This window comes from Vigna angularis, chromosome 8, assembly GCF_016808095.1.
Source record: "Vigna angularis cultivar LongXiaoDou No.4 chromosome 8, ASM1680809v1, whole genome shotgun sequence".
Lineage (NCBI taxonomy): Eukaryota > Viridiplantae > Streptophyta > Magnoliopsida > Fabales > Fabaceae > Vigna > Vigna angularis.
Genome location: NC_068977.1, coordinates 16,823,737 through 16,884,684, shown reverse-complemented (window position 1 = coordinate 16,884,684; position 60,948 = coordinate 16,823,737). Strand labels below are relative to the sequence as shown.

The 60,948-nt window shown below is 33.7% G+C and overlaps 1 protein-coding gene, 1 long non-coding RNA gene and 1 pseudogene across 7 annotated transcripts; all 3 read left to right on the top strand.

The window, feature by feature from the left end:
- The first annotated feature begins 261 nt into the window (after positions 1-261).
- On the top strand, positions 262-8,580 carry LOC108346103 (uncharacterized). 5 transcript variants are annotated; one of them, XM_052867450.1, is made up of 14 exons: positions 2,728-2,813; positions 3,348-3,431; positions 4,353-4,413; positions 4,569-4,770; positions 4,941-5,038; positions 5,799-5,885; positions 5,973-6,111; positions 6,302-6,547; positions 6,921-7,060; positions 7,160-7,354; positions 7,503-7,593; positions 7,686-7,833; positions 8,093-8,329; positions 8,503-8,580. In XM_052867450.1, the coding sequence occupies exons 4-13, from the start codon at positions 4,672-4,674 to the stop codon at positions 8,209-8,211; spliced, it is 1,362 nt and encodes a 453-aa protein (XP_052723410.1). In that variant the 5' UTR covers positions 2,728-2,813; positions 3,348-3,431; positions 4,353-4,413; positions 4,569-4,671; the 3' UTR covers positions 8,212-8,329; positions 8,503-8,580. The 5 variants fall into 5 exon arrangements, with proteins under 5 accessions (XP_052723409.1, XP_052723407.1, XP_052723406.1 ...); XM_052867447.1 differs by lacking the exons at positions 3,348-3,431; positions 4,353-4,413 and adding an exon at positions 269-509 and having other exon boundaries at positions 2,730-2,813; positions 7,686-7,824; XM_052867446.1 differs by lacking the exons at positions 3,348-3,431; positions 4,353-4,413 and adding an exon at positions 272-509 and having other exon boundaries at positions 2,730-2,813.
- An 11,278-nt stretch (positions 8,581-19,858) lies between these two features.
- Positions 19,859-24,661, top strand: LOC108346105 (uncharacterized). 2 transcript variants are annotated; one of them, XR_008244903.1, is made up of 5 exons: positions 19,859-20,086; positions 20,844-20,947; positions 22,656-22,771; positions 23,016-23,085; positions 23,171-24,661. It is a non-coding gene; the product is annotated as an uncharacterized LOC108346105 (long non-coding RNA). The 2 variants fall into 2 exon arrangements; XR_001833775.2 differs by having other exon boundaries at positions 23,016-24,661.
- Positions 24,662-57,707: 33,046 nt separating this feature from the next.
- On the top strand, positions 57,708-59,347 carry LOC108344391 (ABC transporter B family member 10-like; annotated as a pseudogene).
- Positions 59,348-60,948: the final 1,601 nt, after the last annotated feature.

Here is a 60,948-nt window from a genome sequence, read left to right as displayed (position 1 = left end):
TTATAGCAAAATTTAAATTATTTCATCTGTCTCTAAAGTTGTCTCATTTATAATATAATTAAATACAGTCATGAAAGAACCCAAACAATAAAAAATGGATAGAAGAAAAAAAGTATAACTTTTATTTTTAAAAAATGTTTTGTATATAACAGTTTTCAATTAAAAAATTGGTATATAATTTTTAATTTTACAAAGTTTATGTAAAACAATAAAATATTCATTTGTATTCATTCTGGTACTTTCAGTATAATTATGGAAACCTGTTACCAAATATAATAAAGTTCTGTATGATAACCATTCTTTGAGAGAAGAAGGAAGGAAAGCTGAAGCTATTAACAGAGCAACATCTCTGCAATGTCCGATGATGCGACTGTCCCCTCCGGCCGGTTCTTTATTCTTCACCATTCAACTCGATCCCGACTCAGCGCTGAAGTCGGTCACTGCTTGTTTATTTGGGTTTCATACTTGTGCCGCATGGTGGTCGCAATCGGTTCAGCTTGGTTCCTATGGTATTTGTTTTCACTCATTGGAAACCATATTTCTGTTCCTCTTTTCTCAACATATGAACTGAATCAGACCATACCTATGATGAGTTTGGAAGAAGTAATTTACTGTTAGGGTTTATATTAACTCACTCAAGTTCATAAGATCATGATTGGCCTTCTCAACTCAGAATAGTTCATAAAATTGGGAAGAAATTTAGAGCATGCACAAGCTGTAGTTTAATAATAATAGTAATTATGAAAGGTCTATTGGTCTGACCTAATAGGTGTTATTTGTAATTTATGAAAATAAATTATCTAAATTTGATACTGTAAAGACAACTTATAAAAAGGTGTTTCCATTTCTGGTAAAAATATTATTTTTTTGGAAATTAGAGTGTTTGCATTTGTGTAAATGTTTGAAACGATTTATAAGTAGGTTAATAAACTATTTTCAGTTTATCTCCTCATAATGAGTTATCAAGACAACTTACACTTAAACTTACATCCCAAGTGTAACACCTTATTTTTAATTTAGTTTCAATAATAGAAATAACTTGTTGCAAATGCTTGCATCATAAACACCTATAAGCACTTTGGTGGTGTTTGAATTAAATTCAGTCTTAAATATTTATAATGGAAGAAACCTGTTAAAACGAATTGAGTTTGTCCAATAAAGTCTACTTGTAAACTTCACTTGTTGACAAATTTAAATCAAAAGTCTGATGTAAAAGCTAACAGCACAAGTTATAAGAGAAATGCTTAGAAGTCCCACATTGCATTCATCAAGTCTTTCAGTGCAACTTATATGTATGTGGGGCAACTTATATGTATGTGGGGCAACTTCTTTGGTTAATACGAATCTGTTTTAAGATGGAATATTACTTACTCTAGTAGGATTGCCCAGTTTACCAGACATCATTCCCCTGTGGGGATGTGTGTTGTAAAGTCCCATACTGTCTGCTATACCTTTGATAGTCCTCCTTAAATAAAACATAGGTGTCAAAACCAGCTAAATATTGTGGTTGAAAGTCTGATTCAAAGGAAGCAGTAGTTTAAAAGAATTCATGCACCTTTGATAGTCGTCCTTAAGACATAAGGTTTCAAACCAGCTAAATGTTGTTATTGAAAGTTTGATTCAAAGGAAGCTGTAGTTTAAAAGAATGAAAAATTGATACTTGGACGCAAATTTTTTACATTCATTTGACACTATCCTTCTTTACTTTTTACTCTATTTTATTTTCTTAAAAGTGTAAAAAATCACTCTTTTATGATCATTTTATTCTTATAATGTTTGTCAAATGAATGGAAATGTGTATCATCCTACCATTACTTTGAAAGAATTCGCACATTTGGGAGAAGCCAATGGAACACCTGATGTGTTGTCTAAATGTGATTTGGATTTGGAAATTTCTTTAATTTTTTTTACCAGATTTTCTTTCTTTAGCTTTATCAGCTAATACTGTTGGCATTACTTTCTTTTGAAGTAGCTAGTGTACTTCTGGGACATTGAATTAGATAGATTGTATTCATGGTAAGACATTTGATAATGGGTACTGAAACAAATGTTTGATTGTTAGAAAGTTGAAGCGGATGTTCTTGTAATCTTTCATATTCTTGTAAAAAGTTACTCCAAATAGCTTTGTTCTTTCTTGTTAGACTGCTTATGTACATCTCTGGTTTGTTGATATATGCTGGATTTATCAAAAAAGGAAATTAATGTAAGTGTCTTAGGGATAACGTGTAATATTTTTCCTTTAATGTGTTATATTATTGCCATTTACAATTTTAAATTAAAGCACTTAAAAATATTCATCTTATTTTATTAAAATCTTACCAGAAAGTAAATCCTTCTCAAAAACAGACTATTGAATGCTGGATAATACTTATTGATAAAAACAAAATATATACACTAGCGACATGCTATTTTTGTCTTATAGAAGGTTATATAATATAAATTCATTAAGTTTTTTTATTTGATTTAGCAAGTTCCAAAGCATATCTTCAAACAAGAGGAGGATATGTGGTTTAACTCTGTAGTTACTTCAAAACTTAATCATGAATGTTATTATCAAAATGTAGTGTAAATGTCATCTAGTATGTTTAAACAGTATGAGACTAGACTATTTGAGTCCTAACAGTTGTTTCATGTTTCTCTTGGTGCATTGATGTTTTGATTGAATGATCGTGTGGGTCACGTACTCTTCGTATTGTTTATATCCTGTCATTGTGCCATCTGTTTTGCAGTATGCAAAACTCATGCCATCATGCTTCACATATTCAAATGCTCAAAGCTTGTGGGAAACATGTGCAACTCCAATTCTTAAACAGGTAATCTCATTGTAGATTAATTCTTGCCGTCATTGTTGGTTTCAATTTAAATTACTCATAATGTGTTATCTAAAATGGTCACATTTGGATGTATAGTCTAAAAGGCTCAGTGGTTGAATTGTGTGCTATGCTCGAGTCAAACCGATATGAAATGTCAATTAACCTCAGTTGCAGGATTTTAACAAGATTAAACATATTTGTTAATTGTTTCTGCCGCATTATCTTTTTTATTCCGAACTAATATATTGGTTAAACAAACCTGTAGTACAGAGTTCATTTTTGTGTAGTGTCCATGGATCATGCCAAAATTGTCAACGACATATAGGTGTACATACCATGCAAATAGTTCATTCCTATAAATTGTCATTTTATACATTCAATATCAAGTTCATCCATACTTCTCAATTTGTTTTGTCTTCTATTAACATTAGTTCAAGTTTTCCCTCTAATCATTCCATTCTACCCGCCGCTTGTCTGTCGAACCTAGGTGGCTTTGAACATTAAATCTATCATGTGTTGTCTGTGATTTTACAGGTGAAGAGTGATTTTACCAGATATTGCTTTGGAGATGAGCAGCATTTGGATGAGACATGAAAACAAATATTCTTATATGACCATGTATGTTATTTGAATTAGTGAATAGTCAATTAGGTGCTTTTATTTTTTGTATATTATTACTCCATTTTCATACTTTTAGGAAATACATAAAACATAAAAGTAACATTTATTTCTCTCTGTTCTCTGCTTGTGTTTGAAATGAAACACAACACAGTACTTGAACCAATTTGCTACTTAAATTTAGGGTGATTTGGTTCTGAACATGGTCAAAACTGAATCCTTCTTAATACATAATGATATATTTTTCATTAACCAACCATAAAATAAACTTAAACTATTAGGGGATTGCATGTGAATCTTTTTTCATACTACAGACTCTTAACAATCTTCATCCACACTGGCAGCATTAGCTAGACCATTAGATTGCCACTGCATGAACTTGTTGATAATGGAATTTAAACATTCTTCTAAAGTACCCTGTGATATGTTCTTCAGTTTTGAGACATCATTTTGTCTGTCTTGCTTCACTGTTGAGGAATACGAATAGAAGTTCTCCTGTTCTACAATTGATCCTTGTAGAAGTATGATTGTCAAATTTGCATTAGTTAACCAATCAATTGTACTATTACTCATTAGTAATTTTTCTAATTTTAATTTAAACAAAAAATTAGTAAATTAGTAGAATAGGATGCATAACTTATTTTGCTGGTTCATCTGTTCCCTTGTGCACACACTATCACCTCTCTCTGTATTTTAGCTCTTTTAATCACGTTATGTTCCCTGGTCTTTTTTTATTCATTTGTTACTATTTATTTAATTTAAAACTCTATTTATGTTCATTTGGAGGTATATCATGGACTTTACCTCATCTTAAGCTTACAACTTCTATTCTTATCCTTAGCATTTATACCTCTTTTTCAAGCTTCTTTTTGTGTTGTCTCAGCATTTGAGATTCTACTAAATACTTTTGTATTGTCTCAGGCTTTTTTGGGATCACAGTCTGTGTTGGTTTTGGAATCTAAAGCTTTGGCTAATTTCCATTGTAATCCACTTGGCATTTAGTAGACTCCTTTAAGTAAATTAGAATAACATCTTCAGAAAATTGTTCAGATTTAGCTTTAATACATTTATAGGTTGATAAAAAAAAACAATATATTCATTACCGCAATTAATAAAGTTTTTTTTAACTATATATAGAGAGAGACGGAAGGACACTCTCAAAATTCCAAACCAGCCGTCCTTCCTTTGCTACTCCCTTCAACTCAGCATTCAAAGAGAGAATTCCTTTCTCCTACTCAAAATGGACGTGAGATTATCTTCTGCTCAGACTAAGAACTCCGAGGATGTTGTGGCCAGTCCTCCCCTTCAAACTGGGGGAACTGGAAAATCTTGCCATCAAGTATTTTATTAATTCTTCTCTTTTTTACTTATGTGATGTCTAAATTTTCATGTTGCATGTTGGAGTGTGGTGATTTTTTTTTTATTACTCTTTGTTGTTCACTTTGTTTCTTGATTTTGTGGTACATTTGGATGATAACACATTTGTTTTGTTGGTTTTCAACTGTGAAGTGCCGGCAAAAGAAGGAGAATTTCGCTGCAACCTGCAAGAACTTAAAGAAAGGGAAGAATTGTCTGATTAAGTACTGCCACAAGTGCCTCTTGACTAGGTCAGTTCAGCATTAGAAACCTTGGGTTTTTTTTATTTTATTTTAGATGTTTGTATTTTTCATAGAAGTGTGATATGCTTGGCACCACTGTTGAGGAAGAAATCTCAAGTAGGTTACTGCTGTATTCCTTCCTATCATATGCAGCATAGCAAAGATATATATGAAGATATGGGAACAGTGGAAGGGCATAGAGGAGCTCAAGGTCTTATTTTTGGCCATGTTTATGGGAAAGCCTTTTTTAATTTGCAACACCATCCAAAGATCCATTGTTTTGCAAGAGTATACAAAGAAATATCAAAAATATCTTGTCTTGTACCAGGTCGCTGGTATCCCTCATGAGATACTATATCTTGTGAGAACAGGGTAGGACCATGAAACAGTTGTTGTCTATAGTGGTTCTGCTTACCTTGAGTAAGATTGTTTATTATGCTGGATACCTGTGGCCTTGTACAGAAAAAAGACAACACATTTTGGTGGTTTTTGTGTGTTTCTACTATAGTTGCAAAGCAATGGAATTTGGGACACACGTCCAATGCAAGGAACAACTTAAATTTTTCTAAAAACTATGACTAATTGTTTTTGTAAATGTGAAATGTTCCAAATTTGGGGTCCAAACATTCTATACATTTAGAAGGAATTAGGCTCTGATTGTCAGCTGAGATATCCTTGGTACAAAATGAAAGAATCGGAAGTATAACAATACAATACTTGTATATATGTATATGTTTTCTCCAATGACGATTTTCCTGTGGTAAATTAGGTATGGAGAGAATGCTGAAGAGATTGCACAGTTGGCTAATTGGACATGTCCGAAGTGTCGAGGCATTTGCAACTGTAGTCTTTGCCAGTGGGTTTCTTTTCGATTTTTTCTATTTGCTTTTTGAGTTGGTAGTGTATCCATGAGTTCATTCTGATAAAGGAGTTATGTTTGTAGAAAGCGACGAGGTGAACAGCCTACTGGTCCCCTGTATCGTAGTGCCAAGGAATCTGGCTTTAAGTCAGTTGCAGAAATGCTTGCAATGAAGAAGAATTTAGAAACATCAAATCCATTAAATGAGGGTAATCTGATAAAGGTATGCTATTTTTCTACCTGTCCCCTTTGCTAATTCTCTTGTGGTTGACAGATTTGGTTGAAAAGGATCACTTGTTTAACTGTGCGAATTCATGATAAGTTAATGATGATATGAGTGAATGTGTTTATATTTCAATTTATGATAAACTTTTCATGAGATGGTTCGTGTTCTTTTTTGTTATTTCTTGCAGGAGCCTGAAGTATTTCTCTCAGGGGAACTTGGAAATGAAAATTTTTCAGATGCAAATGTCACTGCAGTTTGCACCAAAGATGATGGTGGTGAGAATTTTGGAATGAACTTAGAGAGCAAAGCAATTACAGAGGAAATTCTTTTGCCACCGGGCATGGAGTTAAAAGAAATATTTGGCATCCAGTTACCACCCAAAGAGGTTGGGAATGCGTTGCAGATTTTAGAGTTTTGCAGAGTGTTTGGAAAGGTATGGTTTCGTGTTAACAAATTTTCCTGATGGTTTTTCTAATTAATTGCATTTAATAGTTCACTGATTGAATAATCAGGATCGGCAAATTCCTTTAATGCTATAAGGGGATGTTACCAAATTGGAACTAATTATTTCTGTCAATATCACGCAACTTGAAAGTCAAATTTTAGATGATTTTGCAGTTGGTCATTTAGTTGAACGTTTTGACCATGAATGATATTCCCTTCTGTTACATTAAATTATATACCCTAGAAAAAATGGTATTATTGTTCAAGCTTAATTCTTGCTTTATAGTTATGGTGTTGCAACCATTCATAATATATTAATCAAGTGTTTCTTCACTGTTATTCCTGTGTGTAATTTTAATCAGGCTCTTGATCTCAAGGAAGGAGAAGCTAAAACCATTTTTAAAGAATTGATCAGTGAAGAAAGTATGGATGAACATAACTCCTCACTGATTCAATTTCACATTAGATTGTTGGAATTGATTGTAAGCAATTCGAAAAAAGAGTGAGTTATCCCTTACAACTCTTGTTTGGAGTTTTCTCAGTGATTAAATTTTTTTGAGATGCTTGAATTAAAGTTTCCATATGGATTATTTTGGTGTAGGTCTCCATCCTTCTCAACCAAGAATGAAACTAATTCATGGTTGAAACATTTAGAGGATTTGATTATGCAATCATATCATCTAAATGATTTCCCTGTGGATTGGTTTCAAGAAGGCATCAGGGGATACTATAAATTGGATTTGTGTAAAAAGTTTAAACTGATGACTCTTCTTTGTGACGAAGCTTTGAACACTCAGTAAGTACTGTTAAAAAATATTCCTTTTTTGTGTATTCTTCTTTTGTTTCATTACTTTCACCACTTCATCTTTCTTTTCTTTTCTTTTTCTTACTTTTGTTGTCTTAATATCAATTAAAGTGGTGGGAAACTTGCTTAATATGTCCAGAAAACTAAGGAGTTATATTCAGGACGAAAATTCAAGGCATGCAAAAGTAGTGAAAGAAACAAAACTTAAGATTGCTGCCGCTAAAGAAAAGGTAATATAAAACAAGGTCTTATGATGCTCTTTGTATAGGGATTATCCTTGCTGTTACAGTTCATAATAATTCTGTGTGTATGATATGTACAGATAAAGTGTCTTGCACAAAAGTTGCAGAATGAGAATGCCAAAGTGTCCTCCATTCCAGGGGAGGAGCATGATGCTCATATAAAGATAAGAACTGAGGTTGACGAAGCACACATTGAGATGTTAAGGTTAAAGAGCACAGGTGAAAAATGTATGTCATGATTAATTGTTTCTTAATAGACGTTAAGGTTAAACATCTAGGTAGGTCTTGGTTTAATAAAGAAATAAATGTTCTTAATGTGGTAAAAACAGAAAATAGAGTATGTGTAGGTAATTTTGTTTCTTAAATAAATTAACGCTCTTAACTAGGCCAAAATGGAAAGTTTGGATACATATAGTTGTTTTATATGTTACTAGTTTTAATGTTTATGCTATTGTAAGGGTTGACAATTGTTTTTCTTATGTTAAAGACAAAAGTGGATGTGATGCCACGAGAATCAATCCAGAGTTTGTGGACAACAATGGGATGACATTTTGGAAGTTACAAAGTTACAATGATGAATCGGTTCTTCTGCTGCAAGTTTTCTAAAAGAAAGCATCAATGCAGATATGAAGATACAAGATGAAACTGCTACTTTACCTGAAGAAAACTGGTTTGTTTACGGTCTTCCAGAGAAGGACGAGATTGATAAATATATATCTTCAAGGTGAGTTGTTTCTTAAACTTGAGTGAATTGTTGTTGTGATTTCAGATACTTTACATTATATTTGAAATTGAATTGCTTATATTTTGTCAATGAAAGAATCGGAAGTATAACAATACAATACTTGTATACATGTATATGTTTTCTCCAATGACGATTTTCCTTTGGTAAATTAGGTATGGAGAGAATGCTGAAGAGGTTGCACAGTTGGCTAATTGGACATGTCGAGGCATTTGCAACTGTAGTCTTTGCCAGTGGGTTTCTTTTTGATTTTTTCTATTTGCTTTTTGAGTTGGTAGTGTATCCATGAGTTCATTCTGATAAAGGAGTTATGTTTGCAGAAAGCGACGAGGTGAACAGCCTACTGGTCCCCTGTATCGTAGTGCCAAGGAATCTGGCTTTAAGTCAGTTGCAGAAATGCTTGCAATGAAGAAGAATTTAGAAACATCAAATCCATTAAATGAGGGTAATCTGATAAAGGTATGCTATTTTTCTACCTGTCCCCTTTGCTAATTCTCTTGTGGTTGACAGATTTGGTTGAAAAGGATCCCTTGTTTAACTGTGCGAATTCATGATAAGTTAATGATGATATGAGTGAATGTGTTTATATTTCAATTTATGATAAACTTTTCATGAGATGGTTCGTGTTCTTTTTTGTTATTTCTTGCAGGAGCCTGAAGTATTTCTCTCAGAGGAACTTGGAAATGAAAATTTTTCAGATGCAAATGTCACTGCAGTTTGCACCAAAGATGATGGTGGTGAGAATTTTGGAATGAACATAGAGAGCAAAGCAATTGCAGAGGAAATTCTTTTGCCACCGGGCATGGAGTTAAAAGAAATATTTGGCATCCAGTTACCACCCAAAGAGGTTGGGGATGCGTTGCAGATTTTAGAGTTTTGTAGAGTGTTTGGAAAGGTATGGTTTCGTGTTAACAAATTTTCCTGATGGTTTTTCTAATTAATTGCATTTAATAGTTCACTGATTGAATAATCACGATCGGCAAATTCCTTTAATGCTATAAGGGGATGTTACCAAATTGGAACTAATTATTTCTGTCAATATCACGCAACTTGAAAGTCAAATTTTAGATGATTTTGCAGTTGGTCATTTAATTGAACGTTTTGACCATGAATGATATTCCCTTCTGTTACGTTAAATTATATACCCTAGAAAAAGTGGTATTATCGTTCAAGCTTAATTCTTGCTTTATAGTTATGGTGTTGCAACTAGATGTTTAACCTTGGTTGCAGGACTAAAAGACTTAAGAGTCTCAATTCTCAAAAAAGTTTGTAAGAGTTTATGTTTAATGTTAATTGTTCTTAATAGCATAATGCTGGCAAAAACCCTCATTCCATATGGGTCTTCTTTAAGTGGAGTAATGTTATTGTATTAATGATGAGACTCTTGTAAATTTATCTACTAATAACAATATGTTGCTAACATTCTTTTTAACATGATATCATTTTTTATTTTTGTAGGTTTCGGTGGAATTCTCCTTTGTTTTTGGACTCAAGGGACCTTCATTATTGTAATCATTGTATATAACTTTTTTGTATTTTACTTTAGTGGTATACGAAATGAAATTATTTTTTTTTGTAATTTAATTACTATTTATAGTTGTATTTTTTTTATTTAACTAGTACAATAATATATTCATTGAAATGTGATAATGTATTCTTAATATTTTTAATAGTTACAATAAGAAGTCTAAATTTTTTTTCTTGATCAAATGTTAGCAATATACGACTTAGTGTTACTATTTTCCATAATCATATAATCTATTATTTTCCATAATCATGTAATCTATTATTAGAGATACGTGGGATTATTTGTAGAAGTTGTTCCTAATAAATATTTTTATTAGGTCAATGTGTATGAATTATCTATAAATTTCAAAGGTTAGTTGAATATCAATAATAATGTTATTAGCTTTAATTTCTTTTGTTCTTTTATATATATATATATATATATATATATATATATATATATATCATTTTATACTTTTCATTTTTCTTGACTGTTCTACATATCATCGCAAATCATTAAAAGAAATTAATAGATACACTAATGTTCATTAGGTAAAAAACCAAAAATAAAATATTTATTTTATAAGTTACCGTCGAAAAAATATTAATGGAACTAAAAAGGTAAATGATATATATCAAGAAAATAAAAGTTATGTAAATCTATCTTTTAACTAAAGTTGTTACTGAAAAAAAAAAGAGTAGTTGATACGGCCTTTAAAAGTTTATAATATAATGTGGTTTCTAAAAACAGATATTGAATGATAAATGTAATATTTCATTTTAATCATATATATTTATTAAAAGAGACATTCACTAAAAAATGAATGAAAGAAGAAATAACTCAAAAATATATATATATATATATATAAAGTCTTATATTTATATTATTAAGAGTAATATAATACTGAGTAAAAAATATAATATTGATTTTCAAATAATTTATTTCAAAATTTGAGCATCACTCTCCCGTAGTACTGAATTCATATGATCATCCTAATATCATAACATCGTTAAAATATCATTGTAAGTAAGAAAAACAACAAACAAATATACGTGGATGAAAGAAAAAAAAAGATTCACTCTAAAGCAAGTCTCTCTTTCATGAAAAAAATAATATACCTTTTCTTATGATTTTTATTTAAATAAGTGAGTTCAAATATAAGCGACAGATTGAAAAGTTCAAAGAAAACACAAGCTTTGGTGATGATGAGAGGAAGATCAACGAAATATGGGTTTAGTGGGAGTCAGTCCCATGATAGATCTCAAAGTAAGAAGCATCTCAAATGCTACAATTGTGGCAAAAAGGAGCATGTCAAGAAAGAATGTTGGCACGAGAAGAGTGGAAGAAAGAACTCTGATGCATCAACCTCACAAGGTTGTATGGCAAATACATCAAAGGATGAAGATATTCTGTGAGAAAGAGGGAAGATCTGGTAAGTCATAAAAGCTCAGAAGATCATGACATGTGCTTATGGGAGATACGTTGTAGAAAGCTAATGCAATGGTTGCATTGATAAGTCAAGAAGAAACGGTGTTGACGTGACATCGTACTTGGACATATGTCAAAGTGAAGTTTGCAAGGCGGAACGTAATCTGTACTCGGGCTTAAGAAGGTTGTTTTACCTTTATGCGAGCATTGTGTGATAAGCCAACAACATAGATCGAAATTTGCAAGTTTGACTACCAGAAAAGAAAACACAAGAAGACTTGGTTCATTCTGATGTAAGGGAATCACCAGAGTTATTCCTAGGAGGAGCAAAGTTTATTCCAGGAGTTTGTGGGTGTATTACATCAAGAGGAAGTCAAATGTGTTGTTATTACTAGTTCAAGAAAACCAAAGCACGAGTAGGGCTTGAAACTAGGAAAGAATGAAGTGCTTGGGCTATGCTAACAATGTGAAGGGGTATTGCCTGTGAGTTCCACCGCTCACAAGGTTATTGTTAAGCAAGAATGAAATGATGCTCCAACTAGAAGGCTTTGAAGGGCAACAAAACTTGGTTTGCAGGTTGAACAAATCTCTATATGGTCTAAAGCAGACGCCAAAGTGTTGGTATAAGAGATTTGATTCCTTCATCATTAGCCTCGGATACAACAGACTAATTTCAGACCATTGTACTTATTACAATAGGTTTAATGAAAATGATTTTATCATTTTGTTGTTGTATGTGGATGACATGTTGTTGATAGGCCCCAACAAAGCTCTAATCCAAGAACTGAAGGCACAATTGGCTAGGGAGTTTGATATGAAGGACTTAGAACCGACAAACAAGATTTTAGGGATGCAAATTCACCGAGATAGAAAAATATAGGAAGATTTGGCTTTCTCAGAAGTAAAACTTACTGAAAGTCTTGCGGCGCTTTGACATGCGAGAGTGCAAGCCAATTTTACCCCATCTCCTATCAATTATCCTCAAGTATGAGTCCTAGCAGTGAAGTGGAGAGGATGGAAAAGTCTCAAGTACCGTATGCATCGGTGGTGGACAACCTTATAATTGCTATGATGTCTACAAGACCAAACATTGCACAAGCAGTGAGAATGGTTAGTAGGTTCGTGACAGGTTTACGTGGAGAGTAGTGAAATATTGATCAGGTGTTGCATTGCATTTCGGAGAATCAGAATTTGGTGTCAAAGGTTATTGTCAGATTTACGTAAATTCGATTCTACTGAAGTTTATCGCAAGAACAAGCAACACGAAGGCAAAGATGGTGTGAAGATTTGATTAGTTTTATCAAAATCATCAGGCGGGAGATTGTGAGGAATGAAGTCCCACATTGGTGGGAACTTGTAAAGGGGTATGACTTGGTGGCTATAAAAAAAACCCCTTGCCCCCTGATGAATGAATATTATATTCACTACACTTATCTTATTGTGCTAGAAATAATCAGGGAATTATGTTTAACTGTCCAATATTTTCCCGTTTTTTTAATTATGTTTAATTTAATCAGTAATTTTTATTTTAAGTAATTTGAATTATTTTTAGTTAATTATTGGTATTAGGGAATTATTGGATAAAAATTTGTAGATTAATTTCTTTTGGGAAGTCCAACAGTGTCCAACTAATGTTTCAATCAAGAGAAATTAATTTCGGAGGTCCAAATTGTTTTGAGTTGAACAAAATTTTACATCCAGAAAATTACGTCCAAGATGTGTAATGTTGATTTACAATTTTTATGGTGAAAAATGAAGTGCAGCTGCCACGGCCTACACCTCCAATTGCCAATTGTTATGTTAATTCATTTTCTTTTCTTTTGGCTTGGAAGAAGTTGTGCCACGGATGGGTTCCCCACTTTTAGTGATTGAAGCAATTGCTAAGGACAAAACATACCACACATTCTCGGCCAGTTTGGACAACATCAGAACAAAGAATCAAAGAGAAGGGGCCACCACTTTGAAAAATCCTTTAACCAATACAGCAGCTCACGGTTTTGGTTGTTGATGGCTTGGCAAAAATTCATGACAATTAACATACAAATCCAATTAATCTGGAAAGAAGCATGAGACAAAAGTATGGGCTCCACTAAAGAATATTATCACAAGAGGTGAAGGATTGCCTGCACAAGCCAGCAAGAATTCTCGGTGCAGCATTTGTAACAAAACATACACACATCTAAGAGCATTCAGCAAAGAAGGTGGAAGTCACGGTCTTGGCTGGGACATGGCAGTAGCTGTCTTCACCAACATCCAACTCTAGTACTCAGCACGGTCCAGCACCTTGCAGTAACGTCTAGCAGCTCTTCACATCCAGCTTGGGAGATTTCATGGCTGGAAACAACTCCATCAATCCAGTCCAGCAAGCATTGCTTCCACAATCGAGCAGCTGTCACACCTTGAAAGAGAAGCATCCAGCAAGCCTTCATCCAGCATTCAACGTTTTCCAGCAACAGCTGCCACCGTCCAGCAGCTCCAACACGTCCAACTCCACCACTTCTCACGCATCCAGCACACCTTCATGTTGCAGCTGCTATGGAGTTTTTACAGCCTCATTTGGCAGCATTCCAGCAACCACCGAGAGGGAGAGAAAGTCATGGCCAGATCATGGAAGCAGCTCCATGCACGCGGAACACCAAGCAGCTGCCACCGTCAAGCAAGACTTCCGCATCCAGTAGGAGTTCATCTCCAAGTAGCAACGGTGATGGTCGTTGAAGAGAAGAAGGAATTGTGATCAAGCACTCCCTCGGTCCAGCAACTCCACCCATCCGACCGCAGCAGTAAAGGCACATGGGTGTAAGTGGAAGCAGTATTTTGATCAGCACATAGAAGTTAATTGGTGCTACCACGTGAAGAAACATACATAATGGAGTAAAAGAAGAAGTAGGCTGTCCAGACACTTACTAAGTTAAAGCACTAAGAGCATGGTACACTAAAGTTTCACGTGGGAGTGCAAGGGAAGTATGGTCAGCAAGTCAAAAGGGATTAGCTTTCTTTAAAAAAATAAGGTTAAGCAATTGGAGAATGGGACACGTTCAAACCAAAATAAATGCTGACAAATTACAAAAAGGGAGTATGTAAGTGGACATTATTAAAAGAAAGATACACATGTCCTAGCACACCAAAAGTTGTTTGTCATTGGAGTAAAGTCAGCAAAGGCTATTGGAAGCAGCTCACGGATTCATTCTTCACCACCTTCTCACCAACCAGCAAACATCCATCCAATAATCCAGCAAGAATTTCCATCACCTTGTTGAGCTGGAAAGAAGAAGCAGTCACGGTAAAGCATCATTCAGAAAAACACCAAAAATGGAGGACCCTTCTTTTCTTGTTGGGATTGAAGAAGAATGGAAGAAGTTGGGCACACAAGCAGAATAATGCAGAAAAGAAGGAGCAATCACACGCGGAGTAATGACAAAACTTCAATCATCTTTTGGAGGTGAGAGGGGGGGATATAGGTGTCACGGACGTCCAGGGAGAGAGGGCGGTTCTGGAGTTGGGTTCTTGGGGTTTCATTTGGTTTTTCATTTTTATTGTACTGATTTTGGAGAATGATTTTGGGTTTCGGTGTTTGCAGAGTTGGTTTTTGTTTGTGGAAAGTTATTGAGTTGAAGTTGTAGTTCAAATTTGGAGTTGAGCTTTTGTTTGAGTGCAAGTTCTTGAGTGGTTTTCTGTTCGGTTCCTTTGGGTTTTGCTTGGTTTTCCTTTTGTAAATTTCTTTTGTACTGTGTTGGAAGAGAGGGGAGAGGCCGAGAGTTTGGAAGAGGTTCTGAGCTTGGAGATGAGCGGTGAACAACTGCTGCTGAGGGAAGAAACCACACTGCTGGAAGGAATGGAGGATGAGAGCTCTTGATGATTTCCAATCTGGTTTTGTTTATCTTTTTCTTAAGTTTTTCTTAATGTTTTCACACTCTTGAATGTATTTTACAAACTGTAAGTTGGACTTTGTTCGTTTAAGTAATCTCTTTATGGAAAATATTTTCTTTGTTTTGATTTGTGTTATGAAAACTCACGGTTGTTTAAAGTCTAGTTTACTTTCTTTCATTTAGTTTTTTTTGTTTGTTGAAGCTTTTAATTTTTTTTGTGTTTTGTTTGTTGAAGCTTTTAAATTTTGTTTGTGTTTGGTTATTTAAGGTAAGGAATTGTTCCATGAGTATGTTTTCATAACCTTAAAATAAAATAATAAAAAAAAGATTAAAAGGAAAATGATTAAAATTGGTAGGAGAAGAAATTGAATTGTTTTGGACGTGTAACAAGTGAAGTTGTTGTTTTCAATCCATTTCCAGTGTTAAACTTTTTAGTTTTTCTTGTTTCAATTAATTGTTGAAAACTTACGTGAATCATTTTTTTTTCTTGTAAGAAAAGCAACCATCTTTCTTCTTAAAATTTATTAGCATTTAGTCCATGTGTGTCAATTTCTTGTATTAATATTGTCTTTCAATTGTTGTTTTAAGAAAGAGTACCTTGGTTGGAATTGTGTTCATTTGGATAATTTATTTTTCTTTTCAAAATTGGTAAGAAGTGTGTAGGAGTTTTATCACTTAATTTCTTTGCAAAATGAATTTGATATGATGTTTGAATGCCACAGTTTTTGATGTCTGAGTTCTAAATGTTATTTTCAATCAAACCAAAGTAAATTAGTCATGGCACATGAGATGATTTTTGGAAGCAATTGCACTGTAAAAATTGAATTTCAATGAATGTATGCTTTCTGTGCGTATATTGTTTTTGGTATTTTAATTCAAATCTTGGTTTATTGTGTATTCTGTAATGTTTTGCTATTGTTAAAAATTTCACCGTGTAAATCTGTTTGAATTTTTATCCGTCACCGTAATCAGTTTACCGTTTTATGTCGTTTCCTGTTCCGCATTCTATTTTCACTATGATTTTGGTTTTATTGTTTAAATTCGTTTTTACTATTCACTGTGTTATTTTTACTGTTTGTGAATTTACGGCTTTCATCATTTAATTTCTCTGCGAATAAAAAAAAACACAAAAACAATCAAAACCCCATTTTCGTAATTGACTGAAAACCCGAACCAACAGTTTGGTCTTTGAGAGACGACCTAGGAGTCAAATCCTAAACTATACTGCATTTTCATTTGTATAAAATTTGTATGACCGCGACAGTCATATCACCCCCTTTGTTAAATATCCCATTCTCTCCTTTGTTCTCTCCTTTCTTGTATTCTCATAATTTAGAGAAGTTCTTTAGTGAAAGAGAGAGGTTCTGTAAATTTCTTCCACTAGTATAAAATTTCCATTTTTGCCTATTATCAGTATTTTCTCTTCTCTATTTTAGTTGTGTGTGCTTGTGTTGTATGACTGATAACCCAACATTTTTATACTCGAATTGATATAGAGACAAGAGTATAGAAAGTACTAAACTTCTTATATTAGTGTAAAAATTAGCTTAGAAAGTTCACTTTTTAATACTGATTTAAGAAACAACCAATATAAAAAGATTCAAATACAAATATATAGAATGGGAAGAAAACAGTACACTAATGACACAAGGCCAACATGCCTCCAAAACAACCATACACCCAAAAACAAAATATGGATTAAACGAATAGAATGCTCAGTTCTTTCTTGAACTAGTAAATGTTATTGGAATCCAAACAGTAACATCCCGTTTCAGAGTGTCATAGTTTAAAATATGATTATTTCTGATACCATTACGAAAGCGAACCTCGTTCACTAGAAAACTTTATTCCAAATAATAAGAAAACAATAGTTCAAGTTTAGAAACCTTCAAATTCCGAAATTACAATTATAAAAATCCCAAAGATTTTCAGCTCCTCTTGTTAGTTAAATTATCACCAGCATCATCTACAACTACATCTAGTCCCATATAACAATACCAGTTATACCATCATTACACAAATACAAATAAAACAAGAGTGAACTAATCAGAACATAACAGGATAATCAATTAATGAAAAAACTCACACAAACCAAATAATATCCAACATGTACATATGCATTAAGAGAAATAGACAACACCTGACTTTACAACTACAACAATAAAAGACTTAACATAGTCAATGCAGCACCATCTCAATTACTAAGTCCCATAACTTAGAAAAACATGTGCAATTCATAACAATGAGTATAAAATTTCACCACATGCATCCTTTCAATAATAAGTTCAAATTGTCACTTGTAAATTGAGAAAAATAGTTTAATAAAGTAGTTTTAAGATTTGATTATTATTGTTAGATAATTGGTGTTTTTGTGGTGTTTATGTTTTCTGAGAACATAATTGTGATGATATTTGTTTGATCTTATTTTCATAAAGTGCAAATTATGTTTATTATGTTGTTCATTTATGATATGTTGGCTAGTTGGTAGAAAGGTTGTCTAGGACTGAATGATTGTGCGTTCAATTTTTGGGTAGAGAAAGTTAAGAGAAAACCTTAGTTTTTACTTATTATTTTGCCTAGTGGCAAAATGGTTTTTTTTACCATTATTAATTGGTGCTTAAATTAAATAAGGAAGTGTGCGAAGTAAATGGTGTATGTGGCATATTAGAATTTGAAATAAGATGAGGAGTAACCTGAAAGTGAAGAGAAAGAGAGTTTAAGATAGAATTGGATATAAAAATTAGTTGGGATATTGAAATAGGAGATATGATTGGGTGGTTTTCAAGATTTGAGAGATATGTTCTAAAAAGATAAAGTTAGAATTTTAAAATAACATAGAGATAAAAAGAGAAAGAGGATAGGGGGCTGCATATTAGAAACCCTACGTAAAAGAGAGAAACAAAGAGAGAGAGAGAGAACGTTTTTGAAAGAGGGAAGAAAGGACTGAACGTGGGAGAGGGAGGATTCAACTGTAGAAATGTGAGAAGCTTAAGGTTGTTGTGATCGATTATCCTTTCATATGTTGTAATGCTGAAAATTGGGTACTGTAATTGTTTGAAATAATCGATTATCGTCAAATGATAAGCGATTATCCTAGTGTATTTTTGTTGGAAACTTTATTTTTGACAAAAATTGAACGATGGACGAGCTTTATGAGTTGTAGAACGTGCTATTAAGCAAGGAATGAGAATAGTTAACCTGTTTACAATCAGGGTTTTTTAAGACCCGAGAAAATAAGGGTCTTAGAAATAAAGTTGTGTTAAGAGTTTAGTATATTTCTTTTAAGAGTTGATATGCCTAATAAGGTGTTGTTTGTATATCTTTGTTAAAACTTAATAATGTTACTTCTCTAATGTTATTATTAATAAACACATGATTGATATGTTGTTAATTGGTGTGTGTGTGTGTGTGATATTATCAATGTGATGTGTTGCCTTGTTAATGGAATGATGGTTTAGGATTGAATGAGTGTGAGTTCAATTCTAGGGAGAAAGGAAGTCAAAGAAAACCTTTATTTTATTTGTATTTTGGTTTAGGGGCAAAAGGGTCCTTTAAACTTTATTAATTAGGTGTAGAAATTAAAATACGGGGTGTAGAAAGGAAAAGCATGCAAATAAATAATGTGGAAAATTAATAAAAAGATATTATATAAATCTTGTAGATGATTTAGTTGTTATTATTTTAAAAAGTCGTTGAGAGAAAATAAGGGATATAATATTGGTGGGTTTAGAGAATAAAAGAGATATTATTATTAGAAAAATCTTTATTAAATATTGTTAGATATTTTAAAAGATATATTGAGATATGGTTAATTAAAAGATATCTTGAGATATTATTAAATATTATTGTTAGATAATAATAATAGTAGTAGTAGTAATAATAATAATATATTATTTGATAGACTCATTATAATAAATTAGAATACAAATATTAAGATAGCACTAGTGTAGTAAAGGAAAACAACAACGGTTATTTTTGCCTTTATGCAGTGCTTCATGAACCAAGGTATATACAAACGAGGCAAAAATGGTAAACTTTTTGTTTCGGTTGATTTTGAATTGAGGTGGTAGATGTCATTTTCTTTTTCTTCAGAAAATAGGGTCCTTTGCACACTAGCTTACCATATTTTTCTTTTGCATCTTTTTGCATATTGTCACTTTCTTTTAATATGATCACTTTACAATATAAGCAAATAAAGAGTTAGGTGATGATACGCCTCTAGTGAAAGATGGAGATGAGGAGTACTTTCTTTTTAAAATACTAATGTGTTGTTTTGTATATATTTTCCTTATTATATTTATTTTGGGGATAATTGTATTAATACATTATATATGAAGTCTATTTGTTTTTTATTTATCGATTTTGTAACGTTTTATTTAGTAGTTTTATACTATTAAGTGTGATATTACATTAATAATTAATGAGACCTGAGTAATAAAATTCATAGGTAAATAAAATTAAAATATTTAATTATTATAGGAAAATGAAAATTATTGACAAATCATTACCTACAACGTAAGATCTGTCAGTAACTGTTAATTACTTACAAAATTATCAACAAATTATTATGTTTCATTTATTGATGAAAATATTAGTTATTAAGTTTAATTTACCAATTAATTTGCTAATGGATGTCACTGTTTACTTTACAGAAAGATATATCTATTTGTAAGTTCTTCAATAATTTCACTTTTCCCTCCATCCCCTAATTTCACTTTCCCTTCCATCAAAATTTTAAGCATTGTGCTCTCTTCCTTTAGCAACCTCCACTATGCCATCGTGGTTCACTCCAGTCTACACCTGGAGTCTGGTGACCTTCTTTCTAAGCAACCCTATAATCCTTCACACCTCCTACGCTCGACACTCCTTTTGTTGCGCCTCTTCCAAGCCCTTGTTGTGATGCATTGACGCTCTAGTGAAGCCTTATTAAGAGACCAGGTGTGCTCATTTATTTGTTTCTCTCTCGTGCCCTAATTTATGTGTGTTGTGTTTGGTTGTGTTGGATTTTGATTAGGTTGTTTGTTTCTGTCGAAGGTTATTATGGGTTATATGTTTGGGTTGCATTGTGGCTTATATTGTCATGTGAATCCCATGTTGCAATTTCTTAAAAGAGCAAAACATGGCTCTTACAAATTCATTTTCCAGTTTTTTTTTTGTAGGGTTGCAAATTCGTTTTCATGTTGTATTTTTGAGCCTTTTTTCCTCTCCAAACTAAAATAGTAATGCCTTACTCTTTTATGATAAATTCATTAAAATTATTGATGGCAAGGTGACTAGTCTTATATATGTAGACTCCAAAAATTATTGTTCACTCTTGTCATATAGGTCTAGACTACATACTGTGCATATGGGAATTTTAAAGTCTTTGAAATTCTTTTGAGGTTGCAAATTCTTTGAAATAGTATTGGCATTGTGTTCCTTATAGGTTGGAAATGCAATGCTTAGTTTTTAGGCTTGTGTTCCTTTTATAGTTAACTCTTGAAGTCACAACATGATTTGTTTTGATATCATCCATAATAGAAAATGTATATATATCAGGGGTATATTTTTAGCCCTTTTAACTAATGAAAAACACTTAACACGGATGAAAAGTGTTGGAATTGAGTGTAATGAAAGTGTATGAGGAGAAGTCGCTTTCTAACAATAATTGGAACTTTTAAAGGTGATATTTGACATACATGTGGTTCCATTACAGGCACAAGAGTTGCGACATGTTGTACACGTTGATGAGGTGTTTCAACATACTCATCTTTGAAAGAGATCTGGTCAGTTTGTTGATGAGAGTCTCAAAGAATACATGTAAGCAAACTCTTTTACAAACTTCAAACTTGTACTATTATTTTGTTTCTTTTAAATTTCCTCCTTCTATTAACACTTTGCATATTCTTTAACATGAATAATTTTCAGCTAAACTCTCAGGTCATTTAAATGATGTCGACCAAGCATGCCATGAACAAAGTTCCTTTATCATTTTAAATAAAATTAAGTTGTGGAGTCTTGCAAAAATAAAGTAAAATTATGAGGGAACATCTTAGCTAATGAAACATCTTTAGCCCAACTTTTAATAAAGTTATGGAATTTTAAATTTATTGAAGTTATAAGAGGGATCATTTCAGTGAATGAAGCTTCCTTACCTAAACTTTTAATTCAATTAAGTTCTGGGAGAGATAATCTCGAATGATAAAGTTTCCCTACCCAAACCTTTAATTCAATATAATTATGGAAGGGATCATCTTATTTGATGAAACTTTCTTACTCAAACCTTTAATTCAATATAATTATGGAAGGGATCATCTTATTTGTTGAAACTTTCTTACCCAAACTTTTAATTCAATGAAGTTATGGGAGGGATCATCTTAGTCAATGAACCTTCCTTACCCAAAATTTTAATTTAATGAAGTTATGAAAGGGATCATCCTGGATGATGAAGCTTTTGCACCCATGTTTAACTAGAGTAAAGATATGTGAGCAGAATAATTATAATATAATCACATGAAACATGGAGATAAAATCTTGTGTTATTAATTAATAGATGTCTTATTAAAACCTCCTTAGGGACAACAGACTCATATAAAAAAGAGTACATCACAAATATATATAACAAGATAAAGTATAATAGAATTTCAAATGTGATGCATTGTTGGTATAGCAGTTCCCAAATAAATACTCAAGCCAATAATATACTACTTTGTCAACTACTTCTCATATACGAAAAGGTTCTTTCCCCAAGAACTTCACATCATGTTTACTACATCATTTACTATTCTTCATACTAATTCTCCTAATATTTAGGTTTCACCTTAGTATTATAGCACCTACATGATATTCCAATCTTCTTATTCAATAAATTATATGAGATTAAATTTTATTTATTTTCAATATTGAAATTAATTTTTTTTAAGGAAGTATATAAAGATGGATAGAAAAGGTAACATAGAATCATCTCATGTTTAAAATTATGATTTCAAAATATTTTGGAAATTACAATTTTTACTATCTATCCATCTATTCGTATTTATTTTCATAATTGTATAGCTATTTATAAATAAGAGAAATTACACTATAAGTCTCATGTTTTCTTTACTAGAATGTGCATAATGAAACAAATTTTAATATTTAAAAAGATTTAAAATTAACCTCTTACAATATAGATTAGACTTTTTAATTATATTAGAATCTATCTATTATGATTTTTCAAAATGAAAAGTTTAAAACATTAGAAATAATTAAATTTAATATATATAATTAGTGAGATTATCTTCTGCTAAGACTAAGAACTCCGAGGATGTTGCGGCCAACAATTCATATTGGGAGAACTGGAAAATATTGTCATCAAGTATTTTATTAATTTTATTTTTCATTTGTTTACTTTTGTGATGTCCAATTTTTCATTTTGCATGCTTGAGTGTGGTGATTTTTTTATTACTCTTTGTTGTTCTGTTTGTTTCTTGATTTTGTGGTACATTTGATGATAACACATTTGTTTTGTTGGTTTTCCACTGTGAAGTGCCGAAAAAAAAGAGAGGAGAATTTATCTGCAACTCCAAGAACTTAAAGAAAGGGAAACTTAAAAAAAGGGAAGAATTGTCCGATTAAGTTCTGCCACAAGTGTCTTTTAACTGGGTCAGTTCTCGGGTTTTTTTTTTATATTTATTTTAGATAGTTTGTATTTTTTATAAAAATATAATATGCTTGGTAAATGTGAAATGTTCCAAATGTGGGTCCAAACATGCTATACATTTAGAAGGAATTAATTGTCGGATGAGATATCCTTGGTACAAAATGAAAGAATAAGAGAGTATAACAATACAATACTTGTATACATGTATATGTTTTCTCCAATGACGATTTCCCTGTAATGAATTAGGTATGGTTGAGAATACTGACGAGGCCGCGCAATGTGTTAATTGGACATTTGCAACTATAGTCTTTTGTCAGTGGGTATTTTTTTTTTTTTCTATTTGCTTTTTGAGTTGGTAGTGTATCCATGAGTTCATTCTGATAAAGGAGTTTTGTTTGTAGAAAGCGACGAGGTGAACAGCCTACTGGTCCCCTCTATCGTAGTGCCAAGAATATGGCTTTAAGTCATTTGTAAAAATGCTTATTATGAAGAAGAATTTAGAAACATCAAATCCATTAAATGAAGGTATGTATGGAAAAAGTATGCTATTTTTCCACCTGTCCCCTTTGCTAAATCTCTTGTGATTGAGAGATTTGGTTGAAAGGACTCTCTTATTTAACTGTGCAAATTCATAATTAGTTAACTATGATATGACTCTCTCGTATTCGTTTTTGTTATTTCTTGCAAGAGCATGAAATACTACAACAAAGATAATGGTGGTGATAATGTTGGTGCCATGTTCCAAGGAGAGATAGAGAGGACTCCAAATGTTGGAATGAACTTAGAAAGCAAAACAATTAGGGAGAAATATTTAGGAAGTTACCATCAAAGAGGTTGGAAATGCGTTGCAGCTTTTTAGAGTTTTGCATAGTGTTTGGAATATATGTTAACAACTTTTCTTGACGTGTTTTTTATTAATTGTGTTCACTGATAGAATAACCACATGGGTAAATTCCTTTAATACATTATTGTAGAAAATGTCTTTAACGTCACTCTATAGATGTCTGACTTTAAAATATCTAACGTGAAAAATGATTAGTGACATTTCCATAAATAAAAAGTAATTATTTAAACGTCGACTATGCGCGACCCGACGTCTAAATACTTATATACGTCAGCTCTCCTGAATGGACGCCAAAACTGAATGAAAAAGTAAAAAAAAAAATTCTTTATTCTATTTAGACATCGGCTATGAGAGGGCCCGACGTCTAAATACTCATTAAAGTCGGCTCCTCCGAATGGACGCCAAAACTAAACGAAAAAAATAAAAAGAATTAATTTTTTATTCTATTTAGACGTCGGCCTGACGGCTAAATACTCATATACGTCGGCTCCCCGGAATGGACGCCAAAACTAAACAAAAAAGTAAAAAAAATTAATTTTTTATTCTATCTAGACGTCGGCTATGAGGATGACGACATTCGTAGGACACAGTGTTGGGTCTATGTCGTTGGTGGGAAGAAAAAGTGACGAGTGTACGGTGCAGGACAACTTGCTGCAAACTATACAACATCACGAGGAAGTACTCTGAAGCATGAACCTTCTTCTTCCACCACTATTGCTGAGGAGGCCATCGAGCACTTCACATAGTCACTACAACAACGTGACCAGGTAAATCATGATTTGAGAGAAGAATACAGTGACTTGAGAAACAAGTTTACAAACTTCAAGTCCCTAGTCATGAGAGTGTTGCCTGATGCTTCAGACATTCATTCTACCATCCCTCCGACCAAGCCACGACCCTCCCCATCACCCGCTGTCCCTCAACAGCCCACATCAGTCCAACCCACATCAGTCCAGCCCACACTAGTCCAGCCATCTACAGAGAAGCAAGATGATGAAGATCATTCTGATGATGACTATGTAGATTATTAGTTTTATTTTGTTATTAAACATAGTTCTTAGAACATTTGGATGTTAGAACATTATGTTTCATGTCTAGATGATATTGTTTTATATGTTTCATGTTTCATTTATAAATATAAGTTCTTAAATTTGAAGAATACAAATGATGTTATATTGTTGTTTTTGTCATTAATGATTGGATGATTTTGGGATGCATATTATGCAAGTCTTTCTGTGGTTTGAAAATATTATGCAGGTTTGTATGTGTTGTGAACATTTTATGTAGGTTTGTTTGATTGGATAAGAAATACAAATATGACTTAGTTTTTCCTCGATCTTACCGAAGGATTTACCGAAGGCTTTTGGCCTTTGGTAATTATCGACGACTTTTGGCCTTCAGTAATTACCGAAGGGCAAAAGCCATCGGTAACCGTTAGCGATAAAGGATTTATCGACAGTAATCTGGCCGTCGCTAATATGTCATTACTGACGGCTTTTGGTTGTTTCTGAGGGATTACGGTCGTTAGTAATGTCCTTCTTTTCGGTAGTAGTGCAAAGAGGAAATATCATAGAATAAGTAAGATTCCAACATAGATAATAATTCCAAGCTAAGTACATGACACTCTGGAATCATATAATACACATACACCTGACTCATCCGGATATAGTATGAATTGTGCACTTGTAATGATAACACATTTGTTTTGTTGGTTTTCCATTGTGAAGTGCTGACAAAGGAGAATTTTGCTGCAACCTGCAAGAACTTAAAGAAAGGGAAGAATTGTGCGATTAAGTTATGCTACAAGTGTCTCTTGACTATGTCAGTTTAGTATTATAAATCTCTGGTTTTCTTTTGTATTTTAAATGTTTGTATTTTTCATAAAAGTATGATATGCTTGGCTAATATTGCTTTTGAAAATGTGAAATGTTCCAAATGTGGGGTCCAAACATGCTATACATTTAGAAGGAATTATGCTCTGATTGTCGGATGAGATATCCTTGGTACAAAATAAAAGAATAAGAGAGTATAACAATGCAGAGTAGGGTAACTTCCCTCGTTGTAGTAAAATATTAAACATCTACTGCCTCGGTTATAAGCTTAACCGAGATAATATACCCCTATTGCCTCGAATTAAAAGTTCAAAAAGTCTGACTATCAGTTTTGGACAACATCGGTCTGCAGGAAACCGATGTCGTAGGTCCATTTACTGCATCGAGTCTGCGGGGAACCGATGTTGTAGTGTAGTTTCAAAAAGTTGTCAGTTGAATAGACAGTTTCAGGGGGAAATCGTAGAACATTACGCCTCGGTTTGGCATTTAACCAAGGTAATTGATAGTTTATGCTTCGGTTCGCAAGCAACCGAGGCGTATAAGTTAGTTAATATTTCAAAAATGTCACCGCCTTTCTTTATGCTTCGGTTTTTGGGAAACCGAGACGTATGACCTGCATTCTTATCCCCATTTTGCACTAGTGAATAAGAAATTCCTCCACGGAATTCCTTTTCACAACTTTCCATTCAAGGATACATATAACACCATATATCATACCAAAACTCATGAAACTATTTCACTTTCATCAAAGAAACCCAAAACAGTGCATCCAAGATCATAAATAACTCAGAAAAAGGAAATCAAAAATTTGTACGAAGGGCGCTCAACGCCTTGGCCACTAGAAGTGGGCGCTTAGTGCCCTGGCCATTAGAAATGGGCGCTCAACGCCCTCAACATTTAAAGTGGGCGCTCAGAGTCAGAAAGTTAGCGCTGACGCCTCTAAAATAGGGGCGCTAACCAATTGGAAACACACTTCGAGCACCTCTAAAATAGGGGCGCTAACCAATTGGAAACACACTTCGAAAATGGCTTTTGATGTGCTTAAGACTCATTCTATTGATCAAATTGGTTCCTTCAACATTAGACCCAAGACTAGTAGTATTATACCATTTTTTACACTCAAAAACACCTAAACTCATATTTACACCTTATACACCAAATTTATGCAACTTAACCACTTGAACAAGTCAATAACATATTACAAATCATCACCTATAACCCGTAACTTCTAATTTAGAGTCTCACTTGTCAAAACCTCTAAAACTTGCCCAAATTAAGTTAAATTCAACCTATCAGCTATCAAAATATCTTATATTAGATTTTCTACCATTCTAAAGGTGCAAACAAGTTTTAATACCCCCAACAGCAAACTCAAAGGTTCAGTTTAGATCCTACTCAACAGTTCAACTACTAATTCATTTATTTGATATTTCCATTAACTAAGAGCTTAGATAAGTTTCAAATAACCATAAAATAACCCTAAAACACTATTTTTTCCATTTGATTATTACTTTAAAGTTTCCGTCATCGAAACCCTATAATTTGATCTCTTATTGCTGCAACTTGCAAGAACTTAAAGAAAGGGAAGAATTTTCCGATTAAGTTCTGCCACAAGTGTCTCTTAACTAGGTCAATTCTCAGGGTTTTTTTTATTATTTATTTTAGATGTTTGTAATTTTGTAAAAGTATGATATGCTTGGTAAATGTGAAATGTTCCAAATATGGGGTCCAAACATGCTATACATTTAGAAGGAATTAGGCTCTGATTGTCGGATGAGATATCCTTGGTACAAAATGGAAGAATAAGAGAGTATAACAATACAATACTTGTATATATGTATATGTTTTCTTCAATGACGATTTCCCTGTAATGAATTAGGTATGGTTGAGAATACTGAAGAGGTCGCCCAATTCGCTAATTGGACATGTCCGAAGGGTCGACGCTTTTGCTTTTCAATTTTTTCTATTTGCTTTTTGAGTTGGTAGTGTATCCATGAGTTCATTCTGATAAAGGAGTTATGTTTGTAAAAAGCGACGAGGTGAACATATACTGGTCCTCTATATCGTAGTCCCAAGGAATATGGCTTTAAGTTATTTGTAGAAATGCTTGCAGTGAAGAAGAATTCAGAAACATCAAATCTATTAAATGAAGGTAGTCTGAAAAAGCTATGTTATTTTTCAATGATTAAATTTGTTTGAGATGCTTGTATTAAAGTTTTCGTATGGATGATTTTGGTGTCGGTCTCCATCCTTATTAACCAAGAATGAAACTAATTCATGGTTGAAACATTTAAAGGATTTGATAATGCAAAACCTAATAAATGATTTTCCTTTGGATTGGTTTCAAGAAGACATCACTAGATACTATAAACTGATGTTGCAGAATGAGAAGGTCAAAGTGTGGTTCATTTGGATGGAGGAGTATGATGTTCTTATAAAGATAAGAACTGAGGTTGATGAAGCACACATTGAAGAAGGTTAAAGAGCACAAGTCAAAAATGTATATCATGATTAATAAGTTATGAATTATTAGGCATCATTCATGTTATCTTGGCTATAGTTCTTCATTTTCATCCTTTTTAGGTCAAAATATTTTGGTGTGGTAGAAAAATCCATGGTTCGAAGTTATCTAAATATCTTGTGTTAGTTTTTTGTGTAGTTTGATTAAGTTTTTTAGTGTGTTTTTAGTCCCACATTGCTTAGTATTGTGAGATGGTGTTCTTCACTTTGCTATATAAGAAAGCTTATGTAAGGTTTACAAATGCACCAAAACAAATTCTTCTTAGTGTTGTTTATTTCTCTCTTCTCTCCTTTATTACCCTTGTTCCCAACAATTGGTATCAAGAGCCCATTTCTTAGTATGCTCTGTGGCTGCACCTGCGTCTGATCGTCCACATCAGAAAAGATTTTTTCTCTTGTTCTTGTGATGTCAGTTTAGAGAACTAGTGGGGGCTTTTCTTCAAAAGCAGTAGGAGCAATGGCAATGGATGAAGGCAAGATGAAGATTGAAAAGTTCAATGGTGTAGACTTCAGATTTTGGAAGATGCAAATAGAGGACTACTTGTATCAGAAAGGCAAGCAAGAACCTCTCACAGGCAGAAAACCAGAAGCTATGAAGGAAGATGAGTGGAGCTTTCTAGACAGAAAAGCTCTCGGAGCCATCCGTTTGACATTATCTCGTAATGTTGCTTTCAACATTGTAAAAGAAAATACTACAGTTAGTCTTAATGGTGACCCTTTCCAGCATGTATGAAAAGTCGTCGATCGCAAACAAAGTTCACTTGATGAGGTAGTTGTTCAACCTATGGATGACAGAATGCGCATCAACAGCGCAACATATAAACGAACTCAACACAATTACAATTCAGTTGAGTTTAGTTGGAATCAATTTCGATGAAGAAGTACGAGCTCTAATACTTCTTTCTTCCCTACTTGAAAGTTGGAATGCTACTGTCACAGTTGTGAGTAGCTCCTCAGGAAGCAACAAGTTAAAGTTTGATGATGTTCGTGACTTAGTCCTCAGTGAAGAAGTCTGCCGGATAGAGACGGGTGAATCAACAACCTCTTCAGTATTGAATACAGAGTCAAGAGGTAGAAGTTCAACAAGAGGAACCGGACGCGGCAAATCAAAGGAAAGGCAGTCCAAATCCAGAAATCATAAAAGCTCTAACAAATCGAAAACTATCGAATGTTGGAATTGTGGGAAGACTGGTCACTACAAAAATCAATGCAGGAGTGCTTCGAAGAAACAGGAGGTGAAAGATGAAGCAAATGTTGCTGCGACCTCAGGAGGAGATGATGCGCTGATATGTTCGTTGGAAAACAAGGAAGAGTCTTGGGTGTTACACTCTAGAGCCTCCTTCCATGCATCCTCACAAAAAGAACTATTCGAGAATTATGTTCCTGGAAACCTAGGTAAGGTTTACCTTGGTAATGAGCAGTCATGTGAGAGTGTATGTAAAGGTATAGTAAAGATTAAGTTAAATAAGTCTGTATGGGAATTGAAAAATGTCAGACATATTCTCGACCTAACGAAGAACTTAATCTCAGTGGACCAGCTAGCCAGTGAAGGCTACACGACAATCTTCCACGGTGATGATTGGAAGATTTCAAAGGGTGCGATGACAATTGCTCGAGGCAAAAAGAGTGATACTCTTTACAAGACAGTAGGAGCATGTCATTTGATTGCAGTTGCAACAAATGAAAATCCCAATTTATGGCACCAAAGACTTGGGCATATGAGTGAGAAAGAGATGAAGGTCATGCACTCAAACGAAAGTTACCAGGTCTTTAGTCAGTAGAAATTGACATGTGTGAAGAATGTATACTTGGAAAGCAGAAGAGAGTCAGCTTTCAGACAAGTAGAAGAACCCCAAAGAAAGAGAAGCTTGAGCTTATCTACTCTGATGTTTGGGGACCAACGATTGTCTCATCCGTTGGTGGGAAGCAATACTTCGTGACTTTTATTGATGACCACTCTAGAAAGGTATGGGTTTACTTTCTGAAACACGAGTCTGAAGTATTTGAAGCTTTCAAGATTTGGAAAGCTATGGTGGAGAATGAGACAAGATTGAAGATTAAGAAGCTCAGATCCGACAATGGTGGTGAGTATGTAGACACTAGGTTCAAGAAGTTTTGCTATGAGCATGGAATCAGAATGGAGAGAACCATGCCAGGTACGCCTCAACACAATGGTGTAGCTGAGCGTATGAATCGAACGTTGACTGAAAGAGCCAGAAGCATGCGTGTACAGTCAGGCTTACCAAAACAGTTTTGGGCAAAAGTAGTCAACACAACAGCTTACTTGATCCAAAATCAAATAAGTGTACTTTTCTTGGTTATGGTGAAGATGAGTTTGGCTACCGCATATGGGATGATGAAAACAAAATGATGATCCACACCAAAGATGTAATCTTCAATGAAAAAGTGATGTATAAGGACATGCATAATACTGGCACCAGAAACTCAGAAACGAGTGGACCAATTTATGCAGAGGTGGAAGATATCCTAGAAAGTCCTATATTGAGGAATCCTCAGCCAGAGGAATCAAATGAAGAAAACAATGAGCAATCAGAACCTCTTACTCCAACTCCTGTATTGAGAAGATCCTCTCAGCCCCATGTGCCTCACAGGAGATACATAGACTACATGTTACTGACTGATGGAGGAGAGCCTGAAGATTATATGGAAGATTGTCAAACCACGGATGCCGACAAGTGGAAGCTTGCTATGAAAGACGAGATAAAGTCTTTGATCTCAAATCAGACATGGGAACTAGTTGAGTTACCTATGGGAAAGAAAGCACTTCACAACAAATGGATGTATCGGGTGAAGGAAGACCATGATGGTTCCAAGCGATTCAAGGCCGGACTGGTTGTCAAAAGATTTCAGCAGAAAGAAGGAGTTGACTACACTGAAATCTTTGCTCTAGTTGTCAAGCTCAATACTATCTATTAGATGTGAAGACTGCATTTCTTCATGGAGATCTAGATGAGGAGATTTACATGCACCAGCCTGAAGGCTCTTTAGAAGGAAAGAAGAAAAACATGGTGTGCAAATTGAAGAAGAGCCTGTATGGCCTGAAACAAGCTCCAAGACAGTGGTATAGAAAGTTTGAAGACTTCATGCACAAGGAATGTTTCCAGAAGTGCAATGCTGATCATTGTTGTTTCTTCAAGAGGTACAAGTCCAACTATGTCATTTTGCTACTTTATGTTGATGACATGTGTCAATATCGAATTTCGTCCGGATTAGTTTTTTGGCTTTACCGTAGGCTGTTCTCCTATGTTTTATTATTTACCTTTTTTTTTCGTTTTTATTTTTTATTATTTTTTATTTATTTTTTTCATTCCAATTTTTTATTATTTTATTTTATTTTATCTTTCTTTTATGTAGATATATTTTTTAGTTTTGAGTTTTTGTTTTTTTAGTTTCACCTCTTTATATTTTATTTTGTTAATAAAAAAAAGGAAGAAAAAAAAGGGGCGTTTTATCTAAATATGAGAAAAGAAAAGAAAAATGTTTTTGGTTGGGGGGTACAGCGTGTACGTGTGTTGGAGGGGGAGGGGGCAGAAAACCGTTTTCTGCAGGTAAGGACTACGAGAGTGGGGTGCTGGTAGAGACGATTCGAGGCATACAGATTTGGTACGGGATTTCGGCACAAAAAGCACAGAGGGAGCAAGATGGGGGGGATTCTGGAGAGGAGAGATTAGAAAGAGGATTTGACACTACTTCTCGGACCTTCATCTTCGATCATCATCCAGTCTCCGTAAGGGCATCCAGCATTTTCACCTGCAAAGAAAGACAGAGGTCGGCTAAGAAGAAGAAGAAGGGATCACCGGATTCATGTACCTAACAACAGCTAGTAGAGCTCCAAGAGGTAAGCACACCTTGCTCACTCGTGTTGTCATAGTAAGCTGGCTGCATTATACTTCATTTTATACTTCATTTTATACACATGTGTGATCGCTCGCATCGTCCTTATGCTGGAAACCTTTTTTCTTTCTTCTATAAAAAATACAAAAATATATTTTAAAGGTCAAACACATGTGTGATCGCTCACATCGTCCTTGTGCTAGAAACCTTTTCTCTTTCTTTTATAAAAAATACAAAAATATATTTTAAAGGTCAAGCACATGTGTGATCGCTCGCATCGTCCTTGTGCTAGAAACCTTTTTTCTTTCTTTTATAAAAAATACAAAAATATATTTTAAAGGTCAAGCACATGTGTGATCGCTCGTATCGTCCTTGTGCTAGAAAACTTTTCTCTTTCTTTTTTAAAAAAGATACAAAAATATATTTTAAAGGTCAAGCACATGTGTGATCGCTCGCATCGTCCTTGTGCTAGAAACATTTTTTCTTTCTTTTATAAAAAATACAAAAATATATTTTAAAGGTCAAACACATGTGTGATCGCTCACATCGTCCTGGTGCTAGAAACCTTTTCTCTTTCTTTTATAAAAAATACAAAAATATATTTTAAAGGTCAAGCACATGTGTGATCGCTCGCATCGTCCTTGTGTTAGAAACCTTCTCTCTTTCTTTTATAAAAATATCAAAAAAATATAAAATCTTCAAAAACTAAAAATATCCACATTTTCAAACAATAAACAATTTCTCAACCAGAACTACGTGATCCTTGATTCTCCACGAAGAGTGGAGATACGTAGGAGCAAGGCTATTCCTTGTCAGGTTCACTTCCCAAAAATCCAAAATGATTTCCAAAAAAAAATTCTCAAACAATTTCCTAAACGAAATTTTCAACACAATTTCCAAAAGAACTACGTAACCCTGATTTCTCATTTTTAATGAGAATACGTAGGAGCAAGGTCAATCCTTGTCGGGCCCAAAAATCTAAAAAATATATTTTGTTTCTTTAGAGTTTTATTTTAGGGGATAGTTAAACATTTTGTAAACCACACCATTTTCGCGCATCTAATTAAAGGTACTGCCTTCGGGCAAGCGTTGTAGGGTGCTGATACCTTCCCTACGCGTAACCGACTCCCGAACCCAGAATCTGGTTTTCGTGGACCGTGTCTTATCATTTTATGGTTTTTTCATAGTTTTCCAGAATAAACTATGGTGGCGACTCCAAATCTCTTTTTCTAAAGCCCATTTTTTTTGGATCGTCGTCTCGTCGCGATTCCGATTGCGACAACATGTTAGTAGCAGGATCAGATATAATAGACATCAGAAATTTAAAGATGCATTTGTCAAAAGAATTTGACATGAAGGACTTAGGACCAAAGAAGATTCTTGGAATGCAAATCACGAGAGATAAGCAAAAAGGAGTTTTGCAGTTATCTCAGGCAGAGTACATCAACCGTGTTTTGCAGAGATTTAACATGGACAAGGCCAAACCAGTCAGTACTCCTTTGGCCAGTCATTTTCGTCTATCCAAGGATCAGTCTTCTCAGACAAAAGAAGAAGAAGAGATTATGGCTAAGATTTCGTATGCTTCAACCATTGGAAGTCTGATGTACGTGATGGTATGCACAAGGCCAGACATTGGCTATGCAGTGGGAGTTGTAAGCAGGTTTATGTCAAATCCAGGTAAAGCTCACTAGGAAGCTTTGAAATGGATTTTGCGATATCTACGAGAAACTAAGGAGAAGTGTTTGTGCTTTAGTAAAGGTGAACTAAAAGTACAAAACGTAGATGCAGACTTTGCTGGAGAAATTGATTATCGAAGAAGTACCACTGGCTACATATTTACTATTGAAACTACAACTGTTAGTTGGATGTCACAAATACAAAAGATTGTTGCTTTATCCACTACAGAGGCTGAATATGTAGCAAGAATAGAAGCTAGCAAAGAATTGATATGGCTTCAAGGATTGTTAACAGAGTTGAGATTCATCCAGGAAAGGACTGTTTTTCACAGTGATAGTCAAAGTGCAATACACCTGGCTAAGAATTCAACTTTTCACTCCAAAATGAAGCATATTGATCTCCGTTATCACTTCATCATATCTCTGCTTGAGGATGAAGTACTAACGTTGAGGAAGATACTAGGAAGTAAGAACCCAACAGATATGTTGCAAAGGTTGTCACAATAGAAAAATTGAGGCTTTGCAGTACCTCAATTGCCCTTCAAGAATAACTGATGATGAAGGCAATTACACTATGTGGTAATCAAATTCCAAATGGGAGAATTGTTAGTTTTTGTGTAGTTTGATTAAGTTTTTGTAGTGTGTTTTTAGTCCCACATTGCTTAGTATTGTGAGATGATGTTCTTCACTTTGTTATATAAAAAAGCTTATGTAAGATTTACAAATGCACCAAAACAAATACTTCTTAATGTTGTTTATTTCTCTCTTCTCTCCTTTATTATCCTTGTTCCCAACATCTTGTACAGAGAGGTTCCCTCTCCTATCTTTCTTCTTTTGTGCTAAAGTTGCTTCTTTCTTATTCATCCTATGATCCCAATTCAGTTCATTATTTCATAAAAAGCAAAGAAAAACAGTTTTTAAAGAAATTAATATTTATTGAAAAGCTAAACCTTAATAAACTTTGTCTTCTTACATAATTCAAATAGATGTTTAATATTCCTTCGCCAAAACTATGCAAAGATGTAATAAAAGTAACATAAATACATAAATGTAAACATTTAATTTTTTATAAAACTTTGTATCCATTAACTTCTTTTTAAACTTTGTATACATAAAACAGGAAACATTTTCAAGACTATAGAAAACACATTGGTTTCTATGATAAAAAAAAATAAGTTACTTAACTGAATGATAAATTTAATTATATTTCAAATATTGGTTGAAAAAAATGACCCTAGATAAAACACAAATTATTTAAATAGAAATGATAGAAATTGTATATTATCTTTTTCATGGAGGAGAGACTTGTGAATCTTTCTTTTATATATATATTTTTATATATATATATATATATATATATATATATATATATATATATATATATATATATATATATATATATATTTTCTTTTTTTATCATATTAGGAGAAGAGGATGATATATGAATTCAGTATAATACGGGATTGATGCTGAAATTTTGAAATAGATAATTTAGTTTTTTGTCTATATTAGTTGAAAATCAATATTATGTTTTTATCTATAATATCACTTTTAGAAATATAAAACTTTATATATATATATATATATATATATATATATATATATATATATATATATATATATTTGATATTATAATTTACATTAAATAATTGTGATAATTGATTTGAGTTATCTCTTTTCTTTTTATATATATAATATATATAATATCTCTTTTAATAATTGTAGTATTATAGCTACCATAAAAAACTTTCTTTAGAAACGGCATAATATTATTATAAACTTTTAAAAGGTGATATCAACTTTTTTTTATCAGAAACATTTTTAGTTCATAAATAGATTTAATTTTTATGTATCATTTATTTTGTAGCTCCATTGATATATTTTCCATTGTACCTTCTAAAATTAATATTTTAATTTTACTTTTTTACCTATTCATTCATGAGCACTAATTAGTGGATTTACTAATTTCTCTCTCTCTCTCTCTCTCTCTCTCTATATATATATATATATATATAATATTATATATATATATATATATAGTTTTATGATTTTTCATTTTTTTTTACTGTTCTACATTGCAAATCATTAAAAGAAATTGATAAATACACTAACGTTCATGCATAGAAAACTAAAATTAAAATATTTATTATAGAAGGTACAGTTTAAAAAATATTAATGAAACTTAAAAAGTAAATAATACATATTAAAAACATAAAAGTTATGTAAATCTATTTTTCAACTAAAAATGTTCCTGATAGAAAAAAAGTTGATACCGCCTTTAAAAGTTTATAATATATATTCTGTCGTTTCTAAAGAAATATTTTTACTATAGCTATAATACTACAATTATTAAAAGAGATATTGTATATAAAAGAAGGAAAGAAGTGATAACTCAAATCACCTATTACAATTATCTAATATCATATATATATATATATATATATATATATATATATATAAAATTAAAAAGTTTTATATTTCTAAGAGTGATATTATACTGGGTCAAGACATAATATTGATTTTCAGTTAAAAAAACTAAATTATCTATTTCAAAATTTCAGCATCAATCCCGTACTATACTGAATTCATGTGATCATCTCATCTTCTAACATCATAAATGTTATCATTGTAAGAAAGACAACAAAAAAATATACATAGAAGAAAAATTCACTCTAAAGCAAGTCTCTCCTCCTTGAAAAATAAATGAGAATAAAATTTATCATATACTTCATAAATATACCATTTTCATAATTTTTATTTAAATAACTGAGTTTAAATATAAGCAAATTGAATAAAATATTTATCTATATTAAAAGTTTATCATATACTTCACTCCATATTTAATATATTTATAGGCTTATGAACTTAAGACGTACTTGTTAATTAAAGAGTTATTTACAAAACTCATTGTAATATTTCTGAGTTAAAATTTATAATGGATTATTTTGCTCTTAGAGTGTGTTCATACTAATTTTGTGTATGATATGTTGTAAAAAAACTGACAGAGTGTATTGCTGTTAGAGTGTGTTCATAATAATTTTGTTCATAATAACTTTTGTGTATGAATTAGGCATCATTCATGTTATTTTGCTAAAGTTCTTCACTTTCATCTTTTTAGGTCAAAATATTTGGTGTGGTAGAAAAATCGATGGTTCGAAGTTATCCAAATATTTTGTTCAGAGAGGTTCCGTTTTGTACCATTCTTTGTTCTACAATTGCTTCTTTTATATTCATCCTATGGTCCCAGATTATTGGTTCAGAAAAGAAACAAAGAAAAACAGTTTTCAAAGAAATTAATATTCTTTGAAAAGCTAAACCTGTTACCTTGCCGATAGTCATTATGCAGAAATACAGATATCAACTAGCCACAAAATTACTGAGTTAGAATGAAAATTCCTTTATATTGTTTCATAGCCTATGGTTCAAGTTCAGCTCATTGGTTCATAAAAGAAACAAAAAAAAAACGGTTTTCAAAGAAAATAAGATTCATTAAAAAGATAAACCTGCTATCATAGGAAACACAATGCTTTTTCTTCCTAAATAAAATTTGTCTTCTTACAGAATTCAAATAGATCTTTAGTATTCTTTAGCCATAACTCTCCAAAGATGTACTAAAAGTAACATAAATACATAAATATGAATATTTCAATTTTTTATAAAACTTTTTATGCATTAAATTTTTTTTCTTAAATTATCTGATGACATAAAACATTTCAAAAGTATAGAAAACACATTGAAATTTTGAAATAGATAATTTAGTTTTTAAGACAAAAAATGGAAGTGGAGGGAGAATTGCTTCTCTGCAATATCTAAGGTGAAAACACAATGTCTTTAAGAAACAGCAGGTTTATCTTTTCAATAAGAAAACAACAAGTTTATCTTTTCAATAAATCTTGTTTTCTTTGAAAACCGTTTTCTTTTTTGCTTTTTTATGAACCAATGATCTGAACTTAGACTATAGGCTATGAAATAAAATGTAGGATTTTTCATTCCAAACGATCAATTTTATGATTGTTGCTTGATATTTGTAATTTTTGCATAAGATGTGACAATCGTGAGACTTGATTCTAACAAGCTTTAAGTCCTGTATTGATATTAAGCTTTTGATATTTGAAGAGTATCCTTGTGGTACCTTGATACTCTTTAAACAAAGATAAAATTTATCTTTTCTTGTTTGGACATTGTGTAACCATGCAGGGGGCAAATAAGTACGTTTGCCAATCTCTCTTGGTGCTAACTCTTGTCAAATCTTCATGTCAACCAAATTCAAACGCGCATTCACTCCATCTTTTGTTTTTCCCTAGATGTTTAGTAGTGTACCAATCAAACTATCACAAACATTCTTCTCTACATGCATGACATCTATATGCAATGTCTAACATCTAACTTTGACCAATATGGAAGATCAAAGAATATTGATTTCTTCTTCCAAGGGGTCGTTACAAAAGACTTCTTGGACGTTTTTCCAAATACATGATGTACTCTATTAACTTTTTCAAGAACTTCAAGTCCAGTAAGTGGAATGAGTGCATTATCTTTCTCTTATTCTCCATTGAATGCTTTCTTTAACCTTCAATATGGATTATTAGATTGTAAAAATTGTCGATGATGCATATACACTGTCTTCCTTCCGTGTTTTAATTGTTGAGCTGTAGTGTTTTCTTCACATATAGGACATGCTTTATGACCCTTCACATTGTACCCCGACAAATTACCGTAAGCTGGGAAGTCATTAATGGTGCAAAATAACATGGCATGCATCATGAAAATTTCTGAAGCAAAGGCATCAAATATTTCAACCCTATCAATCCACAACAACTTCAAGTCTTCAACTAATGGCCTGAGATAAACATCTATGTCATTTACAGGCTGCTTTGGACCACATATCAACATTGACAACATCATGTACTTTCTTTTCATGCACAATCCAGGAGATAAGTTGCAAATTATCAGTATAACGGGCCAACAAATGTGATTGGTACTTAAATTACCAAAAGGGTTCATTCCATCAGTAGCTAAGCCAAACCTAACATTTCTACATTCTTGACCAAATTGGGGGAATTCTTGATCAATATTTTTCCATTACTTTGAATCAGCTGGATGACGAAGCAGGCCATCAGTTGTTCTCTCATCTGCATGTCATCTTAGGTTTTTAGCGTCTTTGGGATTCGCGAACAAACGCTTAAGTCTGGTCACAAGTGGAAGGTACCAAACTACTTTAAAAGCAGAACCATTCTTTTATGTGTGACCACTATCTTCACTGTTGTTTTTTGCCTTGTATCGTGATAATCCACATTTTGGACATTTTGTCAAAACATCATACTCATTCCTATACAATATGCAATCATTTAGACATACATGTTTCCGTTTATACTCCATACCCATCGGACAAAATTTTTTTTTTTTGCATCATAATTATGAGTGGGTAATGTATTTCCATCTGGCAGCATTTCATTCAACAACGACAACAATTCTGTAAAACTCTTATCAATCCATCCATTGATCGCCTTTAAATTCATGAGCCTTAACACCGCTGACAACCGTGTGAACTTAGTTGAACCGACATACAAAGGAGTCTCCGCATCAGTGGACATCGTTTCATACACATGTGCTTGGGCAAAAGCTTCTACGCCAACATCGCGGATCATGTCCTCTAAGTTGTCTTCTTCCGGTCGATCTTCCATATCCATGGTGGAATCATATACATTTTCAGTTGGATAGACAGTTGGAAAGTCTGTTAATTCGCCGTGCCATATCCATGTTGTATAACTTCGTACGAAACCATCACAGATAAGATGTTCCCTAATATCAGTTGCGTTCAACTTCCTCCCATTCAAACAGTTCACATAGGGACATCTAAACTTGACTTCATCATCACCACTTGTACTCGCATTACGTTGCACAAACGATATAAATTATTCTACTCCTCTCTCGTACTCGACACTGATGCGTGGTAAATTAATCCAGCCTCGATCCGTATGCATGTTTAGTGAAATTGTTTACACAATTTCAATAATCTTCAATGATCATTTTGATCAATTTTGTATTCAAGGTGTGACCCTATCCCATTCAAGAAGATTCACTTTTTTTAGTTTATTAAACATATAAATTTTAAACATATCTAAAATTTTACGAAAATTTGCTAACATTTCGCATTGGTCTTCAGGTTACACGAAATGAAAGTGATTATAAATCACAATCAAATATGCATCCGAAGATCAATACAAAACACAAGTGCAAAATTTCATGAAAATTAAGACATGTATATTAAAATTGATATGTATTAATAAACTATGAAAAAGTTATTACTCTTCTTAAACTGTCCAACCGGACAATTCAAGATTCAATACTTGTAAATTATTATTACCATCTCCTCTCTATTCATTTGTAAAAAGTAAATTTGTTCAAAAAAATCTAAAGATAATAACTAATTTTTGTATTGAATCTCAAACGGGAAACTAAGGCAAATTCTCAACAATAATATATATTCAAGCAAACAAATAATTTCATATACAACATGCAATATATTCAAGCAAACAATATATTCAAGCAAACAAATAAGTATATATTCATATTAAAAGGAAAGTTTTAAGAATAGAAACTTGGGAGCGTGAAAGTCGGTCAAAAACTACAATATCTGCACAAAAACAAACAACACATTAATTAGTCTCTTGATTTCTAACCTTAAACTTTATTTCATCATCAAACTTTTAAAAACTATTAGACTATATTTGGCTTCTCCTCTTATAGTGCTTACTTATAAGAGATGTAACACTAACCTTCATTACATTGCTTTAATTACTAATTTAGAGCGGGAATAGTAAAAGCTAAACAAACTAAACAATGCCAAGCGCAGGGAAGAAAAACATTGACTTAAGATTTCTGGAATTTGAACCTAAGAACGAGCTACCGCTTCGATTACACTACAAAACTGATGCCTAAACCATTAAATAAATATTAAAATAACATTATATGCCTCGGTCTAGGATCAATCGAAGCAGAAAGATCCTACGGCATCAGGTAGGCGCCAACCGAGGCAATATACACTACAAAAATCTGTAATTTTAGTAGAGGTTATTTTTAACGTTACTAGGGGTTTTAACCCCCAGAAAATTCGTTTCCCATGATTACAAAAACCACTGGAAAAACCAGCGTCACAAAATTACCGATGGTTTTTTGTGAAACCGTCGCTATTTCTAGGGGTTTCTGGAACCACCCCTATTTCCAGGGATTTCTAGAAAACAACTGGTAATTATCAGGAGTTTTCCAAAACTGCCAGAAAATCATTATTTAAAAAAAATTATATATTTATATTTAACATTCAATCAATGAAAGAACTCTCATAGTCTCAATTCTCCTTAGTAAAACACCTTATAAAATAATCCTACCTCTTATGCACAATATTTATTCTAAAAATAATGGAAATTAAAAGAAACAGATAATAGATAAATTCATAATTACCAGTTCATCACACATGTAATTCCATTTCCTAACTTTATTCCATATCACACTAAAACTGAGGAATAGAAATACATTATTTTATGATTTCAACAGCAATCGATCAGACCTTCAACTTCCTACAAAACATATTAATCTGAACAAGAAATCATGCTGCAAAATGATAAAACAAACATCTTAGAAGGACAGATGATACTAGTAACAGATACAAAAATTATTGGGATAATTTTTTGCAGTTGTTTATGTATCTATTTGTAGCCAAACTTTCCTAGTGAATAAGGTTTTGTTGTTGTTGGTCTTTCCTAATTTGGAACAATTTTATTTGGTCACGTTCGAAATGAGAAAGGTTAAAAGTAAGAGAAAATTCTGCAGGACTGTACAGGTTATGCAACCCATTCATGTACTTATGTACATTGCGACTTTAGTGGTATTTCACTACTTTGCAGCTTAATTTCATTTAGGATTGTGCTCCTCTATAGATTACTCAGATCTACTAATGGTTGTTTCAAAGGAGATGTGATTTCCATGTCTTCTTTCTAATAAATCTTGTTTTGTCGTCAAATATATGTAAAACATATCCTTGTTAAATAAACCCACAACTTCCTCAGAATACGCTGCCAAAATTATTTACTCAAATAAGAAAAAATGTGTCTAATCAGTAGTCATTTACTATGCAAGTAAAACAGCCCTTGGAATTTACATTATATGAAGTGACATGATTATTTCAGTCTTACATATATTACAATCAACATTTACGGAATTTTAGTAGATAAATAAACCACAAGACATTTACACCAAACTACATACACCCAAAAAGAAGGAGATAGAAATCATGATCAGATGGGTATAGTAAAGATTGTACCTTTTAGGACTTTTGGGACAGTAAGGCGTGGTATCGTGCTCAAATCAGCTATTGGTCCTTGCAAGTTGCAATTCCTAATCCTGATAAAACTAAGTAACCAATAACAACATATTATCAACCTTACACTTTGTACATTTCTCCACATCAGACCAAATAATTCAATTATGACAACAAATTTTATTAAGTGGATCAAGCGGAAAACACAAAGGTTTGACAATTTAGTTCCTCCATAAATACCCAACATGACTTTAAATGATATGAAACAAGTGTAATTTAGAAATGTGTTAAGTCTTCTTCCCAATAACTTAATTTCAACTCTACTCAGCTTAGAAATCATATACATTTAGCAAGTCATCTCTAGTATTTCATCTCATAGACAATAATATTAACCTTGTTCAAATTGAAGATTAATCTTTATAGTACACTAACAAAACAACTATAAGCTACAATAAAGTTAGAATGTTATTCTGCAAAACAAATTGCTGCTACTCATATGAGCTATTTCAGAAGTTAGCAAACCTCAATTTATCCCCTGCCTTTGTCCTTTTAATAAGCTCTGGCTAGAACTGTTGTCAAAATAAGCTGACAGAGTCACGAACAAAATTTCCTGAGGCGTGTAGAGTCACTGTCCTTAAGGACTTATCCGCGGTGTATTGCGCAAGTCCCCCAGGATACAACAGGAACTTCCCAGAATATATCTAAGGATCTCAGAACTAGCAAGAACCTCTTAAAGGTATATACCCAGGATATAAGATTTAGACTACAAGATAGAATGATAGAAAATAGAGATTGAAAATATGTTTTTGTGTTGTGTCTTCTTAGAATGGAAGATGAGCTCTTTTTATAGAGCTAGGTGCAAAAGAGCCGTTCCTAAGAATTGGAACGTTTCACTTCATGAACGTTGCAGAAGTTAACGTTGCCAATTGAACGTTGCAACAACGTTCTCATCTTTTGCAATAATAATAAAATATTATAACAATCCCCCACTTATTGCAAAAGAAAGTTAAAAGAAAATGTCTTTGATTCAAACAGTTCTGTCTCAAAAGTGATTTCTCATTTTGCAGGTAATCCTTTTTCAAAAGAAAGATATGCCATCTTTGTGTAAACTTGGAAAATGATTGTATATAAAGCAATAGCGCAAATCTTTGTTCTGATGAATAATCAGAGATTGAAAGTAAGATAAGAGTATTTATATCCTGGGTCTTATAAGATGTAATGCATCAGAACTGGTATAGCAAGCTATATGAACCAGTCTTAGATCGAGAAACTTAACACACAATGTAATTGGTATAGCAAGCTATATGAACCAAAGACACTTGACGTGTGTTAGAGGTTTATCAATCACAATACACCCCCACAATTCTTGCTGTTATCGCTGTGTTGCCCTAATTAAGCCATGCGCGTGCCCGGTATTCATGAGTGCTCTAGAGATCATGCCAAGATCTCATGCAAGCGGCCCCACTTGACACTCATATAGGTGATTTCATCAAGTGTATGCTGCAAGTCATACACCACCCGTAAGGGATATGAAGATCATTAAAAACTTTGATTGATTACAAAGTTTAACCTCTCAATAATGCAGTCTTTAGCACTTTCACACACACCATAGGAAGGGACATAATTGATTGAAATCAATTTAGTGCTATCAGAACTAACAAGTGACTTGTTTTTACCCATATGAACCTTATTCATGGGATCTCCAATCACAAAGGTTGGGTTACCATCACTTGTTTATTTGTCAGTGGCTTAAGTCCCATTCCCATCGATGTTTCTAAGTTCATATTTCTTCCCAAGGGTTTTGTCAGAGGATCTGCTAGATTCCTTTCTGACTTCACATAGTCAATGGAAATAGTTCCACTCTTTAGCAGCTGCTTCACCAAATTGTGTCTCAATTGAATGTGTCTATTCTTTCCATTATAATTCTTGTTTTTAGCTATAGCTATTGTCGATTGGCAATCACAGTGTATAGATACTGATGGGGTTGGTTTCATTCCTAATGGAATGTTCGCTAAGAAGTTTTTCAACCACTCAGCCTCACTACCAGCCATCTCAAGAGCGACAAACTCAGATTCCATTGTTGATCTTGCAATAATAGTTTGTCTGGCTGATCTCCATGTAATCGCACCACCCCCAAGTGTGAATACATAACCACTAGTGGATTTTGTCTCATCTGAATCAGAAATCCAGTTAGCATCACTATACCCTTCTAGTACAGCGGGAAATCCACTATATTCAATGGCATAATCCATTGAACCTCTTAAATATCTCATAAGCCTAGAAAGTGCATCCCAATGTTCTTGATTTGGACATTGAGTGTACCTACTCAGTCTACCTACTGCATAAGCAATATCAGGTCGAGAAAAGCTCATCAAGTGTAGTAAGCTCCCAATTATCTGGGCATACTGAGGCTGAGATAATGATTCTCCTCTATTTTTCATTAATTTAGAGTTAGCATCATAAGGGGTACTCACGGGTTTGAAATCATAATACCCAAACTTCTTAAGAAGTTTCTCAATGTATTGTTCTTGGGATAGTAGTATACTATCTCCCTTCCTTATGATTTTAACACCTAAAATTACATTGGCTTCACCCATGTCTTTCATTTCAAAGTTCGATCCTAGAAATAATTTAGTTCTAGTAACAATCTCATTGCATGTACCAAAAATTAACATGTCATCCACATACAAACATATAATGACGCAATCACCATTTTCAAATTTAGAGTACACACATTTATCAGCATCATTAGGTGAAAAACCATCACATAACAATACATTATCTAGTTTTTCATGCCATTGTTTTGGTGCTTGTTTCAACCCATACAAAGATTTTAAAAGTTTACAAACTTTATTCTCTTGACCAGGTACAACACACCCTTCAGGTTGAGTCATATAAATTTCCTCCTCTAAATCACCATTCAAAAAGGCAGTTTTGACATCCATTTGGTGTATCACTAGCTTATGGATGGCTGCTAAGGCTAACAAAACTCGAATAGAAGAAATCCTAGTCACTGGAGCAAAAGTATCAAAGTAATCTATGTTGGGTTTTTGAGTAAAACCTTTTGCTACTAATCTTGCCTTATATTTCTCTATGGATCCATCAGGGTGATACTTTTTCTTAAAGATCCACTTACAACCAATGGGTTTTGCTCCTTTAGGCAAATCTACTATGGTCCAAGTATTATTTTTCTGAATTGATTCAATTTCAGTCCTAATGGCTTTATCCCACTGTTTTGCATTAGGAGCACTAATGGCTTCTACAAAGTTACATGGATCATTGTCAGCAAGATAAGTATAAAAGTCATCTCCAAAGGAAGTTTCCTTTCTCTGCCTTTTGCTTCTTCTCAAATCCTCATTTATGGTATTACTATCATCATTATCATTATTATCAACAGGTTGAGACATCTCACTAACCTTTAAGGGAAACACATGTTCAAAAAATTCAGCATTTTTCGTCTCCATTATAGAATTTCTCTCAAGTATATCACTTTTAAGAATTAAAAACCTATAGGCAGCATTATGTTCAGCATAACCTAAGAACATACAATCAGAGGTTTTAGAGCCTATTTTCCTTTTCTTGGGATCGGGTAACATCACCTTAGCTAGGCACCCCCACACTCTTAAATATTTAAGGTTAGGTTGGTAACCTTCCCACAACTCATAAGGAGTTTTACCGGTTTTCTTATGGGGTATTCTATTTTGTAAAAAACATGCAGTAAGCAAGGCTTCTCCCCAAAGGTTATCAGGTGCACTAGAACTAATAAGCATAGCATTCATCATCTCCTTAAGAGTTCTATTCTTTCTCTCAGCTACTCCATTAGACTCAGGTGAATATGGTGGAGTTACCTCATGGATGATTCCTTCTTTAACACAATAGTCATTAAACAAAACATATTCACCACCTCTATCTAATCTAATCCTTTTAATCTTCTTATTCAATTGATTTTCTACTTCTGCTTTGTAGGTTAAAAATACATCAAAGGCTTCATCTTTATGTTTGATTAAGTAAACTTTGGTATATCTAGAATAATCATCTATAAAGGTCACAAAATAATTTTTACCTCCTCTAGACATGGTTTGTTTCATATCAGCTAGATCAGTATGAATTAACCCTAATAGCTCAGTTTGACGTTCTACAAAGAAACATGCTTTCTTTGTTATTTTGGATTCTACACATATATCACATTTACTACTCTGTTTATCATGTATATTAATCAATCCTAGTTGTTTTAATTTCATAACATAGGAAGAATTTAGGTGTCCTAGTGTAGCATGCCATATATCATACGAGTCAACAATATAAGCAGAAGAAGATGATTCATTAATATTTTCAGAAACATTTAGAATGAAGAGTCCTTGATCACAATATCCCTTCCCCACGAAAACATTATTTTTTGTCATAATGATCTTGTCAGATTCATAAGTCACTTTAACCCCCACTTTTCCCAGTAGTGATACAGAGATTAAATTAACTCTGATTGATGGAACATGTAGCACATCACTTAAGGCCATAGTCTTTCCAGATGTGAGTTTGAGAAGAACTTTTCCTTTTCCTAGAACAGGAGTGGTCCTGGAATCACCGAGGTAGACGTGTTCTTCTCCATCCCCTACACTAGTGTAAGAGGTAAAAGCACTTCTGTTTGCACAGATATGCCTGGTAGCACCAGAGTCTACCACCCACTTGCTCACATTGGTCATCAGATTTACTTGAGAAACGACCGCAGCAATAATGTCATCTCCTTCGACTATATTAGCCTTAGGAGGATTGTCGTTTCTTACTCTGCGCCTGCACTGTGGTGCATGATGGCCTGGCTTCCCACATACGAAGCAATTTCCTTTCTTTTTAAAGTTGGGTTTAGATTCATGGGGACGAGATTTAAGAAATATTTTTCCTTTTGTGATCAGGTTTGTATTCATACCTTTTTGGAGCAGGTTTTCCTTCTACCATATTTGCTTTCGCAGATAAAGCTTTGGCCCTTGTAGTAGCAGACTCCTTCCTGTTGGTATCTTCAATTATTATGTGTGTAATGAGTTCTGGTAGAAACATTTGCTTGTGCCTGTGTTTCAATTGTTGTTTGTAATCTGTCCAAGATGGCGGCAATTTCTCGATCAGAAGTTCTGAAACAAATTCATCCGGTAGTAGAATGTTTTCTGCTTTGATGTCTTCGAGCAACTTGTGGTATTCATTGATTTGAGTTTTTATGTCCATGTCTTCAATCATTTCCCAACGGTAATAATTTCCTATGACGAATCTTTGTCTGACGACATCTTCGGCAATGTATTTGAGAATCAACGAGTCCCAAATGTCCTTTGCTTCCTTATAGGAACAGTACACATCGAACAAATCATTAGAAAGTGCACTAAGCAGAGTGTGTCGGCATACCTTGTTCGCGTAAGTCCACTCTTCAACTAGTTTTGAGTTTGAAGGAATAGTGGAGTCGGGTTTCGAAGATGAAAGAGCAGCAACAACTCCATACATGTCTAAAAGGGTGGAAACGCGTTCTTGCCAGCGTCGGAAGTTTTGTCTAGAGAAAATCTCGATTTTTGACACGTCCGGAAGCGATTTTGCGAAGACCGTCTGGGTTCCGGAAACAATATTCCGAGTCTCCGGAATTGAGTTGTTGTTGTTGTCAGCCATAAGTCCTTAAGATTGTTGTCAAAATAGGCTGACAGAGTCACGAACAAAATTTCCTGAGGCGTGTAGAGTCACTGTCCTTAAGGACTTATCCGCGGTGTATTGCGCAAGTCCCCCAGGATACAACAGGAACTTCCTAGAATATATCTAAGGATCTCAGAACTAGCAAGAACCTCTTAAAGGTATATACCCAGGATATAAGATTTAGACTACAAGATAGAATGATAGAAAATAGAGATTGAAAATATGTTTTTGTGTTGTGTTTTCTTAGAATGGAAGATGAGCTCTTTTTATAGAGCTAGGTGCAAAAGAGCCGTTCCTAAGAATTGGAACGTTTCACTTCATGAACGTTGCAGAAGTTAACGTTGCCAATTGAACGTTGCAACAACGTTCTCATCTTTTGCAATAATAATAAAATATTATAACAAGAACTACCAATGTTTTGGTACAAGACAGAACATGTTCACTAAATCATTACCACAATTTTGTAAGTAGTAACAAGCCATGAATATATCACCAAGTATCACTTTTCATCTGAAATTGCAATGGAAATGCTCATGGAGTAACGGTTCCAGGACATTAAACCTTTTAACATGATCCTCCATAGTGGCTAAAAAAATGTCTCCTTACAAAGGGGAAGAGAGGTTTGAAAAGCTTTTGCTGCCAAGCTGCGAGTTACCTGTCAGGTGGTGTATGTATATCAGAAGAACCAATTAAAACTAAACTAGCTCCCTGTACTATCTATATATTACTCCTCTTGTCTAGACTCAATCAACATCTCTTCGAAATAAAACCAGAAAATCTGCACTAAGGAGAAGGAGAATTGATAAGAGTAAGAGTTGGTTTTCATGGTACGTCTACATTAGTATGATGCAATGAATAAGATTTTCCACCCATGTGACAAATAAGATGTAACTTTAAATAACTAAAGTGTTACACGTTGATGAGTGGTGAGTAGGTGTATTAATTGACCATTTTGTTTATTATACATTTATTCACTATGTATCATCGAAAGAAATACAAGGATTCTCCACTTTAAAATATAATTAAGAGTGTGTATAGTGATTCTTTATATAACAATTCTAACCTTTGGTTAATTTCTCCTAGAACACAATAAAAAAATCTGCATTATAAACAAACTATTTAAGGGAAGTAAGGTCCCATGAAACAATTGAAAGAATACAAATCTATCATGGCAGGCTTATGTAATGTTAAAAAAAAACGTTGTTTCACACACGCCATACTTCCGTATAAACAAAATGGCATAAAATTTTGTATGAGGCAAAGGAATAAGGTTGCTCTTAATCGTACAAATTCCAACCATACTATGCATAATGTTAACTTACATGTTAGGAGTGCAATATATACCCACCCTTACTTGCTACCAACATGGACGGGAGAGAAACATGGATTTCAAAAGTAAAACAAATAAAAACTCTGCATATTGGCATATGCATCGAATATGCTTTATTTTTTCTAAGCAAAAGAACTGTCACATAAATTATACTTGTTTGATTATACTAAAAAGTAAAAGTAAAGTAACGGAATAAATTGATTTGTTGGGATATGGAATAGCATGGTCTCATTCTGTGGTTATGAAATAATTTGTATAAAGGTATGGTGGTTCTGACACCATGGTTTGTATGTTGGAAATAAAATAATTTTATACTCTAAGGTTTATTTCATTCTACTAGAAACGAAAATAATAGATATCACCTATCACACAACGTCAACAGAGGTATATAACAACAAGGACAACCAAACTCATGCTTGTATCCGATTTCATAGAGTTTGACGACGAGTATACTCTACAGCAAGAACTCTTATAAACATTCCACAAAATAAGACATATATCATATCAGAATATTCAAGACCAAAAATTTACAAGGTAAGCATACAAATTCTGCATTGAGTAAAAGTAATGGTTTAGCTTCCCTACCTTTTTCTCCTACCAAAGTTATCTGATTCTCTTAGGCTTTGTTCTTTTGAGGTGATTTGGGAGAGATGATTTGGAAGAGATGATTTGAATGAATTTGAAGGTAATATTTTTATTGTTTTTTTTAGTGGATTTGTGGGTAATTGAGAGTAGATTTAGAAGTAAAGTTTGTGAGAATTAGTGTAGGATTTGATTGATGGAATAGATTTAAAAAATTTGTTTAATTGGTAGAAATTAAAGATTATCAAAATGCTCCTAGTAATATAAAATGATAATTGTTAATGTTATATTTAATTGTAAAAATGTTTATAAAGAGTAACAAATTAAAAATAATGATTAAAATTAATTTTTAAAAAGTAACAAAATTATAATTCAGTAAAATAAATTTATTTTTAAATGTAATATTTGTTTGTAATATAATTTATAATATGATTTTATTTGTATGAAAGTGAGATTGAAGAAATACAAAACAGTGATCCAGTGGACCAAACAAGCTACTATCATTTTTTTTAATTTTGATTTTATATTTTAGGTTTAAACCCTCCCTTGGTCTTCAATTTTGTATGGAAATCTCAGTTCGGTCCTCGTTTTTTCATGTGTCTCAATTGGGTCATATTTTTTGTAAAAATGAACACATTTTACCATAACCGTTAAGTTGTCACAAACGACGTTAAGAGGTGCTGACGTGGTGCACGCTGATGTAAAAGTGTCTGATTATGTGGATTTTTTTTTAAAAGTAAGAGTTTTTGACGTGGCAAAAATTATTTCTAATCTAACAAAGAAATTGGTTTCTAACAGAGACTCGCTCCCCATGGACCTCGTCGCAAGTCGCTGGCCACCAAACCTCCCCATGGAAGAAATGGGGAATGTAATTAAACCAATTTAATCCTAATTGAACCCAGAAAACCTAAATTGAACTCCAAATATTGCTATCCTCTCTTTAATTCGATAACCCAATCTGGGTAGTCCCTCTTCCTCTTCTAAATACGTTAGGGTTTTTTTTCTCAATCTATCCTGTGAACTCTGAACAAAAGGTTCAGACTTTTGCTCCCAATTCTCAAAAAAATAAAACCTAGCTTAAGGGCTCTTTGATCTCGTGCAAGAGGACTGCTAGGGGAGCACCTATCTTTTTCCCCATATCTCTTTCGGTCTCGCGGACAACCCCAACTCTGGGAAAGGTTCTCCCTTCACGCGAGCACTTATCTTCTTCCCCATATCTCTTTCGGTTTTGCGGACAACCCCAACTCAATATTTTAATTCTTGTACTTATTGTGTATACGAATATGTTTTTCAAAGATTTGGTGGCGAGCCTTGGTCATGGAGGTGAGCACAGTCCAGGAGTCACAGCGCGTGAAGGGAGAAATGTTGCAGGTGACAGCGGCGTTTCCAGCATGGGTGACGTTGTCGGCAGCGATTTCGGTCGACCACGGAGGTGCGCGACAACACTGGTCAAAAGGAGAACCCTTTTCTTTTTGAAGAAGAGAAACCCTCTGTTGCGGCTAGCTAGGAAGAAGAATGGAAGAAATTCCTAAAGTAAGAGCTTCTTACTGCACCAACACAAATTTTTTAGAAAAAACGAAGAGTATCAACACAGATTTCTTAGACAAGATGAAGAGTATCAAGTGCTTAGACAAGACGAAGAGATCAAATGACAATTAGATTTGTGCTATGTCAAACACTGCTTATTTAAATAACAAAGTACACGTAATCAAATAATACACATCAACATATTATCTGTACACCACGTCAGCACCTCTTAACGCCGTTTGTGACAACTTAACGGTTAGGGTAAAATGTGTTCATTTTTACAAAAAATATGACCCAATTGAGACAGATGAAAAAACGATGACCGAATTGAGATTTCCATACAAAATTGAGGACCAAGGGAGGGTTTAAACCTATATTTTATATTTAATATTTAAATTTTGTTTTGGCATCACTTGACCAGGGTACCCTATGAGCCTCTTTTATTTTCTTTTTGTCTTGAACGGCTCTTTCCAAACCCTTTCTCCCTCTTTGATGCTACTTGCATGTGGAGCTCATGATTGGCTATAGGAACGATAGTTTCGCCGAAGAGAATGCAGATCGAGAAGCCGCGTCAGGGCTAAAGAGCGTGGAGAAGCTCATTAGGTTGCTGTCACATGCTCAGCTGCAACAACACTGACAACTTCAACAACAATCGCACGTGACCAATGCTAATTCTTCCATGGAAATTGAATCTGATTATGGAGCTGTCACTAACGTGGTGGTTTCTGAGTTCAAGAAGGTCCTTTTGCTTCTGGGCCGAACAAAGCCGTTCACGCGCGTTTCAGAAGAGCCCTGTGCCTCCTCCACCTCCTTCCGAACCCAGATTTTACCTCGCGCTGAAACATGGAACTGCAGCTTGGAACCGAATACAATGTCTTTGTGATTCCTTCGCAGCAGTGGAATCGAATACTACTCTATTGGAACCGAATATGCTTGAGTTCAATTTCATTTCAAACAATGTTCATCATCTTCTTTTGCTTCAAACTCGCGCATTCATCTTCAATCCCTTTCTTCTTCGTGCCATCTGCATAAAAGCAAATCGATGTATATTAAAGTAATATATACAGATGGAATTTGATAAAACATTGAGGGCATATCTGACTTTTTACTAAAAATCCTTCCAAATCTCTTCCCTTTAGCGGGTGATCGAAAACTTCTCCATCCTGCAAATCCGTCTTTGCAGTTCTTTGCTTTTCCTCTCAAACGAACATGCAATGCGTTTCATTTTTTCGCTTTCAAACCCGTTTGAACAGTATAATCCGTTCAAACAAATAGAGGCTTAAGTTTCACAGTCCCTTCCCATCTGGTTTAATCCTTACGTTCCTCTTGGTTTCTCAGCCTCTCGGATTGCACAACAAAGTTGTGACCTTCAGCCCTCTGGTTTTCTTGTTAATTTTGGGAAAATTTACTATCACAAAAGGATCCCAAGAGAAAAGACAACAACAAACTGCTCATATACCTCTAAGGCTTCTGATAAATCCTCAGTAGCATCCACCCGATCAATGGATTATAATTTGTTGAGGCAATACGAGTGCCTTTTGGATACACTCTCGATATATTCCGCTGAGTAAACATACACAAGGTTAGTCCATTACTGCGGAATAGACCTTCAGTGATAGCGCCTACCCTAGGACCTCCCACTACTCCCACCACACGTGTCAATCCTATCTAAGTGAGAATGAAAGACCGTTGGAGTGTTAGGGATAACCCCCCATATGGAAGCCTTTCACATTCATTCAATACACTAACTGATCCCACCGAGAGATCTTAATTTCATATTCAATCCGACCACTTTAAATCACATGATATTCCTCTTGGATCAATAATGTACCTCATAAACCACTTTGATTCATCAAACATAAAATTTCATAGTCATTCAAGTGCATTCTTACTATATTGTCTCATACCAAACCCATACACCATCATACAACATCAACCATGTCATAAAAACAACTCATACATTACATACTTTCACAAAACCATCACTTATTAACACAAATTTCTTTAGGACTTTTAATTATCAATACTTAAGTAATTTAAACAGCTTGTAGACCCTCACCAATGGCTCCGGAAGGGTAAAAACCCCCCAGAACGACCTAAAGAACGTCCAAAACGGACATTCGGAACCCCACAAACTATCAAAAACAAACACAACAGTAGAAAAGGGCGCCCAGTCCCCTTTAGGGGCGCCCAGGCGTGGCATCTGCAGATTTATCTACATAATTGAGCAACTCTAACTCCCTTTTACCAATTCTAATCATTTTGGTGAACTACTACCACTCATAAATCAACTTTCATGCTAAATTAAACTTACCTAAACAATTCTAATCCTTTCTAACATTATTATAAAGTGTTTATGCATTGATTTAGGTTCTACAACTTCAATTTTATCAACCTAGAGGTCTAAATTCAATTCTGCAACTTGGAGTTGGTTTTTAACCATTTAAACATGCCTACTAAGTCACACATGACCTACCTAAGTTACCTAAACTGACTAGGATTACCAAGAATGCCTAACTCTAAATTTGACCACCACACTTCCTTTCTAACTCTAAAACACCAATTTTTCCCAACTTAGAGACCCAAAACCCGATCTTACCTCTTTGCACTAATTTTGACTAATTCAGTGACTCAAACAAGTCACAATACAGTGGATAAAACTGTCCCAACAGTCCAATAACGCTGCATACCTCATTTGCTCAAAATCACTACCTCACTTCCTCTAAAATGGAATAAAATTGACCCTAAAGACACTTGATTTCCTTTCTAACAACACTACCACAAAATTTTCATGCCAAAACAGTTCCAACATACACAATTCCATCATTCTAAGTCATTCCAAACATTTTATAGCCATCAATCACCAAATTCACATAACACACACTTCCATACATGCATTTCAAGTACTAGAACCAAGTTCATGCTTCCACAACATACCACTACAAATTTTATCATGCATTCACTCCACACAGTAAAATCAAGAGTAGAACTAGCTTCCCTTACCTCTAGTGTAGACAACCAAGCTCAAGTAGGAACCCTAGACCACTTGCTTGCACTCCCAAAATGTTAGAATCACCTATAAATCTTCAATTGATGATGGAAAACGAATCTTAGAACCAAATAGAAGCTAGATTATGGAAGAAAACGAAATGGGTTGCATGCAACAAGTTCAATCGCATGCTTACAATCCTAGGGCACATGAGAAAAGGGGTTTTCTTACCGGTTGGAGAAAACAAAAAATCAATCGGTAGAAACGTAGCTCTTGGAGTCCTGAAGGTCTAGGTAGCTTCAATTCGAGAAACAAATGGTTAGATTTTGGAGTTGGAATAGAGAGAGTGGCAAGGCAAGGAAGAAAAAAGAGAGTGCTTGAAAGAAAAGAGGGAACGTTCTTCTGAAGCAAAATTTAGATGTGGATTCTTTTTTTTTTTAGGAGATTAAGTCTTTTTACTTTACTAACTTTGCCCAACCTATCCTATGCTGTCACGTGTACATACTTTTTGGTTATATTTTATAAGGCCTTACACTACCTAATGATTATTTTATTTTATGGGTCATTTTCTTTTAACCAATATCTGAAATATATTTAAACTTTTCTTTTCAGTCACGTAACTTATTCTTTTATATCATAGAAATCAATGTGTTTTCAATACTCTTGAAATGTTTCATCTTATCACATAATTTAAAAATAAAAATTAATGAATAAGCTTTATTAACGGATAGGCTTCATTATGAAAAATTTACCACATTGAGTTGGTCAACTGCCTCCTTTTAGGATTATAATATGTTTTTGTTTTTCTCTTCTTGTGAGTAATATTTGTCGAGTTTTGTGGTCGAGGGCATCTTATATCGGTTGAGCTCAAGGTCAAGGTCGTCCTCTGATGTCTATAAGCCAAAATCTGTTAGAATCTTTATGACAAATCATAATTTTTGATGTTTGATTCAATAAATATAATACTCTAGATGTAGTTATCATGGTTTGCTTACATAATGTCTATAATGGGTATGATTGAATGAGTTTGTTAAACATGATCTTAATTATACATATTTCCATTTTAAATATACTAACTTATATCCTAGCTTGTAATTGTTTTTCTTTCCTTTATGATTGTGTATCACACAACAAAGAATACTACAATTAAGAAACCTACACTAGTAGAAAAATCCATTTTTAACTCGTGATATATGCCCCGGTTTTGTAAAAACCGAAGCATTAAAGACGCGGTGGCAGTTTAGAAATTAAAATGAAGTTATATGCTTCGGTTATACAAACAACCGAAGCATAAAAAATTTACGACACCGGTTAATAAAGGACCGAGGCATAAAGATCTGATACTGCTTCGGGTTAATGTAGGACCGAGGCAGAAGGATGCACGTTTTCCAGTTACGGCCTCGGTTAATAAAAGAACCGAGGCGTAACGTGTTCACCTTTTCAGTTTTCAGGCAGAGACCCTTCATTTCCCACTTTTCATTTCACCTTTTCAGTTTTCAATTTCCCACTTTTCATTTCACCTTTTCACTTTCCCTCATCCCCTCCCTCCTCTCCTGCAACCCCTCCCTCCTCTCTTGCAACACCTCCCATTCTCCAGTGCGGCGACAGTGCGACGACGGTGCGGCGAGGCGAGATGATACCAGATCTGACGAGATGAGGCGGTGACGGTGACGACACGAGACGGTGCGACGAGGACAGATCTCGCGACGGTGCGGCCAGGCGACACGGCTCGCGACGGTGCGGCCAGGCGAGAGCTCCGACTGCGCGACGAGGCGAGAGAGATCTCGACGGCGCGGCAAGGCGAGAGAGATCTAGAAGGCGCGGCACGGCGAGGGAGCTCGCGACGGTGCGGCGAGAGCCCGCGACGGCGCGGCGAGAGCCCGCGAAGGTGCGGCTGGAGCCCGCGACGGCGGCTGCAATGGAGGAACTGCGTTTTTTGCTTTTTGATTTTTGGTTTTTGTTTCTGTTTCTTTGCATGTGGATAATGGATCTCTGATTTTTTGTTTGGTTTGGATCTCTGATTTTGGTTTGGATATCTGATTTTGGTGTTTGGATCTCCGTCTGCTCTCTGTGCTTCCTGTTCTTCATGTTTGAATGAAAAAAATTGCTCTCTCTGCTTCCTGTTCTTCATGTTTGGATGAAAAAAATTGCAGAAAATAGGAGAAAAGAGGAAGAAGTTTAACCATACAAAGAACAAACAAACGTAACAACACTGATCTCGGTTCAGAATAAAAAAATTAAACAACTTTACTGCCTCGGTTGTCTGTGAACCGAGTCAGAATCTGAAACCTTTTGATTCGGTTCAGAACTGAGTCAAAAAATCCATTCTTTTTACCTCGTTGGAATATACACCGGTCCTAGAACCGGTGTCTATAAGTGAAAATGACCGAGGCGATATGTGCTTATTGCACTAGTGCTAATAGTGATCTAACTGTGGAGTAGTACAGAGATGTGAAGCTTATTATTTTGTATTACGTGGATTTCCTCTTTCTTTTGACAAACCTAATATTTTGAAAAGCTATATACTTATACAATTGAGAAATATTGTAATATATATATATATATATATATATATATATATATATATATATATATATATATATATATATATAGTCTTACTCTTAGTAATATCAAATGATGAGATGCTCTGAATTAGTAGAAAAATGTTATCCGGGTGTTGCAATGTTTATATGTTGCTTAGCTCTTTCATTATGATTGTGTCATATGACATCAATTTCAAAAGCTTTCAAAATTATATTGTTGGTAATTCTATTTCTTTTAATAAAAGAATTAAAGGGTTGCTTGGATGTAACAGAGGTTCTGACTCTTTGGTATTCCTATTTTTTTTGTGCTTCTTCTGCATGTTATCTTTAATCTATTAGTATGCAATTGGATATGTTACTGCTTCTTTTCTTTCACATAATTTACAGATTTATTAATGGCCAACTAATCTTCTTAAACAGATAGATGGATTGGAAACTATTATAAATATATTTTTAATAAACTATGAAATACTTAGATTCTAAAGTAATTAAAAAATATATAATCTATAAGACATTATCACTTGAAGGAAATATCACTTTTTTTAATCATAATTTAAATACAATAATGGTGAAATATATACAATTGTTGGGCAGAACTTGTTTTAAGACAAAATAATTTATTTCGTATCTACTTTTTTGTTTCCTTCAATTAAACATGTTGATATTTATGTATTTATTATATCTTTTGAAACTTATAACGAAAGAATAATAAAGACCTGTTTCGATTCAAATATGTAGGAAGACAAATTTTATCTAAGGTGGAATCACTGGCTTCTCCGAGGCATAGCTTTTCAATGATTTTTGTTTTTATTGACCACTGCTTTATTTTTTTACTCTTTTATGAAGCAATGAACTGAATTGGGACCATAGACTTTTTCTTGCTTTTATGGTTGATCGTTTTCCGATAACTGAACTGGGACCGTAGAAAATTTTACGTTTTATAGTTGTATATTTCTTCATTCACTACAAAAATAATTAATTTTATAAGAGATTATTTTTCGGGGGCTTTATAAACCTCAAATAATTGCGGCGTTTAATGTTGAAACCGCAGTTAACATTATTAAAAAAAATAAAAAAACTACTTCTGGCGCCGGTACTCCTTAAATAATCCCAAAATATTTTCTCGCGTTTTCATTCCTTCTACGTCTAATTTTTCTGAATATTTTTCCTCTAAACTCTAGTCCCTCCCCGCTGCCTCATTTCTCCAAACCCCTTGTCTGCACCATAATCTTCATTTCGCTACACCACAAGCTTCATTGTTCATGGATTTTCAACTGCTTCGTGTTGGTCTCTCTCTGTTTGGGTGCGAGGTGTCCGTCTTGAACTTCAACGTCAGCTTTGAATTCTCTCTGTTTGATCCGTGGATTTTCTCCGTTAAACCTTCATCTCTCACCAAGGTATGATCGTTTGTTTTTTCTGTATAAATTTATTAGTTTAAGAAAAGATAATAAACACTTCTAAATCATAATTTTGGTGTGTTTGTTGGTTGATTGAAAAAAGTATTAGATTAATTGAATGTTAGGGAAAGTGGAAGAAGACAGGGTGGATGAGGTGGATGGGTAGTGTTATGTAATGGAATTGATGAGTGTTAGTTGGATAGGGTTCTGAAATTACTTGGTAAATTGTTACCTATATCAGTATGTGGTCTGACAAATATACATGAATGTGTACAATAAGATCAAGTATTTGACACAGCTTTGAGATTGATGAAAGAACTTTTGATTTTGTCTGCGATAGAGATTGAAGAATGGAATAAATAATAGGAAATGGAAGAGATAAGCGGTGTGAGCTAAGACGTCGAATTTTTTAACCTGTACCATTTTTTTTTGTCCTTTTTACCAAATTAATAGTAATTTTCTACAAGGATCACAATTATACACACTGTGGCTGCATTTTGTTCTGAAGAAAAGGTCCTTGACCTTTATGCTAATGGGCTTCTTGATCCCTCTAAACGCTCATTTAAACGAGGCCAAATTGCTGGCATATTCTATGGCGTTTTCCAGTTCTTTATTTTCTAATCTTATGGTCTTGCCTTGTGGTAGATGTTTTAACTTTATTCTGTCTTAAGTAGGCTACTTGTAGGATTAATGTCTTACCAAATGCTGGTTACATTTGTGCTCAGAGTGTAAACTTTTTGCAGGTATGGATCTACTTTGATGGAAAAGGAGCTTGCAAGCTTTAAATCAATTATGAAGTCATTTATGGTTTTGATAGTAACAGCTCTGGCTATGGGGGAGACTTTGGCCCTTGCCCCAGACCTTTTGAAAGGGAACCAAATGGTTGCATCAATTTTCGAAGTAATGGATAGAAAGTCAGGAATAACAGGAGATGTTGGAGAAGAATTGAAAACAGTGGAGGGAACAATTAAGCTCAAAAGAATCAATTTCAGCTACCCTTCAAGGCCAGATGTGATTATTTTCAAGGATTTCAACCTAAGAGTTCCTGCAGGCAAGAGTGTTGCTCTAGTGGGGCAAAGTGGTTCTGGTAAAAGCTTTGTGATTTCCCTTATCCTCAGATTTTTTGATCCAGTATCCGGAAGGGTGTTAGTTGATGGTAAGTTTTTTGTAGAACTTTATCCAATTAAATGCTAAGGATTTGTCATTGACCCATTTGCATGCATACGCTATTTGCCTGTAACATTCTTTTAACAAGAATAAATTAAACTTTTACAAGCAAAGACATCACAAAACTTAATCTGAAATCTCTTAGGAGACACATTGGTCTTGTGCAACAAGAGCCAGCTCTTTTTGCCACATCAATTTATGAAAACATACTCTATGGAAAAGAAGGTGCCTCTGATTCAGAAGTGATTGAAGCAGCTAAGCTTGCCAATGCTCATAACTTCATTAGTGGTCTTCTTGAGGGCTACTCCACCACAGTAGTTTTCCCCCCACATTTATAGAGAATGATGTGGATTGGGAAGCTGATGTCGGATCCAAATAATTTCATACAATATATGTGTATGTAATTGCCATAAAATGTAAAATAGCTTCATGTATTTAGTTCTTCATTTTGATTTATTATCACCTCTGGTGCATGCTTATAACATAAAACAAAGAAAAGATTGCACATTTGTTTATAGCATGCTTTATCCTGAGAGTGTTTTTGGGACTGATTCACATACAACAATGATTGATTGGCTTGGAGTTGCTGGATGGGGTGTTGGGGGTATTGAAGCAGAGGTAGCAATGCTTGGCCAAGTATATTTACTTCCAAATTTTTTAATGGTTTAAGTGTCCTTGGTATATAATGTGAAGAGGAAAAATACAGCTTGAGTTGGTTGATAAATAGGGAGTGATCTTTGCAGGAGATATTTCCTTGGGGAATGGCTCAACGTGGTCTCCAACTTGGAGGACTCAATGCTATTGCTGCATTTACCCAACAAACATGGGGTTAAAGTAAGAAAATAGTTTCTATAGGTCACGAAACAGCATCATATCAATTTAATATCTCATCTCTAAATAGTCTGATACAATAATTAACCCATAGAAAATTTATACTTGTACATATATATACATATATACATACATACATATATATATATATATATATATATATATATATATATATATATATATATATATATATATATATATATATATATATATATATATATGCATGTTGTTTCAATTTTACATGCAGGTCTTTCCAACTAGTATTTATGGACTTGGAGGTCAGGTACTGCAAACTTAGAATTGCTTGCTTACCCTGCCAAAGTATTATAATTTTGTTATTACTCACTTGTGTTCGGGCACTATATAAAAACATGATTTTAAACTTCTTTTATTCTATAAAATTAATTTTTAGTACAATTAAATTTGAAGTTAAGTGAATTATATTCAATGTTTTGTTTTCAAAGTAAGTCTATAGAAAAATAATATTTATGTTACAAATGCGTTTGTTTTTCACTTTCAAGAATAAATTTGATCTAGTTTTCTTGGATCAATCCTCGGCATTTATTGGTGACGTTATGTTTCTTAATTCAAAATGCATGTATTATTGCCTTTTTACCGACAGAAAGAAGAGTTCAACTATATGTTATTATATTATGTTATAATATATAACAAAGTGTGTTTTTATTAAATATATTACTCATTAACTATTATGTTATATTGTAGGTATTTGAGCGAGCGAACATGTCAAACAATAAAAGTAATGAAGAAGAACAAAATTTGACATTGTTTCTTTTTTAGTAATGTAATGAACATCTTACTCATATTTTTAGTATGTTAGTTTAGTATTGAATATCTTTCTTTTTAATATATGAATAATTAGTTGTATGAACATATTAATATGTTGAACAATGTAATTTATTTTATATATAATATTCAGTTTTAGTTCATATTATTCCTGTTTGGTTAATAAAAATAATTTTATTATAATCTCATTTTACAATAAAAAACTAAAAAAAAAGTGTCTAGCAAAAACCCCGTTAATTCCGGCGGTTTCAGCAAAACCCCCAATAATTTCGGCGGTTCCAGTAAAACCTCCATTAATTCTGGC

What these genes read in the sequence shown, in the direction of transcription:
- LOC108346103 (XM_052867446.1), top strand. Translation starts at nt 355, where the DNA reads ATGTCCGATGATGCGACTGTCCCCTCCGGCCGGTTCTTTATTCTTCAC. An exon ending in GACGAAGCTTTGAACACTCA is followed by an intron (nt 7,355 to 7,502) that starts GTAAGTACTGTT and finishes TAATATGTCCAG; the next exon opens with AAAACTAAGGAGTTATATTC. An exon ending in TTGCTGCCGCTAAAGAAAAG is followed by an intron (nt 7,594 to 7,685) that starts GTAATATAAAAC and finishes TGATATGTACAG; the next exon opens with ATAAAGTGTCTTGCACAAAA.